Genomic DNA, 60,948 nt, shown 5'->3' on the forward strand with positions numbered 1-60,948 from the left:
GGAAAGGGAGGTCTATGGACCTGTCAGACATGTGAATGTGCTCACAAGTGGTATTTTTAATTTGATATTTTAAATTAGGAAATTGTTGGAAATTGGGTCGCAAGGGGGGGGGGGAAACACTAAAGCACATTTACAAAAATTGAAGAATCAAATCGCTGCGTTAGAAAAACAGCAAATTTGACAAATATATTGAAATCGTCAACATCAGAAGACGAAAAAATTTGTACTCGATACATTCAAAGAAATATTTGTAAAACAAATTGACAACATGTACATGTCGAGTACTGGGATACCGAGTAGGGGACAACGCTCCATGCTCTCTGCTGAATTTACTTATTTAGAGATGAAATATTTATTGTAGTTTGGATATAAATTAATTTTTCTTTGTTTAGGGCTCCGGCACTTTCGTGTCCACTAAAAACCATCAGAAATATAGATTTTTGAACTTCAGAGCAATTTTAGTAACAAATCTGTCCTTTTATACTACAAACATTTTCACAGGTACCAGGTCTTATTAACTAACAACTACTTATTTATTTATTTACATTCTGTTTTTTTATTTTTTAAAGAAGCAAAGCAAGCGGCACTTAAAAAAACAAAACTTTTTTTTGTTTTAATATATGCAGCCTTTGATTACCTGTATTGAAAACGAATTACTTAAGCTGCCAATTAATTCACTCTCCAGTGATCGATCAGCAAAGATCATGCTTCCCAGGGTTCACTTAATGGCTACGTTTCAGTTTCAAATCAATCCTTCAGTCAGTGTAACTCAGCAGCTACAATGTATTCTTATATTACTAAGGTAACATTATCTATTGTTACAGTTTGCAGCCAAACTGCTGGGAACATTGGCAACAAATTATCACAAAACAGGAAAGTGTTACAAAGATCTTGCACTGCTGGGAAATCAAAGGATGCAGAGCATATTAAAAGTCATTCAAAATGACATTAAGAGTTGAATAATTTATTTAATTTAAGTGCAGTAAGTATTATCTAATACTACAGAACTGATTTATTAGAAAAACCACACATGTAGGATATTGCTTGGATTGCTTCTTTAAATGATGCCAGTTTTCCAGAGCTGTGGACACACAATTCTGCATGACACGAAATTGTATAGATCAGAAATGGGATCGCACCCATTAACAATTTGGCTCGCCTATTATAAATGCAAAGTTGTCAATAAAATGTTAGGCCCTTATTCAACATTCTGCGAAGCCACTTCCTAAGTCTGGACATGAGCAACCCCATTCAAAATAATGTGACTAACTTCTTCCAGACATCCTGTGGCAGCTAAATATTCAGAGAATTAGTTCACAAACGAGATTAATTTACCTACAAACTTTAGCCGTTGCGGCTAAATAAATCACTTTTGCGACAAACTCCGTTGCGTCCAACTCGTTCACCTAATACTATGATGTGCTATATTTAGGACTTTGGCAGGGGTGCTGATGAGCGGAGAGCTGAATTAAGCTGGATTGTATTTACATTTCAGCTTATAAAGAGAAGTTCTCATGCACCGCATGACAATCAGGAAGCGTCTTCGCTGAATAAGTCCCTTATTAGGGGGAATTCTAGCACGGTCAGGGTACACATTTTACACTTGTCATATGCCAACTCTTCTCTCCACTCTCTCTTGCCCTACAAGTGACTCAAAATGAAAGTAAGACTTTCAACGTGACCAAATACAGCCAGAATTTTTTTAAAGGGAGAAATCGACCATAATTCTACACATCAGGCTTTAGGGGGCACAAAATCATTATGTACAATGGCATTGACAATACTAAGCTTGGAATGTTGGAAGACAAAACACTTTTGACGGTATAAATGATAAACACTAAAAGAAAAACATACAGAATTATTCAAATCTACTACTCTGAGACCCAAAAGCTGGACATTTATTCATAGGCCTGCTGAAGAATCAGTGGGGGAAACCATGTCACGGGTGGAACCTTTTGTGGGGTTAAGCCGTCACAGTCTCCTCCCTGGGTGGCTTGAAGGTTGAGTGTTCAAATCCCAGCAAGAGATAAAATGATTATCAGCTAAATCCTGTAATAACTGTATTGGATGCTAATGTGCTGCCTGGAAGCAACTTGCATACCCTTTAGCTATAAAGAGCCAGATCTAAAATGGTGTTTCTTTAATTGGGCTGAGGCAGGTGAGAACTGAAATCTCAGAGCCAGGAGGTTGGGAGGAGGAAATAGCTGGTTAGGGTCTTAGTACCTTTGTCACCGTTTCCAGTCGTAAACTGCTTAGTCATAATTTAGATAACATTATACCTTTACGGTTGCCAATTACAGAATTGTCTCAGGGTGACAACTCTGGAAGTTTTTGAAAACTCCAGGTTTTATAAAAACGAATAGTAACTAAATCTTGCAACAACGTTACAAAAATCAGCCCAATTACACCCGTTTAAAAAACAAATCCATCAAACGCTATGGGAGAAATTCACTAACTTCCGGTGCAAGTTAAACACACTGTGATCCCCAGGTTAACGACAGTTCATGCAGGACCCCAGTGCGCTAAACCAGGGGTGCTAAACTCCAGCCCCCTCCAACAGGTCAGGTTTTCAGGATATCGCTGCTTCAGCACAGGTGGCTCAGTCAAAGACTGCGTGCTGAAGCTGGGATATCCTGAAAACCTGACGTGTTTGGGGAGGTTGAAGACTGGAGTTGCACACCCCTTCGTTAACCAATAACAGTGAATCTTCCCCTAAAGGAGCTTCTTAGTTTTACCAGTAGAACAGGAGTCACCCAACTCCAGTTCTCAAGGGCCACCAACAGGTCAGGTTTTAAGGATATCCCTGCTTCCAAACCACCTGTGCTGAAGCAGGCATAGCCTTAAAACCTGACCTGTTGGTGGCTCTTGAGAACTGGAGTTAGCCACTCATACTCTAGAACCATGCAAATGTCTTCAAATTTCCTTTGTCATTAATTTTTCGCGATTTTTCAACTCGATTGTGCATTTTTGCTCAATTTCAGTGCAAGTTCACTTTGCTCGGGCATGCGCAAAAATGCAACATTTTCTCCATATTACTGCAAAAAAAAAACAAGTGGGACTTTTGCCAGAAGTTTTCCCAAATAGGCCACATGACCTCAGGTCCCACAGCCCTAGTTGTGCGAATGTTTTTGATCGTGCTTGGCACAAATGTCTGCAAACAAATATTGGAAAAACACAACAAAACGTAACCAAATATACAGTACACCATGTTATCTTAGCCATAACACCGTCACTCACAGACATGCCCCATTACTCTTACTGCATGTAAACTAGTAGAGAGGAGTAAAGACAGAATCCCTATAATGTCGCAGTAGGAGAACAACCCTAAATCGGGCTTAAAAATTAAACTTTATTATAAACACATTAATTAAAATATATGTGTAGTGGAGAAAACACAAACCGTGAACCAAATAGTAAAATAATTTAAAACAAGGAGAGATAGCGGTGCGCTAATCAGAACGCTAGTATTCTTTGGTGGAAAACACAGCTGTAAATTAGTGTAGCTTAATAAAATATAAACCTTTTTGCGCTGGAAGTATAGATAGTGGTATCTGGTGTCAGAGCCAAAACAGAAATTCATTTAGAAATTCAGAGCATTTGCCTGTTCCTGCAAGCAACACAATGCAGAGCAAAGTAATGCAGACAGCGGCCATGAAGGGGTTAACCTCTTTAGTGATGTCTAGGCATGAAGCTGCAAAATAGTTTAAAAAAAAAAAAAAAAACACTACAGTATTGTGATTATAACAGAGGTCAAAAATAACTCAATATATAGTTGCATTTGTTTATGGAAAGTGCATACTATTGGTTGGAGGGGGAAATCTGCATTTCCTGAAGCTAAAGGAAGCATTAAAGATAGGAAATAAGAAGTAGATTCTGCAATGTGGGTGTTAATTATTTTTGGTCAGAAGCAGACTTCTTTGTCAGCTAAAGCAGACTTGTTTTAACCACCTGCAAATTGGAGATGGTAATCCAGCCAACGGTAAAGAAAGAAAAAAAGGAAACAGTAGAATCTCATTGAAAAGTACTTATGAAAGTAGATTTTCCCAGGACGGGTAATGAGGACAAGCTAATAATAATAAAAAAAAAAAAAAAAAAAAACTTCTATATGTGTCTGCCCACAAATAGCATAACTAATTATGAGGAATGTGATTGTTTTGGATCATAGCTATGTGGTTACATATTAAAACCAGCTCGCAGCCTTCAAGGAACATGTTCTGCAATGGCAGGTAGGGATCCATTGCTATTCCGCAGGAAGCATTTGCCCACAAAAAAAAAATCCCCCAAATCGAATTAGAGGATCCTGGTGCAATCATTTGCTATTCTACATCTTCACTAATAGCTGGGCAAAATCTGCATATTCAGTAGCTCACATTGCTCTTGATTGCTTCTCATTTAGGATTAGGCCTCACGTTGCACGTATGTGCAAGATAATGAGGGAGACAAGGGATGCTTTCCCTCATGCCAGCTAGCAGTTGTAGGATTTCCTATGCACTGTGCAGGTTCTTCAGCACAATTCAGAGAAGCTAAAATGCACATGCAGTGCACTGTGTGACATCTGTCCATTGTCACCATAAGTGCACCTCAGCTGAGCTGCTAATGTCTGCCACTGCATCCTCTTTCCACTGCTGCCTTCCATCTTTTTCTTCTCCCTCCTGCAATTCAGCCCCCAGCTCGGGTCAGAGAGAAAGGGGGCGGGGGGGGGGTACTCTTTTTAAGATACCAATGCCACAGCTTGATAGGAAATCAAATACCACACATGCTTTACAATGCATTTATTATTTAGCGTTGGGGGGGAGGGGGAGCCTGGCCAGTTAGACCCCACCCCCACCCCGTAACACCTGGACTTTCAATTGAATATGCAAAAATAAACAAACCCGGCTCCTGCAAAAGATTACTGCGCTCCACCAATGTGAGAATCAGACCACTGACTGCCCCTTAGCACCCACACGTCCCTGCCCAGCACCCCCTGAGCTGCCCCCTGCATACCTAATCAGCTAAAAACACCCTTTTAAAAAAAAAACCCCACAAAGCACGGTTAAAAAAAAAGAAACAGTAGGGGGCTAATTAGGAATACCACCCCCTAGAAGCAAAATGACAATTGCACCAACACCCAGCACAGCATTATTGTATTTTCCATGACACCCTCCTTTTTTTTTTTTGTTCACAATCCCCCCCCCCTCTCTTGTTCTCTCTTCCAGCAGCTGAAAGAATGAAGCAAAATGGAAGGAAATCCCTTTGCTTGCAGCGTGCTCCCTGCTGCAGACTGCAGGCCTTTAGCAGACAGGGCTGGATTCATTATTTTTTTTTTTTTCCTCCCGCCTCTCCTGTTTTTTTTTTTAATGCGGGAGGGCGCTTGTTGGTTGTGCTTGGAATGTCTGGGTGCACCCCATGAGCATTAGAATGAGGGGGGGATAGAACGCTGCAGCAACGGCGTAGCCCCCGCTGCAGCTCTCCATCCCCCCCTTTTCCTCTTCGGCAGACCCAGGGCCAAATCTGTGCACAGGCTGCAACCCATGCATGAAACACAAAGCTGGGTCACCCCCCCCCCACACACACACATGCACCCATTTCGTGTGCTCTTATTAATAATAACAATAAAATATTTTCTTGCATCACAAATATATAATTTATTTTTTTCCTTACCTGGCTTTTGCCGTCCTTTCGTAACTCCATCCCGAACCAGCACCTAATGGATCACCAAAGCCAGCGGTTGGATAGTTTCTATCCATTAATGTCTTTGTTGTACTCTTGATTCAATGTATCTCTCTTATTTCCCCTTCTGGTGTTCTCGGGGTAGATAATTGCCTCGGCTTCCTTTCTCTTTGCTGTCTGTGTCTCTCTCCTCTTGTGCTCCACCAGCCAAGTAAATCAGATAAACAGATTTGTTTTTTTTGGGGGGTGGGGAAGGGGCAGGGGGTCTCTGTTTTGCAGACCCCACAGAGGACGTGATCAGCCCCTAGCAGGCTCAGCTAGCAGCCCTTCTTGATGTGGATTGCAATTGTATTTTGGTTTTTTTTTTCATGGTGCAGCCATATTTGCAGCCTCTCTATGTGTCTATTTCAGCTTCCCAGAATACATTTCAGTGAACTGTACAGAGGGGGAGGGGAGGAGAGGAAGGCAGGAGAGAGAGAGGCAGACAGAGAGGCTGAGAGACTCCCCTCCTGCTAACACCACACAGAGCCAGGAGGAGGAGGGGGCTGAGACAGGCTAAAATTACATCTCCAGCACCACATACATTCTCACTGGGAACAGACAGAGATGTTCATGCACAAACACATCTGCACAACAACACCATACAGTTACATGTATGTGACCTATTGTATGTTGCTACATGTATGTGACCTATTAAAATGAATTGCAAAATAAAAAATAAAAAACATGACTATTGCAATATTGCAAAGTTGACACCTGTATCAGCTAAATGATTTTGATAAATGTAAGATTATTTATTTTGATGAGTCATTTTGTAAAGGTGTGTTTTTTTTTTTTTTTTTAATTTAAACGTGTTTGCTAGTATGGTTAGCCAGCATTTATTTATTTTAAAATCAGTTTATTTTTCTGTGGGGTGACGGAGTCCACGTGTGTGTGTGTGTGTGTGTGTGTGTGTGTGTGTGTGTGTGTGTGTGTGTGTGTGTGTGTGTGTGTGTGTGTGTGTGTGTGTGTGTGTGTGTGTGTGTGTGTGTGTGTGTGTGTGTGTGTGTGTGTGTGTGTGTGTGTGTGTGTGTGTGTGTGTGTGTGTGTGTGTGTGTGTGTGTGTGTTTTTTTTTCTTGTTAGTGAGGAAAAAATGAGGTACATTCTGACGTAAACATTACACCTGAACTTCCTGGACTTGTTGTATTTGGAAAACAACACATTCCCAAGTGCAGCGTAGTGACAGGAAAAATTTCCAGTGGCAAGAACACACACACGCACAATAAATTATTGTTATATAGAAATTATATATTGCAGTGCTGTGCACAATCGAAGAATAGAGGCAGAATCAATATTTGCCCCAATGCAGGGGTTCTCAAGTCCAGTTCTTAAGATACCACCCACCCCCCAAAAAACCAGGTGAGGCTTTAAGGCTATCCCAGCTTCAGCACAGGTGGCTCTGTCGAGTTGAGAACCCCTGCCATAATGAGCTTCCATTCTATCTAACCAAGGCCGAGGATGGAAAGTCCTATCATGCTGCAGCTGTATAACATCTGCAACACATGTTCACGCTGGTCAGTGTAACTTAAGGGTAGGTATATATATATCACTAGGTACTTGATACGTGAATAGCTGCAACATTCATTTGTGAACCAGAGATGGAAGCATGGGAAAATATCTTGTGTGTATATATATATATATCAGTACTGTGTTAGCCGAGCTTTATTAATCAAAAATGAATAGACGATACCGTTCCATTTTTTTTAAATATATACCGGTATGTATAAAAACGGAAATAGCCGTGTTAGTCCAGTTGCAATAGTGCAGAATAAATGAATATATATATATATATCAGGGTTGCAGATGATATATACATGTAACCGAGTCCCCTACCCTGCTCCGGGCCGGGGACCTGACCAGTTGCGCTACGGGACCCCGTGCGAACAGAGGAAACAGCGCAGCGGTCATTCCAGAACTTGGCACATGTGCAGGGGCAATCGGCGCGGTGGCCATCTTAAATTGCCTGGAAGGGCTTTGCAGGACTACAATCCCCAGCATGCTTTGCGGGAATAGCGCTGCAGCCATTTTGGAATGGCTCCGCACAGAGTACTGCGGGACTACATGTCCCAGAATCCTCGGGGGGAAGAGAAATCAGGTAGGGTGTCCCAGTCAATGGAATTGAAGCAGCCTGAAAGGACAGAATATCCTCTAGTACAAGGATTTCTGATGGAGGAGCCAAGGGAGCAGGTAGGGTCCAGGGAGCAGTGTCTCCTGGACTAGGCCTTTCCCCTTAGGCCCCAGCTAGGCTCTGAGCCACCCCAGTGGTGTGTTGCAGGGTAGGCCCCAGATAGGGACTAAAGGGCAAGCCCATTAGTATAATAGTAGTGCTGAGGCATCGGTGACAAGACGTCCATCCGGTGTCCTGGGGCCTAGGACCAGGCCACAGGACCCTGAGACATTCAGGTGAGACCCTCCTACTGGAGCTCACCTTGTGAGGAGAATCAGGACCCTAAGGAGTGAGGGGATTGATGTCGGTGGCCCCGCGGCGTGGGACCTGACCGTTCCTTGCTCCACCAGCTGCACCTGGGTACAGGAGTGCCCAGGAAGGTATACACGTGCCCCAGCGGTGCACACAGGGGTAGCGCTACCTCACATTTGGGTGGGACTTGTTCGAACAGGACACCAGAGGTATTGGTGCCACAGCACCCTCCTTACTTCGGGGGACCACCATTGATGTTAATGCATTGTATTGTATTGATGTGATTGTTATCGTTTGTTATACTGTACTACAGTAAAGCAGTTATATAATACCAGGTTGTATAGTTATTATTGTCTCCTATGAGGAGTGATCCTGCTTACACTGGGATCCTCATAGGTAGAGGCGCTGCACCGCGAGATAAAGTACCCCAGACTCCCCAGAAGCAGAGGCTTTGGCCTCCTGTGAGCCTCACAGGTAACAGCAGCACGCGTAATCGCCCGCAGTTTCCCACAGGCATAGGGAAAGGGGGTTACATTTGGAGGCGCTGCTGAGATTGTGGCCTGGGGTGTCCGATCTAAATTAAAGAAGTCAGATTAAAGAAAGGAACATGTACCTACCATCCCGCCAGAGGGTCCACGAGTGGGATCTGCAATGCCGAGCACGTCCCCGCCACGTGGTCGACCATCAGCCATGTTCCAATGTCACTATGTGCGCAACATTGAGCCAGATCCCGGGGTTTGCTAAAGCCCACCTCTTAGATCTAAAGTGGGATACAACTCTCCTGTGGAGTACGATTTTAGTTAACTGCCGCCGTGACATACCGGAGGAAAATGCTCCACAGTTTCTGCAGCTCTCTGGAGCCCCACCCGGCGGATGTCCCCTCATATACCCCGAACTAACCATCAAAATGGAAACACCTATTGTCTCCCCTAGCGTGGAGGAGTGTCGTCAGGTAGTTACGACTTTACCTTCCCCAGGGAGTCCTAGCCAAAGTGAGGCCGGCAGCTAACAGTCTGGTCGAAGCCACCTTAGTTCCTGCAGTTCGGATGGAGCTCATGTAGTCGCTAGAGCCCTACAGCAGCCGACAGAGAAGCTAAGCCAGCTGTCCCCGACGCAGCAGTACCGTAAGTTGAATGTCTTTTCTGGGGTATTGCCAATGCCCACAGGGGAAGAATCGATTGAGGGATGGAAGGACCATACTGTAAGGGATCGGGAGTCACGCCGCCCTCGGTTCACTCCCGCCTTACCTCCTCCGTCGTCCACGCTCCCCACTCCCGACAGCACATCCTCGGGTCCTGCGCCACCTCTCTACAGCGCCAGATGTGGGCGCGCGCCTGGCTCCCTACCGGGAACACTGGCGGAAGATCCCGCCTCTGGTTTGTGCTTATGCACCAGCGGCGTGCGCACGTGACGCGTGTGCAACACACACAAGCTCCGCGTCAACAGGTATGATCATCTTCCCATTGCCTACACCTGTCTCCTGCATCTCTACCTATCCCTGCTCCCACTGAGGATGCACCGTGTTCCACCCCTTCTCCCATTGGTCCCTCACTTCCTTATATGCTCAGCTGTGCCACTGACACATCGGCTGAGCATAGTTCTTGTTACGTTGCTGCTTTTTCACTACTCTGTCTCCACAGTCTTGCCTTGTCTTGCTGAACCTTGTTTGTGTACCGACCTGGCTTGTTCCTTGACCATCCGCTTCTCTCCTATCCTGACCTCAGCACTCGGCCAAACGACAACTCTCCTCTCTCCAAACCTTGACCACGGCTAATAGTACCTCCAACGATCCGGACCTCTCCTACCCTGACCCCAGCAAGTATAACGACGACCCGTACCTCTCCAACCCCCACCCGGCTACCTCGACCAACCTACACTCCAGACGTGCCCTCGTGGCTGTGGGTGGCGTTTATACCCATTCCCACCTCAGCTTCGGGGTCCCGCATTATTTGTGGTGAGCACAGCGTGACACATACCTTACAAGTACTGGAAGAGTGGTCTTGTCCCGAGGCTGTCCAGAGATAGCGGATAATGGAATGCTTAAAGCCCCCGTTTTCGACGATGGTAAGAATGCACCGGGAACAGAATGTGGATGTAACGACCCGGATGTTAGTTGACTTCCTAACTCAGGCCTATGGTCTGGAGGATGATGAAAGTGAACTTTGGTCTAAGTTCTATGCCCTCCGACAGAAAGAAAGGGAGGAGCTATCTGCATTCCATCACCGTATACAATTAGTATTGTAGCCACTACTCACCCGCAAACTCACCCCATCTATGAAGTGGATGAATTTTGGCGTAAACAGTTCCTGAGAGGATCGAGCCCCACCCATCATATAGCCAACCTACTACAGTGCGCTCTCATGCAAGGAAGTCCTCCTAAGTTTACGGGGCTATTGAATCAGGTGAAAGTGCACGAGGCACATGCATGGCTACACACGCCCGAGAAACCTAAGGACTCTCGCAAGGGAGAGGCCAAAGGGGCGTCGGCTCAGAAGCCTAATGAGACGGAAAGTGCTGAGGATAACCCTCCTTCAGTGGCACCTGTCTCCGTCTCCAGGGTGCCCTGGAAACCAGTCACTATGCCTAGTGGCGTTGCGACCCGAGGCACTCGCTGCTATAACTGCGACGAGAAGGTCACCTTGCCAAAGACTGTCCAAAATCAAAGATCCCACTCCTGGGGCCATGGCCTTCGCCGTTCAACCGGCGGAACAGCCACCCACATCCTTGGATAGCGCCCCTGCGCCTAGCCCCGAAAAGGAGCCCCAACTGGATGCCTACACATGAGTAGGACCTGCGGCCATAGTACGAGTACTAGTGGAGGGTATCTACTCCTCTGCATTGCTGGACACTGGATTGCAAGTGACCATCATCTATCTGCCATTTTACGACCTGAATCTGAAGCATCTGCCTATGCAGTCGGCAGAAAAGATGATATTGTGGGGCCTCAGTAGTGAAGACTACCTCATCGATGGCGTGATTCAAGTGCGGTTGGATATACTGCAGCTCAATACCAACAAAACCCACCTCGTGGAAGTGGAAGCCTGGATATGTCCCGAGCCCCGGGAACACCCAAGTTCTCCCATCATATTGGGGACCAACGCGGATATGTTGAGAGCCCTGATCTGGGCCATCTGCAAGAAGCCGGCGAATTACCCCTACCCTCTTTGCGGATTCATCCTGTATTCAAAGAAGAATGCTATAGGATCTCTGCCCAGGAAGGATTTGGACAATTTTTCAACCTTGAGACGGGGTTGACAGAAATTCCCCCAGAAGGAGTGAGGCACAAGGCCGCTGTACCTAACTACCCAGGCCGCGACCGACGGGTACTTTTCATTAGAGACCACGCTCGCAGAAGATGCCAAGAGAGGGTTCAAGGTGATGCCAGAGATGAAGTGGAAGTCTTCACTTCCTTGTCGATTCAAGTTGACCATACAGAATATCTCGTCCCACCCTATACTGTTTGACGTCGGTCAAGCACTGGGTCGGATATAACCGGTTACTCAAATAGAATCCCTGACTCATGTGAACGCGGCTACCATGCGAGAAGCCCTTCCTGGATTGCAGTTCGACTTTGGGGAATCGTCCTTGCCAGCGGAGTGGAAGAAACAGCTATGCGAGAAGCTGGCAGAATGCAAGGAGGTGTTCTTCAGTGAGATGGATGTGGGCTGCAGCAACGCTGCTCAACACACGATTTTATTGGACGACGCCACTCCATTTCGGGAGCATTCCAGATGCATAGCTCCCAGAGATGTGGAGGATGTGAAGGACGTCCTGAAGGAGCTGGCGGGTATCGTAACGGAGTCCCGTAGCCCATATGCCTCTCCTATTGTGGTAGTGCAGAAGAAGAACAGATCTGTGCGCCTATGCATGGACTACCGCACCTTGAACCGCCGCACAGTCCCAGACCAATATACCTTGCCGCAGATTGAAGAGATTCTCAGCACCTTATCGGCTGTCAGTGGTTCAGCGTGGTGGACCTGAGGTCTGGATACTACCAGGTACCCATGAGTCCAGAAAGACCAGAGAAGACAGCGTTTGTCTGCCCCTCAGGTTTTATCAGTTCACCTGGATGCCCCAAGGCATTTGTGCTGCACCTGCAATGTTCCAGAGGTTTATGAAAAAGACCATTGGTGATATAAATCCCTGGGAATGTCTGGTCTATCTGGACAATATTATCGTGTTTGAAAGAACACGAACGCCTTCTGAAGGTTCTGGATCGACTGGAAGAGAAGGCTTGAAGTTGTCCCTGGACAAATGTCGCTTCTGTCGCACTTCGGTCACCTATGTGGGCCACATAGTGTCTGCAGAAGGAGTGGCTACTGACCCCGCTAAGGTCGAAGCCGTGGTAAACTGGCCCAGACCAGATAATGTGATGGAGATATGATATTTCCTGGGGTTTTGTGGGTACTACCGAAGATTTGTAGAGGGGTACTCAAGTAAGGCCAAGGTCCCAGAAGAGCCTCGACAAAAAGCCGCAACCCCGCGAACACCGTTTGGGGACCAATGGACTTCCGCCTACGAGAAGGCCTTCACAGAGCTGAAGTAGTCTCACTGAAGCCTCTGTCTTGGCCTATGCAGACCCGGAGCAACCATATATCCTGCACGTATATGCTACTGGCCGTAGGCCTGTAGGGTATGTGAGTTGAAGCATAACGGTGAGTGAACAAAACTACCCTGTCCATAAACTGGAATTCCTGGCACTCAAGTGGGCTATTGTAGAGAAGCTTCACGATTATCTATACGGGGTCTCCTTCGAAGGCGAACTGACAACAACCCGTTGACATACATCTTGACCTCCGCCAAATTAGACGCCACAGGTGATTGGCTGCCCTGTCTAACTATCAGTTTACTCTGAAGTACAAGCCTGGGCCCTTGAAGGCTGGTGCCAATGCCCTGTCCAGAAGGCCGGGACGGAGTTCGACATCGGACGATGGCGAGTGGGAAGAAATTCGTGGGCCTGGAATCCGGGCAGTGTGCTCCATAGCGGCGATAGTGGAAGACAAGTCGCCATCTCCGAACCCTGCCACCCAGAGGGCATGTCCATAACACAAGACACTATAATGAGATGGAAGGAGCTAGTGATGTACCCGATGCTGGCCTGGTGGCCAAAGCCATACGCCGGGCCTTACAAAAGAATAACCCATCCTTAATGAAGTATGCTCCCGCCGACACGGTCGCTATCATCATGAGGGAAATAGACCGTGGCCTCCTCTACCGAGTCGTCCCCTATCGCAACCACCCCGATAGGAGACAACTAGTCCTGTCCAGAAGGTTGCAGTACCTGGTCCTACAGGCTCTACATGATGATCACTGACACCTGGGGGTAGACAAAACTTTGGACTTATAAGAGATCGATTCTTCTGGCCCAAGATGAGGGAATCGGTAGAGCACCATTGCCGAAGGGGTAGGTGGTGCATTCAGCAAAAAACACTGCCTAAACGTGCAGCCTCAATGGGTCCCTTGAAGAGCTTGGGTCCCATGGACCTTGTCTGCATGGATTTCCTCTGGATCAAGGCAGACTCTAAGGGTATCAGGAACGTTCTCGGAGTAACAGACCATTACACCCGACATGCTCAAGCGGCCCCTAGTGGTCCCTACCAAAGACCAGAAAGCTCTCACAGTAGCCAAAGTACTATGGGAGAAGTACTTTATCCATTACGGGTTACCTAATTGGATGCACTCCGATCAAGGGAGAGACTTAGAGAGCAAGAACTTCTAAAACTGCTCAATATCGAGACGTCTCGTATGACTCCCTATCACCCTGAAGGAGATGCCCTTCCTGGATGGAGTAACCATGTCGAGCCTTTAGTACATGCCTATAATTGCACCAGGCATGAATCCACTGGGTACTCACCTTATTTTATGATGTTCAGCAGAGAGGCACGACTACCTGTAGACATTCGTCTCCGAGTATCCTCCGACCATGATGCACCACAAATATGTGCAAAGGCTCCAGGATAACCTTCGTAGAGCATATCAGTTGGCGGAAAAAGCCACCACCAAGTTGAACGAGAATAACAAGCGGAGGTATGACCATAAAGTACAGCATCGAGAACTTCAGCCCGGAGACGCAGTACTCCAGCGTAACTTAGGAATACCAGGAAAGCATAAGTTAGTGGATCTCTGGCAAGAGGCTCCCTTCGAGGCGGAGTCGCAGATGCCAGGCCTCCCCGTCTATTGCATCAAGGATTCGGAGGGGCTGATAAAAGTCTGGCATCGGAATCATTTGTTACCAATCCCTCAAGTGGGAGGAAGTGAACCTGATCCGTTGCCCATACTGGCCTCTACTGAACAGGAAGATTCCAGAGGGATTCCAGATGTTTCAGTGGAAGAAAACCAGGATCCACTGGAAGGTACTTCTGCAAATACCCATGGAAACTGGTGGGCCGGTGCAGAAGAAGAAGAAGCGGACAAGGACCCTGTCAGTCAGTCGCCCACTCCAATGGCCACAACAAGTAGGTCTCTGGACCCCATAAGTCCTATCTTCACCCCAAAGGGTGTTAATGACATTCACTCTATGAGAGGGCCAGGGCTTCAAGCTGATAGTAGCATCTCCGACCATGAAGAAGTTGAAGAAGTTCGTCGGAGCCAAAGACCGAGATGCCCTTCAATGAGGGTGGCTTACGATTCGTTAGGGGCACCCCACTATGAATCTCAGCAGTAGTCCCGGTGCAAGCTAGCCTCCATTATGGTGATTCTAACTGAAGTGTTGAATGCCATTAAAGTATGTACCGGTTATGCTGTGTTTTATTATATAAGTTGTGATATGCATTTTTCATTATATAAAGTATCTGTGTGTGTGTATATGTGTGTTCCCAAACGGTGACGTTGGATTCTCCACCAGGGGGAGGATGTAGCTGAGTCCCCTATCCTGCTCCGGTGCGAGAAACTGGCCAGTTGTGCTACGGGATACCGTGCGAACAGAGGGAACAGCGCAACGGTCATTCCGGAGCTCGGCACATGGGCAGTGGCAATCGGCGCGGTGGCCATCTTAAATTGACTGGAAGGGCTTTGCAGGACTACAATCCCCAGCATGCTTTGCGTGAATAGCGCATCTTGGAATGGCTTTGCATAGATTACTGTGGAACTACATGTCCCAGAATCCTCAGGGGGAAGGGAGTGAGGGGATTGGTGTCAGAGGCCCCACTGCGTGGGACCTGACTGTTTTTTACTCCACCTGGGTACAGGAGTGCCCAGGAAGGTATACACGTGCACCAACGGTTCACACAGGGGTAGCACTACCTCACATTAGGGTGGGACATGCTGGGACAGGGCACCAGAGGTATTGGTGCCACAGTACCCTCAGTACTTCAGGGGACCACCAATGATGTTAATGCATTGTATTGATGTGATTATTGTTATCGTTTGTTATACTGTACTATAGTAAAGCAGTTATATAATACCAGGTTGTATAGTAATTATTGTGTCCTATGAGGAGTCATTTCGTTTACTCTGGGATTCTCATAGGTGGAGGCGCTGCACCGCGAGATATAGTACCCCAGGCTCCCCAGAAGCAGAGGCCGGGACCCCACCCACCCCACCACCATGTGTTGTGTGTGTGTTTTTACCCCTTTTTGTGATCATAACTGGCTATTGTTGAATTTTACTACTGTCTACTACATCTGCCTGTGTAGGCATTCTACCCAGTGACACAGACACAGACACAGACACAGACACACACACACACACACACACACACACACACACACACACACACACACACACACACACACACACACACACACACACACACACACATCAATTGAAATGAAATGAACACCTAACATGATAACCCTGGGGACAAACAAGAGAATTGGGCTTTGGGACCAGAGAGAATTCCAGATCCCTGTTGTGTCTGGGTGGTAGGAAAACTTGTATTTATGTGAAATTATAGTCATGTTTGTAAAGGAGCTAAAATAAACCATTAATTACTGCTTATAGATTGCACCTGCCACCATATAAATGTAATAAATACACATATTTACAATTATGAATTCGTGAAATATAATAATAATGTTGATTAACAACACAATATAATAAAATATACACATTTTAGACCCAAGTTTATCATGCATTTTACGAAGTGGCGAGCTTACCACCAGTACTCCACCGTCCAGTGTAAAAGGGAATAATATAATAGATATAAAACCGTTTCTGGTAATATTAGCAACGTTACAAAATCACCATAAGCAGAATCCAATGGCGCGTGCAAATCTTCACTTGTTTTATAGTACAAGCTCTATTATATTAACCTCTTCACTGCCATGGTTAATAATTGAAGAAGCTTAATAGGGGATTCTGTAGTGTGTAATTGCAGATTTAAAGAAAATTCGGAACAACCCGCATAAACAGAACACAATGGAACATGTGCGGCCCATGCTATATCGCTGCTCCCTGTATAACTGTGTGCTGTTACCGGGCCCAGGAGAACTGTTAATCCCTGAATTGGGTGTTGCCCGGCAGCATTATTTGTCTGTATGCTTAGGCAGCGCTTATACAGCCGGCGAAGCGACCGATGACGTCGCCATCGCCATTGCGATGGTTGTAATGTAAGTTTAGGCGACGTCGCTGGCTACAAAGCCAGTGACGTCAGAAAGGGGGAAGGCAGAGGGACGGAGAAGCTCTCTGATTGGCCACAAGTGGAGACCGTCGCTGAAAAAAATCAAATAACAGGGACTACCAGATTTTTGGTAGCGCTGTCGCTTGGTTGCGCCATCACGTGCACTATAAGCGCCGACGACGGTGACAATGCATTTGTTTTGACACGACATTGCGTTGCCGTCACTATAAGCGCAGCGTAAGGGTATTGTGCTGTGTGTTTGGAGGTGGCTCTAGATACAGTATGTACCAGTCCTTTCCATCAGGAGTGCACTGCTCCTTGGTCCTCATATAGTGGAAGGCTGAGACCCATAAGACTATGTGACCATGTTTAGAGAGATGCGGTGAGGTTCACCAATAACATAACCATTTTACTGGTAAGAATACAATGTAGGTGGTGGAATAAATAAGAAGAAAATAAGGGCTATGCCAGAGAACGGGGAAATAAATGGTGAGCGACATGTAACGCATTCACTTTATGTGCTTCAGCTTCAAATTATGAGACCCATTATATATAGACAGTCTTGCATGTAATAGTGATTTCCCATTTTAAAACTAAAGTCACTAAATCAAATAAAGTGTGTTTACTGTGGTCTAAATAAGGGAAGTAACAGGTTAATGTATAGGAAAGGCCCCAACTAGCATAGCATAGCTTATTCTATGTAACTTATTTCAGATGGTTAGTTTATGTTGCCAAAGTAGCTCCTGTCGGGTCACTGGACCCTCCCTAGGCTGAGCTCAGACAGCCTACGTTGCGTCCGCGCGCCTCTGTCTGCCGGGCGATGTGGGCTCATCCCCAGCAGACTGAATGACGCGACTTGGAGGCGGGACTTACGTCATCCATTTAATAAAAAAACAAAAAAAACAAAGTGTGTGTGTGTTTGTGATTGGCTGGTGAAATACACGTGACGCGGCTGCCGTTTGAAATGACAACCTCAGTTGTCCCCTTCAAGTGCAGCAGCGACAACGCTGTACTTCGCCGCCAGGAGTCGTTTCTTGTTTGACAACTCCCATTGTCAAACCTACAAGAGTGCCGAACGTGAGCGTGCACGTCGCAGTCTCTCTGAGCTCCAGAACCTACTGGAACAGTCACCTGACGTGTGGATCCTGATAGGTTAAGGATGTCTGTACCTTGCCCAGTTACCAGGGCAGGATGGTGACATCACACAAATGTATAAGATGATCTGCAGTAGCTTCCAGACCCCAGGCTCCTGGAGGACACCAGAGGAGAAGAGTCTCACTGTCTTAAGTGTATGGTGTTAATAGTAATGTCTTTAATGTGGAAATTTGAGTGAAGAAGTATGGTCACCTTTTATTGTTTTACAGTTAGGGAAGAGTGTCCGTTATGTAGGAAGGGTCACTGCAATAGTCACGATGCCAGAGAATGCTATCTTTCCTTCAAAGAGGACGTGCGTGACATTTCAAGGTAAAGGATCCCTAAATCAGGGACCCTATGCATATGCACACCAGGTCGCCATAGTGTAAAGTTCTAGGGCAGGGGTGCGCAAACTGTGGGGTGCGAGATTTTTCCCCCCCCGGGTGCGGCAGTTGCAGAGGGACCTTGCGAGGCCTCTGCAACTTCCCTTACCGGGATTCAGTAAGCTGTGGTGATGGGCCGCTGTGGCAACGCAGCATCAAATGACGCCGCGGGGTCACGTGGTGTGACACGTCGCGTTGTCATGGCAACGTGGCATCAAATGAGCAGGTAATGGGGGCGCGAGAAGGGAGGGGAGAGCCGGCAGAGGGGGGGGGGAAGCTGGCAGGGGGGCGCAAGGCAAGTTTTCACACCCCTGTTCTAGGGCATTGTAAGGATGACCGTAGATTGGAACGCTAGAAGTACACCCCTACACAGAGTCTTGGACGGCACCTGGGAGTGACCCCAGTTCACTGGAGCCACAGATTTCAAGTTCTCTTTAACCATGGGCAAGGGAAGGTGACAAAGCCATGTGTACCTCCCTGGGAACTATCTGAGTTCCCAGGGACGAAGAATGTATGACGTCTGTCCTGTCAAATAAAGTAACCTGTCTGTGAAGGTCCCTGGCACCCCTTCTTACATCAGCTTACAATCCCAGCCAGCTCGGACGCCAGCACCATGAGAAAAAGGTATGAAAGTCTTACTTCATATGAAACCTTCCTGCGCCCGAAGTCACCTTATGGCCCGTTTGCTTGAATGGGCCAAATGTGTCTTCCTGCGTAGCACTGTTTAGTAAATATGGCCCAGAATGTTATGAGTGTATATTTTCTGTTTCCACCCCCCCCTAAAGAAACCAATGAAGCGTGGTTTTAATAACGCCCCCACTATTACAATATCATGAGCTCTGATAGTTTCATAGACATCTAGGTCCCTGTAGAATTGACTTCAATTATTAATAATGCATTCCGTATATTAAAATTATAAAGGTGTCCTAGGTCTGCCAAAAAGTTTATAATCTGTCCATTTTCAGTGCGCTCGGACTTAAATGACTTGGCTGGGGTTACAGAGGTAGGATCTCGTCTCCCGTCCACTCTGTCAATTGTTAAAAAAAAAAAATTCAAAATCAAAGTCCATCTATTTTTAAGAATAGTGATATTTATAAAAACAATGTTTCCATCTTCATAGTCTTATTCGCTGCAGGTTCATGTTTTTGTGTAGGTCACAGAAAGTCCCAGTGATGATTGATCAATGATGGACTCCTTGACAAGGTTCTAAACCATGGGTGCTCAACTTCAGTCTTCAAGACCGTCCAACAGGTCAGGTTTGCAGGATATCCCCGCTTCAGCACAGGTAGCTCAGCCTCTGATTGGGACACCTGTGCTGAAGCTGGAATATCCTGAAAACCTGACCCGTTGGCAGGTGCAATTGTAGGCATGCACCAAAGACTCCACATGCTTGCTCCATTCTCTCTTCTGAGATCCTTTTAACGTGCCGAGCATGTCCAGGAGGGTCCTGTTGAATCTCTCCGGTAAGGCGTCTCCCTCTGGGTGGTATGAGGTGGTTCGAGACTTAGTAATGTTTAGTAGCTTGAGCATTTCCTTAATAATCTTGCTTTCGAAGTCCCGACCTTGGTCCGAATGCTGACAGTTTGGCAGCCCATAATGGATAAAGTATCGTTCCCATAGCACTTTAGCTACAGTGATGGCCTTTTGGTCTTTGGTGGGGAAGGCCTGCACGTAGCGAGTATAATGATCTGTGATGACCAACACGTTACTGATGCCTCGGGTATCAGGTTCGATACACAGAAAGTCCATACAGACCACGTCCATGGGGACTGAGCTCTTCAAATGTGCCATGGTGGCGGCTCTGGTAGGGAGGGTCTTGCGCTGGATGCATCGGGAGCACTGACGGCAGTGTTGCTCCACTGATTCACGCATCCGTGGCCAGAAGAACCAATCACGCACCAACCCAAAAGTCTTTTCTATGCCCAGATGGCCATGTTCATCGTGTAAGGCTTTCAGGACCAGATATTGTAAGTTTCGGGGTAGGACCAATTGTTTCCTCTCGGGATGGTCATGGTACTGTACAACCCGATAGAGTAGACCGTTGTCCAGCTGGAATTTGGCAGCTTCTTGCATGAGAATCGCTACCAGGTCACTGGGAGCACGCTTCAGCATATCAAGTTTGTTTTTCTGCACTGCCTGGCGGATAAGGACACTACTGGGTCCCTTACCTGGTATTGTATCATATCTTTCCACGAGATAATTTTATCAGGGGTAACGTTCAGCCCTTCGGGGTCACAGTAGGCAGCAGGTAGAGCCTTGGATTGACATCCCAAGGCATCCACGACACGTAATTCAGAGAAGGCCACTTTATTCCCCACTATAGCTGCCGTGTTGCACATGGCTCACATTCCTGGCCCAGGAATTTCTTCCCAAATGTCCTCATCCGAGGTGGCCTCTAGTCCGGGCCTTCTAGATAGGGCATCAGCTCCAATGTTTAGTGGCCCAGGCTTGTACTTCAGGGTAAACCTGTAGTTTGAGAGGGATGCTAACCAGTGATGGCCTGCAGCGTCCAGTTTGGCGGTTGTCATTATGTATGTCAACGGATTATTGTCTGTGCACACTTCAAAGTTGACCCCATACAGGTAATCGTGGAGTTTATCCACAATTGCCCACTTAAGGGCAAGGAATTCCAGCTTATGGACGGGATAGTTCTGTTCACTGGGGGTTAAACTGCGGCTGACATAGGCTACGGGTCTGAGACCCGTCGGGTATTTCTGATGGAGTACTGCTCCTAGCCCGTTGAGGCTTGCATCCACATGAAGGACGTAGGGTAGTTCGGGATCGGCATATGCGAGAACGGGTGTCTCTGTTAAACATTTCTTCAGATCAAGGAAGGCTTGTTCACATGTGTCTGTCCACTTGTCATCGAACGGCAGTCGCGCCCATGTAGCAGGTCGCCCCATATCTTCTGGGTATATTTTGAGAAGATTGTTATGGACATTGGTCCTACTGGAATACAAAACGGCGGTTGTATCCGCAGAATCCTAGAAATGAGCGTAGTTCCATGACGTTTCCGGGTCTTGGCTATTCCATCACTGATTCAATTTTGGCGGGATCCGTGGCTATCCCTTCAGCGGATACTTTATGTCTCACGTAGGTCACCGAGGTACGGCAGAATCAACATTTGTCCAAGGATAACTTCAGACCCTCTTGCCCCAGTCGATCCAACACCTTCATTAGCCGTGTCTCATGTTCTTCCAACGTCTTGCCAAAAACGATGATATCATCCAGATAAATGAGACATTCCTGGGGATTCATGTCTCCAATTGTCTTTTCCATCAACCGTTGGAACGTTGCTGGAGCTCCACAAATACCTTGGGGCATGCGAGTGAATTGATAGAAGCCAAGGGGGCATACGAAAGCCGTCTTCTCCTGATCGTCTGCACTCATAGGCACCTGGTAGTACCCAGACCTCAAGTCCAAGACACTGAACCACTGGCTTCCCAACAGTGCATTGAGGATTTCTTCAATTCGTGGCAGTGTATACTGGTCAGGTATGGTACGGTTGTTCAGGGTCCGGTAATCGACACACAATCGCACCGACCCATTCTTCTTTCGCACCACCACAATCGCCGATGCGTAGGGGCTACAGGATTCAGTCACAATGCCCGCCGCTTCCATCTCTCGTAACACGTCTCTCATATCCTCCACATCTCGAGGGGCAATACGACGAGATCGTTCCCGAAACGGAGTGGTGTCACTTAGCCGGATAGTGTGTTGGGCATTTCGGCTACAGCCCACATCCATGTCACTCGTGGAAAACACGTCCTTCCGTTCTTCCAACTTGGCAGTCAGCCGTGCCCTCCATGCCGCGGACAAGGCGGATTTCCCAAAGTCAAAGGCCATCTCCATGGTCTGCTCCAGTGGTGCTGCCTCATCTACTTGGGTGGACATCATATCGACAGAGGTAACCGCGTATATCCGTCCCAATCGTTGCCCATGGTCTAGGGGCATGGGATAGGGAGAGGTGTTGTGAACATATACCTTGACGTTCAGAGGTATTTTGCCCTTCCACTCTCGGATCTCAGGCACAAGTCGGTAACCCCGATAGGCATCCTCTTCGGGTGCACTCTCTAAGGAGAAAAGCTGATCGGCCTCGTCTCGTTCGGGATAGCAGCATTCCGCCCACATAACTTCTACTCCCCCTGGGGGAATCACGGTCACTCCTTCGTGAGTATTGAATAAGTCTCCGTATTCTACTTCATCAGGGCTCGGCGGGTCGTCTTCCGTCATACTGGGTTGTATGGGTAGAGCGAGAGGGGTAATTCACAAGCCTCTTTCAAGTATGCTCGGAACACGGCCCGTACCACATCGGTATTTGTTCCCAGGATAATCGGGGCACTGGGATGCTCTTGAGGTTCGGGGCATATTAGTACCTCCACTTCCATGGGATGGGACTTGCCAGTGTTCAATTGTAGTATGGCCAGCCGAAGTTTCACCACGCCATCAATGGGATAGGCCTCATGACTAAGTCCCCAGAGTTTCATAGTGTCTGCAGTTTGCAATGGCAGGTGACTCAGATGTTGATCATAGAACGAGCGATACACAATGGTCACATGAGATCCAGTGTCCAACAACGCGGTTGCGTAAATGCCTTCTACGAGGATGCGTATAAGGGCCGCCGGTCCCACCTGAATGTAGATGTCCGTTGTTACGGCTTCTCCACTGCTTGGCAGGGTGCGAGCAAGGAGGGGGTCTCTGGAAGTCCAAGGGGACCGGGGCTATACTAGTAAATAATGAGGAGCTATGAATGGATATCAATCTTTATCTGGTAAAGTGAACACAGGCGCAAACAAATAAAAAGGAAACACTAATAATAAGTGACTTAATGGATACTTAAATAAGTGAATATATAATAATAATAATGATGTAAATACAGTTTCACCCCCTGCTCGGAACCCACTGGAAGGGGCAGTCTTCACTCTTCCCCCACAGTAACAGCAGTAAACACAAAATCCAACGGGAGCATGGGGAGGAAACAAAAATAAATTTAAGTGCAGCAGAATAGCAATGTGGAAAAAAAGCCTCCAAACGACTTGGCTCTAATAGAATGACTACTTACAAGATGTAAGAGTCAAAACAACAGGGTTGACTCATACAGTCAATGGTTGATAGATGGTAAAGTTGTCATCTGGGTGGATCAGGTTCTCAGGAGGATGTGGCCCAATGGTAAGAGAAAGAAACTGGCATAGCGCAGATCAACCAAGGTAAAAAAGTTTATAGCAATAAAAGTAATATACTCACAATCTAACAATAAAAAACGGGATCCAGCCCTTACCTAGCGACGGACCCGGATCTAACGTCAGACGCCAGACAGAGCGGTGTCACAGCTGACCGGAGGCAGAGACAGAGAAGTGGGGAGCGTTGCGGGATGGTGAGCCAGCTGGCTGCAGTCATCCTCTCTTACACTATTGCAGTGTGATATGCCCGTTTTTTATTGTTAGATTGTGAGTATATTACTTTTGTTGCTATAAACTTTTTTACCTTGGTTGATCTGCGCTATGCCAGTTTCTTTCTCTTAACATTGGGCCACATCCTCCTGAGAACCTGATCCACCCAGATGACAACTTTACCATCTACCAACCATTGACTGTGAGTCAACCCTGTTGTTTTGACTCTTACATCTTGTAAGTAGTCATTCTATTAGAGCCAAGTCGTTTGGAGGCTTTTTATCCACATTGCTATTCTGCTGAACTTAAATTTATTTTTGTTTCCTCCCCATGCTCCCCTTGGATTTTGTGTTTACTATCAATCTTTATCTCGCACAGTCATGCACGGGAACGTCTCGTTTCTGCCGGACTGACAGCACAGGGGACCTCACAAATGACATTGCACCATGTCACGACAGAAGGGCTTGCATTGCAGGACCCTGTTTTACTGAAGCGTGAATATCTATTGTCCACTGGGGTTCAAGCACAATTCTTTTGAGCAAGCGTTCAAAGTTAAAACGGATTCCTTATTCTTTAAAAAGGAGGAGAAAGGAGAGTTGGATTGTTTCTCCTTGTACAGTCACACTTAAAAAAAGTTAAGATCTTTGCATATTTATTTCTCCCTAAAATCAAACTTACTTTTTATGATAAAACATTTTTTTTAATAACTCAAAACCTTTTTATCCAACCAATAATTTAGAGCATAGAATACATAATATTAATGAGGACGCAGGGTAACTGAGCTCCATACTCACACATCTCAAGATGATGGTTACAAGGGGTTAGACACTAGGGTAGCCACACGCCCTCTTTTTTCCGGGATTTCCCCAGTTTTTGGCATTGTGTCATGGTGTCCCTACAATTTTGAAACTGCCAAAACGTCCCGTTTTTTTTGGTGTTTGCCGTTGGTGCATGCGCGGATGTCCAGCGCCGACCACGAATGCGTTGCCGGCAGGAGCCGTTCGCACATGCGCGACAGTTGTCCCGGTTTTTCACTGGGAGAAAATGGTCACCCTAGATTAGACGTATGGAAGTTTGATCTATGACACGCTTGCAATATAAACTTAGCTTTGGATAGGAGACAAATTTCACCCCCAAATAAATTACATTTACTCATCAATGCATTAGGGCTTTCTGGCACTTCGCAGTTTAAAAAAACCCATTTTCGTGCTTAAGTATGGACCATCAACTATAACTGTTGCTTTTGTGTCCTTTGGCCCCCGTCACTTCTACCCTTATTTATGTTTTGACATACCCCCCTGCTAGTGACTACTAGGAGTCAAGGACCCTAAAGCTGGGAATTTGGCGGGGCTCAGTGCCGGGGCCTCATACCGTCTCTGGCATCTCGTCTTCTCCAGCAGCGTTACGTTGTCATAGACATTTGCCGTTCAGTTGTCATTTCGACACGTCATCACTAGGAGAAGATGCTGGAGGTGAGGAGTGGGAGGCGATGCCGGAGCTTACAGAGGCCCCGCACTCTTCTGTGTCTTTTACCTACCTTAGTACGCAAAGAAAGAAGACTCTGCCCACCTATACGAACCGACTAATATTTTCACCAACAATATATAATCAAAATAATGCTTCATATAGAGCAAAAGAACCTGAAAATAAAAATAAATAAAATATCAGGCATAAAAGTATATGGACAACATTTCGAGAGCATTCCAACCACTTCCGCAGGTAAGTCGTTCCTACATTATACAAAATAATTAAAAGATGCAGACCAAGCAATATGCTACGTGTTTTTTAATCATTCAGTTCTGTGCTATGAGAAAATACTCTGAATGACATTTTTTAATGTATTATAATGTAACAAGCATTTTTTGTTTCTATAGCAACCATTTACAAACTCACATCCCCTTCCTTTTCTGAAACAGGCTCTGGCACACCCCTTGTTGAGCCCTGCCCTCTCTCTAGCAGTGCACCAATTGTATCTAGTGACTGCCTGGTCACATGATCTTCCTCACAGAACTTTGCATCTTTGGTCCTCTTCTGCTGCGCGGACAGCCATTTAATGAACTCCCAAGCAGAATCTTCGCCAATCGATCAGCACTTCGCTAATTACTTATCATTGTGTGGATTGTATCAATGCACATATTAAGGGAAAAAAAAATAACATGTCAGCTTGGACTGCTGCTTTAAGGGGAACATACAATTTGCATGCGGTTTCCTGAGGTCTGGGTATCATTGGGATCCATGTTGGAATCTGCAGCAGGCTGCGAGTAGCTTAATTAAGATAATGGTACCAAAGGCAAGAATATGATACACAAAGCCGTTATCAAATCTTCTTTATTTAAAAATACAATTTTAATTAAGGCCTCCTTTTTTATGAAATGTGTTTCTAACAGATGAAGAAATCTAACATCCATTTGATCAGACGCCGTTAAAAATAACCCCCACACGGAATCAGAACGAGGCCATACGACGAGACAATACAACAGACCCCTTAGAACATGAGTGCGTTGCAGTGTAAGAGCTGAGGAATATTTACACTGCATTCCATCACTGAGGGTTCCACTGCCCCAGCCTGAAAAAGAATCATTGCACAATTGTGGAAAAAAAATAATATATTAAATTCCCCCTCCCCTTGAACGTGGTGCATTGTTTAGTCTATGTACCGCCAGTCTGCAGCCCATTCTTCTGAGATAATTAGAATTTTAAGTAGCCAAAGTTGCAGTGTGTTGCCATGCCTGAAACGTTGATTTTATTCATTTCCCCACCCCACACCGCCCAGTGTATCCCAGAGCAACAACCACGAAGAGAACCCACAGCAGGGGGTTTCTCGTGGTGCTTTGCAAGGCATTTAGAAAGTTCGAAGTGGTTTTGCTTTTGTATTGCTGCGGGCTCGGTTTAACCCCTTCAGCGCCGACAAGGCCAGCAAGGCATTGTTCCCCAAATGGAGTTGCAGGTCCCTCTGGTTCTCGAGGGCATGTGAAGGGTGGTCCTGAACATCAGCAGCGTGGCCGCAGAATTCGATTTGGTGACGTCTTCTAATATGGAATTTTCTAGCACTCGAGGACGTTCAGTGGCATCAAAAAAGGTGTATATTGTGAAAAGTGAGACTGTTTTTAACATACAAACTAATTAAAAAAAAAAAAAATATCCACCCGCCTATATTTTTGCGTGACTACCTTTGGGATAACCAGAGAGGCTGCAGGTCCCACTAAACCCTCCTGCTGGGTGAAAGCCATAACCATAGCAGCCAACTCTCCCCATTTACCAGGGAGCCTCTTATCTTTTACTAGAAATGTATCTTCCCCCCCCCCCCTTTAAACTTCCTCCCTCAAAATACTGTCGTCATTAACATATATTTGAAAGAAAGGAGTTTTGCACATGTTCTGTAATGCAGAACGATCACCACCACGGAGGGATTCACTCCTATCCATCTCCTTGTACGGTTGAGGGACTGGAAGGTGGTTTTGCCGTGCGATATTGGCAAATAGAAGATGGATATTGTGATGTAGGTTTCGGTTACAACTTCAACTATTAAGAATGGTATGTGATTATTTTTTTAGCTCTGCCTATAGAGCTATGAGCTGCAACCGGTTCAGCAAAACTCCCTTAAAAAAAGTGTCACGTAAACTTTGATAAGACCTGCAATGCTGACTTTATGGTTTTCTCCTTGGTAGCTGAATGATATTTCTGTAACATTATTAAAATGTACACAAAACAAGTGTTTTGGGATTCTTTTGCTCCGACGCACATTCGTACACCATCTCACTCGTTCCCATCTCATGCATACGGTACACGCACTGATCACACACTGGTGACCGGTTCCATCTTCAGCTGGGTGGAGTTGATCTGGAAGAACCTCTGCAGGTGTTGGGAGGAAAGAAAGAGAGAATGGTTCAAAAATAAATTCAATACAAAATAAAATTATACTACACGCATTTTTTCCCCCTTCGAGAGATAGATATAGCTATCCATCTACAAAAATGTTTCCACATATAAAAAAGATTGTATACATACATGGAAAAAAAATTTAAAAAAATTGTGTGTCGATCACACGCGTTTTAAGTGAAACTTTTGTCTGTTGTCACGGTTTTGTCACAGAAATTGTATTTGTAATGGTGATGTTTTTAATTAAAAAAAATCAAAACACAATTTCAGTGCCAAAACGCAAAGAAGTTTGACTTAGAACACGTGTTTTAGCTATTTGCATTTCTTTATTTATATTAACTGTGAATTCCTTGTGTGTGTGTCTGTGTGTGTCAGTGTCTTTCCTCTCCCTCCCCCGACATCACTGATGGCCTCTCCTGCCAGCAGTGACGTCACTTCCATCACAACACCAGCGATTTTTTCCTATCAAAAAACTCTGTAGCAAATAAGTTTCACTTCACGGTGATGATAAAATAATAATGGTCATCAGAAAAATGTCACTGTTTAACAACCCACCCGGGAGTGTGTCTAATGTACTGGAAATAAATTGCTTATGGTGCTAGATACCCAGAACGCGTTAGCGGTTACCCTGTCCTTACCCCCTTTATTACATAACTAGAGAATATTCCCCGACAGGTCTGAGGATCTAGGACTGTGGATTGGTTACTCCAGTACATAATTACGTGCGGATTTCTGGATCTGCGCATCCAGCGAAAGTGATGTGTACGGATATTGTGGCAAGATAAACCCCCACCCCTCTGTCTACCCTTTTTACACTTTGAGACCATACAAATTTTAAGTTAAAAATAAATAAGTCACTAGTAGTATTGTTGGCCTTGGAATGATTAATCCAGAGATGGCCAACTCCAGTCCTCAAGCGCCACCAACAGATCAGGTATTAAAGCTTATCCCTGCTTCAGCACAGGTGGCTCAGTGTTTGACTTTTTCACCTGTGCTGAAGCAGGGATATTCTTAAAACCCAACCTGTTGGTGGCCCTTGAGGACTGGCATTGGCCACCCCCAGATTAAGGTCTCTCGCTCTCTAGAAAAAATGTACCAATCAATATTTTTCTGCCAGGATAGAAAGATAAAGCTGCAAATGCTGTTGCAAATCGCACCTTAAACATTTTAGGTATGTCGATGGAACAAGCTAGAAATAGTTATGTATGTCCCAAAGCTTTACTGGCGAGCCATCTTCAGCTCAGATCTTTACTAGTGAACTGCGCATGCTTAGGCTATATTACTGAACGCTTGCATGGATAGGAGAAAGATATAGGACAGAACCAAAGAAATAAATGCAGGCATCCTGTTATTGTGCGCGCAATGAGGTACACATGGCTTCTGCCATTATATATATATATATATACAGGTTGGGTTTTAAGAATATCCCTGCTTCAGCACAGGTGAAAAAGTCAAACACTGAGCTATATATATATATATATATATATATATATATATATATATATATATATATATATATATATATTGTATACCCTGTTCATTTATGTAACTGTACTTGTAACCATGTATTATTTGTTTTACTCTGTGCCCAGGACATACTTGAAAACGAGAGGTAACTCTCAATGTATTACTTCCTGGTAAAATATTTTTATAAATAAATAAAGAATGAAAAAATCACCAATGTACTGAAGCAAGTCCAGCTGAAAGTGCATTAACATTAGAATATTTTGACCACTGGTAATCAGGTGTTGGAAACATATAATAATATAGTTACATACATATCTTAGCCTGTCATGCAGTCATCCACCCGCTCATCAGCCCAACTACCAATAGGAAGTGGTCAGCAAGCTGATGAAAGGCTTGGCACGTGCGGCTTGAAGGTGCTACAACTGCAACTTTTCATGGTGTGGCAACAGACAGCAGAATGTTCTAATGACACTTGTAGTAAGGCCGAGTTTAGGGTGGCTGCTACGCTTGCGCACACGCACGTCCGTCGCAATTTCAGGTTGTTCGGTGGGAGTGTTCAAACTGAAAACTCCACCGGCGGCAAAGTGCAGCGGTGACGCTGCTACATTTTGCCGCTACAACCCAAAATGATATTTGGGGTTGCAGTTGCGTCACAGCGAACCAGCTCCGTGGCATGTTCGCCACACACCCAAATGCCGCAACCCAACACCTCCAGCCAAGGCACAGATCGCTAAGCTGCAGGAGCACCTGGGGGAGGCGCGCACAGACGCAAGCGTCCGTACCATCTACCCTGAACACGGCCTTACTGAGCCCCCCTAATTTTGTCTCGTCTGCTTTGTAGAGAGTTATCAGGCACACGGCAGAAGGTTAATAGACGCTGGTTGAGGTGACATTCTTATTTCCACATCGAGGACAAGACCCTAATTCTGGTACCAGCAGTAAAGCCCAAACAGGAATATTACTCTTCCATTTTGCCATACAGTGACAGGGCGGAGTCCAGTGCACATTGCATGTTTTTCCACCAATGAAGAAGCCAGCGTCTTTTTGCTCAAATATGTTACGCTTGTAATAAAAATAAAATGTTTGTCCAATGAAAACAAGTCATAAGATTTTTGTATTATTATTAAGGTTAGAAGAAATTAATAACAGTCCCAGTCAATCCAGGGGCCCAATACCCTGTGATGTTCTTAGAATTAAACATCGGTCTACAATGCTTATTCTTGGAATCAACACTATACCACAACTTAAACGTCATAACCATAACAGTTAGAAAAAACAGAAGGGGAAATCTGATTTGGGGGGGTGGGGGGATTTACACACAAATCAACAAGAAGTGTTTATTTCAGTCATAGAAGATTGCTGGGGAGGGATATTCCCAGGGATATTGAAGCAGCAATCCCTTCTAACTCACCCCCTTTTACAGGATTAGAACTTGGGGTCCGCCAGAGATCAACGGAGCTTTTCTTTTTCCTTCTGGGGTTCCAGAGATACTTACGAGTGAAGTTACTGGTATTACTTCCTGGTTTTTAAATGGCCTGAGATTTGGCAGCCATTTTGTCTATTCTGGAGGGAGATTTAAACCTTGTAGTTTCACCTGTACATATATCTCCAGAACTAGGGGGTCCCCAAAGCTAGAACAGTTATTTTCTACAAAAAGAAGAAGAACAAGACACGCACAGGGGCGAGATACTAACATTAATAATAATAACTAGCGCTTCAGAGTTACTAAGGAAAAAAAAGAAGGAAACATTTAAGGTTACAAACATGACCAAACACAAGGAAAGATACAATACAGGAGGGGACGGTCCTGTAGCTATTAAATGCCGGACAGGCTGTGGTTCATTACTGAAATGCCTGGGTAAAGAGGTAGGTCTTCAGCCTGTTTTTTTTTAGAGATTTCCAAAGAAGGGGCCTCTCGAGTTAAACTCTTATAGGTTTCTGCAGGGGATTGCTGCTTTAGGCCGTCCGTATATTGCACGCGACCGGCGACGTGACGGGTGATGGCACCAGTCGCCGTCGGTGCTAGCGAAAGTTATATCTTGCTTTGCGGCGGTGGCGCGGGCTTGCTGGCATTTGATTTGTTCAGGGGCTGTCACATGAGACGACAGCCCTTGGAAAATCAAATATTTCCAACTTCCAAAGTTCGCGACGCGACGTCGCTCCGTCACAATGTCGCCGTCGTGCTTGCTATGAGCGCACGTGGTGGCGGCAATGTATTTGTTTTTGGGCAACATCGCCGTCGCGGGCACTATACGCACGGCCTTACAGTGAAAAGGTGCCACGCGGCGGACAATATAACGCCACGTCCTGATTTCGGCCTAAAATAGCATTGCGTTAACTAGAACGGGCGTCCGTGGGTATGAGAAGCAAAAGAGCCGTCTACCCCAACAACGCGTACGCACAAAAGTCAGCTGATGTTACCGTGACAAACTTAGTGTTGAAAGAGAGCTTCTACAGGGTCTGGATAGGGGCAACACCACATATAGGTATAATGTAACATAGGCCTACCATTATTTTCAGGGTTATTTCCTGCTCTATTTTTCTTTTAATATATGCAGCCTTTGATTACCTTTATTGAAAAAGAATTTCCTAAGCTGCCGATAGATTTGCTCTCCTGTAATCGATGAGCAATGATCCGGCTTCCCAGGGTTCACTAAATGGCTGCCTTTCACTTTCAAATCAATCCTTCCGTCAGTGTAACTCAGCAACTACCATGTATTCTTATATTACTAAAGTAACATTATCTATTGTTACAGTTTGCAGCTCACACTGCTGGGAACATTGGCAACAAATTATCCCAAACAGGAAAGTGTTACAAATATCTTGCACTGCTGGGGAAATGTGCTAAACCTGCTATACAAATCAAAAGATGCTTAGTATATTAAAACGCATTAAAAATGGCATTAAGAGTTAAATTTTAAAAGCAAGTCAGTATTATCCAATACTGCAGAACTGATTTTATTTTTATACACCTTGCACGGATGTGTTCTTAATCCACAGCTAGATACAGTAAGATCCCTATTAAGGCGCACCGCAGACCTTTATATTATATAATATAAAGGTCTGCATGCGCCTTAATAGGGATCTTACTGTATCTAGCTGTGGATACAGAACACTACATTTCTAGCATCTACCTCCCTGGCAGCACGCATATTACAATAGGGGTTAAGAGCAAGGTCCTCTGCACACTATTATCCTTGCACGGATGTGTCACACATTGCTCCTTTAAACACCTATTTCAGGGTCTGGATGATCCCGTCATTGGACGCGAACGCAATATTGCGCAGCAATAACGTGGCGTAACGCCTGCGTTAACAAGAGGTAAACCAGCCGTTGTCATGTCCTATAATTAGCTGTGTGCCGATGCGTTAACGTGCGTTTCGGTTTTATTTAAAACGCGACTCGGCGAGCTCGGAGTTAACAGAAGCATGCCGGAGCTGGTCCTTTTGTTTTGAAAATTATTGTGATGCCGTCATTAACCAGACCACAATAACAGGCAGTCGTAGCACAAAAAAGAGATTACATAAAGATTATGAAAACCCGCCAGAGCATTTGGTTAAGATGGACGCATTCAAAGTTATACAGATTATTTGGCACCGCTGCATTGCAGAATCTCTGGCAGGGAGGGACCGGGGGGGGGGGGGGTGTCATTTTATTTTGTTTTCTACGTGGTATCACCCTTAAACCAGGGGTTCTCAACTCCATTGCTCAAGACCCCCCCCCCCCCCGCAGGGTAGGGTTTAAAGGATATCCCTGCTTCAGCACATTTGGCTCAATCAGTCCCTGCTTCAGCATAGGTGGAAACCGGACCTGTTGGGGATGGGGGGACTTGAGATCCCCTGCCTTAATTTTATTTAGTGCTCTGGCATCTTTGTCATATGTACTTTTTTTAATACGTGTGTCGATAGTTCTATATAAGGAAAGAGCGGCACCATTGGAGACTTGGCAGTTGAAATGATGCTAAGAAAGAGAACAGATGAGTAGAAAGGAGGGACAAGAGGATATTTACTTTCACCACAAGTCAAGAACACTGTTCAGTTTTTAACTACTGCCTCATACAAACCCTTCCCACACAACGTACTGCGGCTAAAACCAATACACTGCATGCAAACCAGCTGAATACACTGGCACGCCGCAGTGGGCACGGTGACCCATCTAGTCTCATTTTGTAATGAGCAAACTTATTGGCGGCGATTAGTACATGGTTCCTGCTATTTTATCGTAATAATAATAATTATAATAAGTATAATAATTGTTCTTATATAGCGCCGACAGGGTACCCATGCATATCATTTTTTTGCAGCCACAAGTCCCTGCCCCATTGAGCTTAAAACCTATTTTTGTAAGATAAAATGACTTGCCCACCGGGATTTGAACCAGGTTCCTCCGCTTCACACCCAGTGTCTCCGAGTCAGTGTCTTTACTCATTGAGCCGCTGTTTTATACTAGGGAAGCAGTTACCTGTGGTATGGTGGTGGGGGTGCATCATATGTGCCCGATGCCTCCAATGCATCTTCATAGGATGGCAGTCCTGGTGCAGCGAGCTCTGATCCTGGCAGGTGCGTCAGTGGTACATCTTCTGGCGGTGGTAGGTTACCCGTTATGCTCACAGGGGCTCTGACAATCAAAACACAGTAGAGCGGAGATAAGGTAACCTGTGAAAATGAGACCATCCATTTTCCCCCAGCACATTTTACCAGGGTTGGGAACCCTCTTTCAGCAAAATGCCATTGCTGCATCGCTCTTCTATAAACACACATACTACATGCCCTGTGTTTGTTACATTTTTGGGGTATTAATGTGACTTAATAGTTAAGCACACCTGGCGCTGAATTTTCGGTTGAACTCACGTCACTCTCCTCCCTAATGTAACATCAGAGGTTGAAGGTTAACATTTCTCCTATATAGTACAGGAAATGTATTTAACTGCACTTTTTGAAGTAAAATCAACCTACCCAATTTGAATAAATAAATAAAAAGCTTAACAATTTTATCTGCAATCTACTAAAATAACAATGCATATATATATTAAAAAAATAAATAAAACACTGCTAATGGCAAAAAGGTAGAAAATGGGGGGGGAAAGTCTACCTGTGTCAGGGGTGTCCGTGCGCACTCAACCAAAAATCATGCATAAAATATTGAATACACTTATCAATGTATGTCAACATTGTAGTAGGTTTAAAAAGAAATTAATCTGCAGACAAGTCACCATTATCGTGACAAGCACAGGATGGAAGTGAACTCAGGACAGGGGCATGTTCCTTAGGTGAAAAGTAACCGATTAACGAGACTATATATATATATATATATATATATATATATATATATACACACACGAGACTATATGAAGCCTGCTACATATACATATACATATATCAGGCTTCCCCCTGGCCCCCCTTACCACCGCAGGAGAACGGGGACCCCCGTGGTATGTCGGGAAGCTGCGGGGGTATTCGCGTCGCCGGGGGTTGCCGGCGACATCAGCTACGGGGCGCCACCATCTTGCAGGAGTTCGCGGTTGCGCAGTGTAGTCGCGCACGCGCTGTACAGTGCCAGGAGTGCCGGCGGCAATGTTAAGGTTGGCGTGAGGTCGCACATGCGTAGAACCATCGCGGTAGCCATTACAGTAGCGCAGGGCCTACCAGAGTTAGAGCATGCGCAGTTGAGTGCAGCGGCGGCCATTACAGGATTGCGTGTGCGCAGTAAAGATAGCACACATGGTCCCAATGCTAAAGAGGTCCTGAGTGGACTACAATTCCCAGCAGCATCTGGGGACTGCCCTTTCACCCAGAGCACATGCTGTCAAACAGCTACTAAGGATTACAGATTCTCCTGCAGCAAAGGAGATACAATGTTGCGTGCTGGAGTCAGGAAGCCGACAGTGGAGCACGAGTGTGAGAGTGTCAGTTGGTGCTGGGATAAGGTAGGGGAAGGTGTGTGTAGGGAGCAGTGCTTCTACACTAGGCCAGGTTACCCCCTAGGTCCCAGCTAGGCCCAACTCCCCTTCAGTTTGTGGCAGGCCCCTTAGGTAGAGACCGTGCCCTGTTAGCAGTCAGCTTAGTTAGGGACACATCTGCAGTGCTGTGTACTCTGACAAGAAGGGTCAGTGTTGCAGTGGATCATTCTCTGCAGAGCAGAGACAGAGACTGTCTGAGCGGTGAGCTTGCTCAGAAGGAGACCCCCCCCATCGCTGAGGATTTGGCGCTAGACACAGACGGGTCCTCTTCCACAGTTCTGCGGTACCCGGTTGCACGAGAGCCGGGCAGGTATTATTCAAGTCACCAAGTGCACCACCTATACATTTCATCTTAGTGGGCAGCACTGTCCCGTACGTGGGTGGGGTTGCGGGACTCTTGGGACTTTGGGTACAAGGACTTTGGGTATACAGATTGGGGTTAAGACACAGTGAGAGAAGAGAGGTAGTTGTGCTCATGAGTGTCATAGAAGGACACTGCCACTGTTATTATTGCTGATATGTATTGTGTTATGTTTGATGCTGCATATAGTAAACTGTTATACTTATACTACTGTGTATGTGGTTACTATATGTGGGTCCTGTGTGGGGTACATTCTACACTTCTAGAATCCTACATAGGTGGAGGTGCTGTAAGGAAGATCGTTCCAGAGGATTCACCCCAGGCTCTCACTAGCGGAGGCTCAGGCCTCCTGTGAGCCTGACAGGTATAAAGCACCACACACCTGGTAACATATAGGTTCCCCCTCACATGCACTCTATCTGCGATTGGGGCAGGGGGAATACCCGGTACATATATATTTTTAATTAACATTTCACTTTTTCTATTTTAACGCTGTGTCCAATCTTTCTCTGTCTTTTGGTGACGAGACGGTTTGTCAGTCTTCAAAACTAGGTTGTTTTGTTTATGGTTTACATACTAATTACGAAGCCATAAAACAGAAACGTAAGTAGCTAAAGTGCTTGAATTCCACGGACAATTGTACGTTTTACAAGGTGCAAATACGTAAAATAGTTTCTTTTGGCTGCGTCCATAGAAGGCGGAGCCGCGCTCCTCCGCGCTGATGCTGAGGCTCATCTGCGCAATCAGGAGCGATTGCATGAACTAGCAGATGAGCCAGTGTGCGCGATCGGGGGGAGGCGGGGCACTGACGACACTGGGCCGCAATGCGCCGTCACGGCGCCGTGACGTTGACGCTGCTTCGCTCTGATTGGAGGTTTTCAGCCGACAGCGCGCTCAGAAACAGGTTCTACTGTTGGCTGAAAATCCCTGCGCCTCTGCACGCCTGCGGACGCTCGCGGGAGCCCCCTCAAGACATCCTCATTGAGGATAACGGGGCTCATCGCGGAGCGTCCGCACGGCTCAGCGCTGACTGTCCTTCTATGGACTCAGCCTAAGAGTAACTGATTTTTTCTGAAGGTGATGGCACAGAATTGTTTAAAGAAAAACCTTTTTTATTATATATTTTTTACCTACTACGTGGGACGATGGTCCCTTCAATCAAAATGATTGCACAATGTATTATATTCATGGGACCTTATGTCCTGATCACCTACCTTCCCCTCCTCTCCTTGGCCCTGTATTTCACACAATACATGATCACCGCTGTTGCCATTATAAGCAACACAATTCCTGCTACCAGTCCAGCCACCAAGCCTGCCACATCCACTGAAGGGGAAGATGCTGCAGACGTAGAAAGAAACAAGAAAGGGAAGTGGGGACACGGCTATAAAAAAAACAGTATGGACCGTACACTTGCATTATATATTGCAAATAAACTCCAACTATAGGTCACCAACAAACGTATGCAAGTCAATATAGAACATACTGGACTACAGACGAAAGAGGTTGGGATAGGAGAAACATGCACTACATTGGCAGCATAAGAGTGAACATACGGTTAACAGCCGTTATACCAGTCAGACATTGTAATGCAGTCATTGACCTGACTTGGTGAAGATTGACAGCTTTCACAAAGCTACTCACCGGGTTATAAAAAATGTTGCAAAGGTTCCTGGATTCCTTAAAATCAAATTAAATAAATTTTGTAAACTTTTTGCCACCCTGTAAATTTTGGAAACCAATTCTCACAAAACATTTTGAATGCAAACAGGTAGGACCTCGCATATCCCTAGACGGGTAGGTTGTTGTGGGGTCAAGAGAAGGATCTTGTGTATTTATTGAGGCAGAGATTAAACAATTGGGTGGGGGCATCAGGTAGTGGGACTGTCTAGATGTTAGGGCAGAAGGTCAACCAAGTGTTACAGGGGTAAGGAAGTTGTGGACAGGTCCAGCAGGGGACCAAGTGGTCAAGAGTGTTGAGGTTAGCAGGAGCACCACTCGTGGGTTTACGGGCAGCCAGTGAGAAGGAAAAGGGCCCGGATGAAAGCAAGCAGGACAAGGTGGGTGCCAGTAAGGAGAAGAACAGGGAAGCAGGAGGGTGAGACCTCAAGGCAACCAGTAATGATATTGATGTCTGGCAAGTCCTTTGAGTTTGCACGTGCCAAAGGAGGTAAAAGAAAAGAATATGGAAAGGTGACTACATGGAACTTTTTGGTCTATTTCCCATGGCACAAAGAGTGACAGAGAGGGGGAGAAGGGTAAAGGAGGAGAGAATAAAAGACGTGTGTGTATGTATATAAAAATATGTCCAGCGCTCTTCAAGTATCAGGATGTTATATATGTGGGGTCCATAGGACTTATGGGGGCTGGGCGTAGTGGGACTACAATGAGGAGTTCAGAAGAAAGATGGTGGTATGCAAAGGGACGCAGTGGGACCATAAAGACATTGGTGTGTGGCTGGCTACCATGACCCCAAATCGTCCAGCGGCTCACACGCAGGGCAACAGGGTCAGCTGACAGTAATTAAAAAGGGTTCTGCTGACAATTTAATGAGGCGCAGTGCAAGTGCGAAGGAACCTGCAAGAAGGGCAGCCGTCGACAGCTTTACCAGGGTTCAGGACTGGAGCCTCCACCTGGGCCCCCCCTGTCTACATCCCTGCGAGTCCCCCACTATCTTTTCCATACACTCCCCTCCCTCTCTCACTACCCCATGTATATCTCCCCCCAGTCACTCTCCTGCCTCTCCCCCCCTCCCTGTGTTTATCACTGCCCCCCTTTGTCTCTCACTCTCCACCCCTCTCCTCACTCGCCCTCTGTATTTTTTTCCTCCACTTCATCCCTGTATTTCTCCCCCTCCACTTTCCCAGGTTTTTATCCCTCTCTCCTTACCTGGGGGAAGGCCTCCAGTCAGGAAGAGTCCTGTGATGAAGGGGAGCTGGTGGTCTGTGGCCGGATGCAGAATTTGGGCCTGACTTTATGGTGGCCGAACTTCCAGCATTGGCCGGACGGCTGGGTAAACTAGAGAGGGTACGCAGCTCAGGAGAGCTGGGCGCCACAGGACATGGAGGTCCTATGTGGAAGTTGGGCTTCACTTTTGGGAGGGCCAAACTTCCAGCATCATTTGTCCCGGCTCTCCCCCTGTAAGCGGCCCTGCTTGCAAGTTCCGCCATGAGTTTTCTTCCTGTGGGAGAAGCCATTCTTCTTCCCGCTGTTTAAAGAAAGGCAAGCAACTCGGAAGTAAGGCAGCAGGAAGGGACGGAGGTGGGAAGGGCAGAGACAGCAGTTAGAGTAGAGAGGACTGGCTGGAGCATTACCCGGATGGCGAGTGGCAAGAGTTTTCAGTTGCACTTAGAATTCCTTATAGGGGTGAAGGGTACAGATTTGGGCAGAGAATATGGTGTCAGAGAGAGAACACAGAGCCACCAATGTAAGGGCAGAGGATTTTACCTCTAGGTGTGGTACCCAAGAAGGAGCCAGGCTCTTTCAGGCTTATACATGTAGCCAAGTCCCCTTGGGCTACTAATTCTCTGGCCCCTCTTGCACTGCAAGTCCCAGTAAAGAGTGGGCAGTGTTGGGAGCAAACCCTGCAGGGCCTGGTTGTATTGTTATATGTGTGTTACCTGTTGCAGTTCAGGAGTAGCCTGGTATTAAAAGGGGGCCTATGACTGATAGGAGTCCAGCTTACAAGCCACTCCCCTGGGAAGGAGGGTGTTTCTCTCTAGAGGTTATTGTAAGGGTTCTGGGAGTGAGTTCTGTGCTGCCCTCCCTGCTATGAGGACGCAGCAGTAAGTCTCTCCTGGATAGGAGTGGGCCGAGGCCTTGCCCTGTTAGGGGGTAAGCTATGCTGAGGAGGGGTGACTCAAGCCCGGGGTACTGCCTTCATGGAATGGAAACTGCAATGATGTACTGAACCTAATAAACTCCAGTTATACCCTCTCTGGTGTGATGTCTGGAGTGTGAACACTAAGAAGAGTTGCCCCTGAGGCTCATCCTGCTGCACCAGAATCCTCCTGGGCTGGAGGCGCTGCGCTGACCGATGAACCATCATTGATAGCCTGTCCTGATGCCTCCCTATACCACCACAGATCTCAGGCCTTCTGTCCTACCCAACAGGTATGCACCAGCACCAGAATACACCGGTAGCTACATGATCTCACTTAGGGTGGGGGAAAGGGTGCTACATACACTATTCGTCATTTGAAGAGGGTTGTTTGGTAAATTATTTAAATTGACAAGGAAATTTGTCAAGGAAACTAATGTTTCATATCTCGAGTTTAGATCCTTTTTAATATTAAAAAAATCTTCAACAAATCCCAGCACCTTCTCAATCACCACCTGAACTCCCTTCAGTCACCACCTGGTGGTGAAATCACCCCTGGTTAAGAGCCCCTGCTCTAGATGATTTTTTGTTTGTGGGTCGGAAGGATTCTGGGGAATGTGAGCGATTAGCAGCATTTTGTGATATGGCTGTTGATTTCAGCACTGAAAAACTCTGTGACAAAAGTCAAATAAATATTTAATTAGCCTATTTACAAAACATTTTACCAGGAAGTAATTCATGGAGAGTTACCTCTCGTTTTCAAGTATGTCCTTGGCACAGAGTTATGATAACAAATAATATATGGTTACAAATACATAGTTACATTAAGTGAACAGCATTATATACAAGACATTGCATGCACAGTTAAAGATAAAGTAAGTTATAGGTGTATGTAACAGTTACAGACCAGATTAAAATGCGAGACAGCTTTAGTTTTGAAAGAACTTAGACTGGTGACGACTTTGAGAGTCTTTGGTAGATTGTTCCAGTTTTGGGGTGCACGGTAAGAGAAGCAGGAACGGCCGGATACTTTGCTGAACCTTGGGACCATCTTTTTAGTCTTAACGATGCAGGCATAATGCAGAACGTTTCGGGGACTGCATGTCATTTCGGGGAAATCCCTTCTTCAGGTGAAACATGCAAGGGAGTTCCCCAAAACATTGTGCATTTTGCCTCATCATTAAAAAGACTTAAATGTCTACTTGACTTTTGTCACAGAGGTTTTGATTGACACAGGATCCTGTTCTGTATTGTTAATATCTACGCCAAACGTAAAACAAGAATGACACAGATAAAAAGGTTTGCTCTGTTGCAGCAAATCGCACCATTTTGATACATCTTCATGGACTAAAGTTTAAATATGCTTATGAATAGAATATCAATGAAGTTACGACAACTATAATCCTAGAGGAGGTTTTCATGGTAAATGCCCCCATTTTTTCAGCATTGGGTGGGAAGCACGGGGTCTATGGGGCTGAAGACTTCATTACAGCTCCAGGGACCCCCATGGTCCTGAGATACTCACCGGAGAAGGTGCAAACTATTGCATGGAGGTTTCAATTAAATCTCCCAGCGTCACATGGGACAACAGATTACATTCTGGCTTCCTTTTGGTCCCCATCATGCGGAGAGATTTAAACTTGCATCTCGTTTCCCCTGGAGGGGAGGACCCAGTGCACTTTCCCCAGCAAATATTGCAGGAACGAGGGGGTCCCCAGAGCGGAGATTTAACACGGTGCAGCTACGGAGACCCCCTGCTTTCCATACAGGTAAAAAAAAAGGGGGGAGGAACCGTGCATTTGCAACATATATTGTAGTTGAAGTGAAAGTCTTTAAATTGTCTTTTTAACAGCGTCACCTATTTATGATTATTACATTTTAACATTATCTCCAATTTACAGCACTTCTATGCACATTTAAACCAGGATTCACTAATCGAGAGTGCAGAACTAAGCCCTTCAGAACACCTTGAAAGCTACCTTTAATACACCACTTTTCCCTTAATGAGTCGACTGCTCATCCCTTCAGTACTAGAGAAGCCTTCCGTACATGGCTCTGCCACGCATTGCCTGCCTCTCCGACACAGAACTAGAGAAGCCTTCCGTACATGGCTCTGTCACGCATTGCCTGCCCCTCTGACTCAGAACTAGAGAAGCCTTCCGTACATGGCTCTGCCACGCATTGCCTGCCCCTCTGACACTGCACAAGTTAAAACCCCTTAAGTTCGATAGCATAGCAAAGAGCAATGGATACATTGCTCATTCGGATTACGGACACACAAAGCCAACAGCCTTAGGGCCTCATGCAGAGAGCAGCGCTATTTACAATCTCGCCTTTTTCCGGCGAAAATCGCGCAAAAAACAGCTGAAAATGGCGAGGTAGGAAAAAAGCGCCATTTTTTTTTTCTATTTGAAAATCTCGCCGCGCGGCTGGCGAGAAACTACATTTCGCCAGTCTGAAAAATATCCAAATTCAGAAAGGCGCGCTCGCCATCTAGCGGCTGTTTTTGGCGCGATTTTCTTCAATTTTCTCCGCCAACTAAAGTTGGCAAGAAGCAGGAGCTCGCCGGCTATAGGGGGAAAAAAAAAATGCGCGATTTTTTTTTCTCCCTTTCAGCTGCGCGCATCTCCTCATTTACAATTCTCCACATGCAGTAATGCTAAAAATAGCGGATTTCGCCCATTTCTGCATATGGAGAATAAAACTCTCCATTAAAGCTACTTTTTCTTAAACTCTCCAATTTATTCTAGCGCTGCTCTCTGCATAGGCCCCTTAATCTCACGTCACTTACCTGTATTACCTCCTTTTCCATTGTGTGGATAGTTGTTCCAAAACGTTTTCTGCATGCGAGATTGGAGGAGATGATGGAAAACAACCATTAGGACATTCAAATAATAATAATAAATTTAAAAAAAAAGTGACACTTAGAAGTCTGCATTTTCATAACTGTGACTCAAATCTTCACTCGCCATACCAATATGACACTTTAATACACCTTTAAGAGGGAATGAGGCAACTGAATGCATGCATGGCACCACCTGCCTGGGAATCAGGGCAGCGTGATCAAGACCAGACCCAACGAAGTATAACCCCTAAATCAGGGGTGGTCAACTCCAGCCCTCAAGGGCCACCAACCGGTCAGGGTTTCAGGATATCCCTGCTTCAGCACAGGTGCCTCAGTCTTGGACTGGGACACTGATTGAGCCACCTGTGCTGAAGCAGGGATATCCTGAAACCCTGACCTGTTGGTGGCCCTTGAGAACTGGAGTGGACCGCCCCTGCCCTAAATCATTGTTTCAACCGCTATATATCTCCTGTACCAGAGACAGATAGCAGCAAATCAGCTCTTTATGTGGCCAAGGAAAGGCGCCCTAATAAAAACCTTACACGGTGTGGGTCCTGCAGTGGAACGCCCCCCGGTTTTAAGAATGAAACCCCTAAAAAAATAATAATAATTGATTAAGCCGGTCATGAAATATATATCTATTATTTTGGATAATTGCCGTTTTAAAGCATCAGTTCTACATGCCACAAATTGGGGGGTTATTTACTGAAGTCCTCCAGCTGCAAAACTGGGGGAAAGGGAGTCTCAAAAGAATAGCACTAGATTTCTGAAAGGTAAACCTCGCATTGCTTTTAGTGGGGTTCCCGTTCTTTGTACTTTAGTATGTAGGTCCCTGTATCTTGCAGCTGAAATAAAAACAAAACTACTCGCGAATAGAATACCCTTTTCATACTACGGTCACTGCAAAGACACGGGAATTTGAAGCAGCAATCCCATCTAAGCTCAATATATTTTTGTGAACAGCAGTGGAACAAGGGGGTCCACAGGAGTTAGACCACATTATTTTCAGCTCCGGGGACCCTTTAGTTTCAAAGATACTGTACCAGGGCATTTAAATGGCCGTACAATGCGGCTTTTCTATTGGCCCATGGGGCCCGCAAGATTTGGTGGCCAAATTAAATTCTAAAAAAGGAGGCAGGGGGACACTTACACTGGTCAGTGTCTTGGTAACCACAGGCCCCCCCAATGTAACTTGTTCAGCCCCAGAGAGCCCAGTGGCTACAATGTCAAAAGGGAACAGCATTGACAAGGAAATAAGATGCGCGTACACAAATCGGCAGGCTAGCCGAGACAAGTGGGCCTTCTTTGCAGTCAACGTGTATGTCTGGATGTGAAGCACGGGGGGAGATCCCCTTATGATGTTCCCTCAATGTTACAAGGGCTCGGTGTGCCAGGGAATGTCATGCGATTTCTGCTCGTTATCTACGACAGGGGGGTGCTCAACTCCAGTCCTCAAACCGGTCAGGTTTTCAGGATATCCCAGCTTCAGCACAGGTGGGCCAATCAGACTGAGCCTCTGATTGAGCCTCCTGTGCTGAAGCAGGGATATCCTGCATGCCAGACCTTTTGGGGGGGGGGGGGGCTTAAGGACTGCAGTCGAGTCCCCTGGTCTATGGGGAATCGCCGTTTTACTTGCATTCACATGATCGGGGGTGGGGGGCTAAATTACTACAATGAGCAGGAGCGAGGCCATTTTATTGGGGCCTGTGTGCGCACTCACCGTCAGCTGGTCATTTTCAAAGCACTCTCGTGCCTCCTCGTAGTTGCACACTTCCTCGTTACACTCCCTCTCCAGATTGTCCTTCGTAAACAGCTCAAAGTCCCAGCTGTTGTACAGCAGTTTGCGGCCAAGGAATTTGTGCGCCGTCTCGTCATCCAGGAACACTGGAGAGGTTCACATACCAGATTACAGTGCTGCAATGAGGAGGCCCCCAGCCGTGTAACAGCTTCTCTATCAATATACGCTGCTCGTGTAGGCCGTCTAACAGGTTTGGGAACGTCTAATTGTTGGAAGTGGTGTCATCACCAAAACACACACCTTCTATAGGGGAGCTAGTTGTGGTCATATTTAACAAAATAATGTATGCTGCAGCGATTCTAAAGTCACAGTGACTAGGGCAGAGGTTTTTTTGGACAAGTTTTTTCTCCACGTGTGTGTGTGGTTAATATTTCTACATGCGATTAAAAAAAACCCTGTACTATTTAGGAATAGAGCGGTATTAACATTGCTGTGGGGGTCTTGTCATGTGACGCTTCAAGGACTTGATTCTTTTTTGTGAACGAAAATGCTACAACTATCATATAAATCAGTGGGGGCGCTCAACTCCAGTCCTCAAGCCCCGCCCAACAGGTCAGGTCTTTAGGATATCCCATGTGCCTCAATCAGTCCCTGCTTCAGCACAGGTGGCTCAATCAGAGGCTCAGTCTTTGACAGCCTCTGATTGAGCCACCCGTGCTGAAGCTGGGATATCCTAAAACCTGACCTATTGGGCGGGCTTGATGACTGGAGTTGAGCACCCCCTGATTTAGATTATTTCCCACTGACTTGATATCTGCTTCTGCGCTCGTTCCAATGAACAGCTTTAGGGGTCTTATGAACCCTGAGAGTTAGGGGAGGGTTAGTACACACACACACACACACACACACACACACACACACACAGTAACAGTATGTATTAATATCATTGACTAGCTGAGAGACCCGGCGTTGCCCGGAATGTAAATAGATAAAATAAATTGATGTTTAAAAAAAAAAAAGTATAATTTTTAGTAGTTCTAGTTGGAGCAAAGATATAAAAACAAAACCACAACTACACTGCGTGAGTAATAAATGTAGGCCAACTACACACTGACTGAGAAAGTTCTGATCTCTCTGATCTGATGTCAATAAGGGGCGGAGCCAAAATGATAGTAGGCATGAAATGACAGTGAGGAGATTCGCACAGCAGCCATTTTGTGTAAAGACAGATTAATTTCTACATACATAATAAGACTACTGCATATTAGCATGCGAAAGCAAATAAATAACAATATTTGTAGGCATTAAATGACAGTGAGGAGATTCTCACAGCAGCCATTTTGTGTAAGGACAGATTAATTTCTACAAAACATATGTTTTTTTTATTCCCTTTTCAGTGAAGCAAGTAAATAACAATATGTTTAGGCATTAAATGACAGTTACTGAGGAGATTCTCACAGCAGCCACTTAATATTGTAAAATGTAGATTCCAACTTATCCCTTTAAGAGATGTAACATTCATCTAATATGGATCTCATGTGATATTAGGTGAAGAAGCATGGTCTCAGGTGTGAGTGTGTGTGTGTGTACACAGGGGTGACAGTGTGAGATGGATGAAACTTACCTTGGACTCCGCAGGGGTTCTCTGGGGGTATGGTGTGTCAGTGAGAGTGTGTGACAGTGAAGTAGGCGTGTGTCAGTGATGTCACTGTACCTTTTGGCCAATGAGAGTCGTGTGGGGCGCTGACTATGGGCGGGCAGACACAGGGACCAATGTCTGTGTGTGTATGTGTGTGTCACAGTGGAGCGTACCTCTTGGCCAATGAGAGTCACGGGGGGGGGGGGGCGGCCGGACACAGGGACCAATCAGATTCGCCGCATCTAGCACTAACCTTTCGATTTTATATATTAAGATGAAATAAATCATAGACACCACAATAATTTTCCCCAGTAGTTGCTGCATGTTCCCCGGGTTAAGTCCAAATATCTGAACCGAGAGCCATTTAAAACATAGCTTCAAAGATTCGGCGCCAAGGAGGTTATAGTTGCACAATAGGCCTGCTATTTGTAGCCAGTGTGTGCCGCTGACCGGCTTCTCAGTGCTGCAGCTGCGCAAGTATCTATAAAGTGACCGCATTTATTTCCATAGTCACATGTCATGATATAAAGGGAGATCCAAAATGGAGGAAAAAAGCGGAGCGTTCCAAGAAACTGGGGCTAAGCAGGTCCAATATAAAAAAATAACGGTTATTACAAGGTTGACAACATGGAGGTATGCAGGCGAGCACTCTAGGTGTGAGAGTACTCTAGGTGAGTGAGAGTACTCATCTGCATAGCTTCATGTTGTCAACCTTGTAATAAGAGTTATTTTTTTTATATTGGACCTGCTTAGCCCCAGTTTCTTGGAACGCTGTGCTTTTTTCTCCATTTTGGATCTCTCTTTATAACAAAAAACAGATAAAGTGCGCAAATTATTAAATCTATTGATTAACCCCTTCACCTCCGTGTATTATTTATATAACAAAATACAACCTCTAAATCGATGGGTGACCTGCAGCTATATGAACAGGGGTAAACCCCTAGGCAACTGAAACACAAAAAAGACAAAAGCGCAAACGCACATAGTGAAGTTTGTAAAAATGGGTGAATATAATTTTAGGGTATAATATCTGCGTACATCAGGTTAGTGGGTATAAAGCATTTCATGTGCAATACATGAGTTTACCAACGCCGCACTGCCGCCTCCAGACTTTGGGAACTCTCTCTCACAGCATCCAGGACACACTGTCTCGATTGTAGTTGGAAACCTCCACTGCGGTGCTGTGTCTTGGTCAGTCTCCTTCCCCGATCGCTGCCGTTATAGCTGCTCCTTCTCGGGTCTGTTTTCCAGCTGCCACTGTGTCTCAGCTCACTTTGGCAGTAGGTCACGTGTCCCGCGGGGTTTGCGACCGGCCGCAAAGGGAGGTGGTGCCGTAAAGCACGATCTTAGCTTTACTGCAATTTGCCGAATGCAGTTTTTTTGTGAGAAGTCAGTCCAATGCAGGAAAAATCACACAGAGTGTGGGGATAGAGTCCTAGGACTTATTAAGATCCCTGAAGAAGAAGCCTATGCTTCGAAACGCGTTGGATAAAGATTTTAATAAGTCCTAGGACTCTATCCCCACACTCTGTGTGATTTTTCCTGCATTGGACTGACTTCTCACAAAAAAACTGCATTCGGCAAATTGCAGTAAAGCTAAGATCGTGCTTTACGGCACCACCTCCCTTTGCGGCCGGTCGCAAACCCCGCGGGACACGTGACCTACTGCCAAAGTGAGCTGAGACACAGTGGCAGCTGGAAAACAGACCCGAGAAGGAGCAGCTATAACGGCAGCGATCGGGGAAGGAGACTGACCAAGACACAGCACCGCAGTGGAGGTTTCCAACTACAATCGAGACAGTGTGTCCTGGATGCTGTGAGAGAGAGTTCCCAAAGTCTGGAGGCGGCAGTGCGGCGTTGGTAAACTCATGTATTGCACATGAAATGCTTTATACCCACTAACCTGATGTACGCAGATATTATACCCTAAAATTATATTCACCCATTTTTACAAACTTCACTATGTGCGTTTGCGCTTTTGTCTTTTTTGTGGATCTCTCTTTACCTTCACTTCCCGGCTGGATGCACGCATCAGAGGACTGATTTCCCCTAAACTGTGAGTACAACTACTATTATACTTCATTTATATGGATGAAGATTGATCTTCACAAGCGCTAGGGTGATCTGCCTGTAATCAATAGGAGTTGTTGAATCATAGCTGTTCTCAAAAGACAGCTGTTGGTTCTGTACGTTCCAGACGCAGGCATTTCTTATATACCCCATTAACGAGCTCTTCAAGCAAGTTTTCCCCCTTACTTACTGGTGTTACAAAAATCTGTCCTCCAACTCAAAGACACTAAGAAAACATGTTGCCATAATATTAATCCGTAACTCTGATGCACTGATTTCGGGGACTAATGTCATGATATGGCTGCCAATCTTAAGCACAACTTTAAGCCTCCTACAATTCCCATGACGACTTGGGAAGGTTAAAATGGCGGAGAGAGGGAGACAGATGGACAGGAGTTTAAACTGAATGTCCTCACCTTCTTCCTCTGGTTTTTGCAATGCTGCTAATCTGTGAGGCTCTAGGATATGCCCAGTGGTGACAGTGATGGCCTGAAGTAGTAACAAGGGGCATCCTGTCCACATCATGCCAAGACCTGCCAAAGGAGGGGGAAGCAGAGGGGTATTTAATAGAACACAATACAGATACATATGATGCTGACCGACAAGTGAAAGCTCTTTTCAGACAGATTTGAAGGAGCTCTTCATCTTTCTTGGGTTTCAAATAATTTTTCATCATAAAAAGAGCAGAAAATCTACTTCCCTGTGAAAAATGAATATGGTTTTAATTGTAGGCAGGTCCTCTGTGTTTCTTATTGTATCTGGTAATGTGTTTCTTATTGTATCTGGTAATGATACTAAGGCAATTAAACACATTTTCACCAAAGAGATTAGATAGATTGTAAAATCATTTTGTCGTGGAAACACATTGGCACTCCATAAATACGTTCAGGTACAGAGAGACACATTACTGCCCAATTAAAGCAGCAATCCTGGATGCTCATTTTTTGTTTGTTTTATTTTGGACTCCGGGGCCCCCGCTATTCCCAAGATACTTGGAATTGTAGGTGCTGGTGTCACCTCACCCTCTAAGGTGACCCGACATATCTGCCAAACCACAGGTCAATAGAAACCGCAACAGAGAACTGCGGCGCCATCTTTGAAAATACAGGACGTGTACTGGCACCAAAAACGGTATCTCGGGGGCCCCCCAAAGCTTAAAATAACATGGTTCACTTATGGGGAGCTGCGTGTGTATATGTGTATATAACACACACACACACACACACACACACACACACACACACACACACACACACACACACACACACACACACACACACACACACACACACACACACACACACACACACGTTAAAATCCTTCCTACCTCTTTGAGGCAGTGAGATAGCCTGTTTTTAAGAAGATATATAGTGGTACTTGTGCTGGTAGGTTTAACCATACTATGAAATCTTGAACAATATACCAGCTAAAGTGGGAAAGATACATGAGGCCGGCATGGAATGTAAGGCCTCAGCCCCTAAACATGGAACACATCTTTTTGCTCCAACACATTTGATTCTATCTACAGCTCAGGGGTTCTAAATGCATTGCAAAAAAAAAAAAGTGTTGAAGCGTACATTGATATTGTAAAGAACATTTACAAGAATGCCACATCAACCATAAGGCTACGGCCCCGCAGTCTGCGATGCACGTGCGCCTGCGAGGCTGGAGGTGCGTGCGCAACCGCTGGTTGTGCGCGCAGAACGCCGGTCGCACATGCGCAGAACGGCAAAAATGCCGGTTTGCGCAGCACTGAAAATCGCCGGATCTGCTTTCCGGAGATTTTCACCATACGGCGGGCCTCTGGAACGGAACCCGCCGTATACCTTTTGCCCATCATGTCTACATTGTTTCTGTGTGCATGAGGATACACTGTGCTGACTCTGCCTCACAGTCATACACACTTCTGGAAGCATCTGTTGTGTTATTCCCCATTTAACCCCTTTGGGCCCACGGTATCAAGTTGTATTATCCAATGCAGTTCTCTTTGGAGAATGTTTTCCTTATTTCCACCGCTTTCTGGGAGGAAAATGTGTTCAAGAACCATCCATTGTAATTGTGCCAAATGATGTCTTGCAGAATAAAAGTGTTTCCTCTCTTGTTTTCATTCTCGGGGGTTATAGTTCCGAATACTACCATTGTGTTCAAAAATACGTTGGTTTACAGGTCTTTTGGTTCAGCCCACATAAAGCCCATATGGACATTTAAGTAGGTAAATCAATCACACATTTTGGATCATGTAGAAAAATACGCCAATGGGATTTTAAAGCCCTTTGTGGGGTGTGCAACTACACCCCCTTTCTTAATACTATTGCAATTTCTACAATGCAGACATGGAAATGTACCTTTCTATTTAGGCGATATTATAGATTTTTTTGTTTTAATAGCTCCCTTAATGAATTTTCTATATTTTTACCCCTTCTATATGAAAATAATGGAGGTTCCTGGAAACATCTTCCATAGAGTGTATCTCTATGCATAAGGGGCCAATATTTAAAAATAATAATCTTTACATCTACCAGATTGTTATGAAATGCTGAAATAAAGGGAAGTCTCCTTCCTCCATATGACCTGATTTTGGTTTTAGAAATGTCGCTGATTCTTCCTCACCTGTTCCTCCTGTTTAATAAGTTCATATTTATTACACCCCCTACTACTGTAGCAAATGTCTCAAATCATTTAATCCGCTCTTATCTCATAATGCATCAGCAGAGGTTATACTCCTTACTCTTAGAAGATGGCTTCTAGCGAGACCAGTCTTTAAACCTAGTGGATGAAAACTCTTAACCATTAGCATATTATTCCTACCTGTTGGTTTCTTGTATAGGTCCATAGTTATTCCCCCCATCTTTTTTTGATTAGCATGACATCCAAACAATGAATATTAGTGGAACTAAATTCATACGTAGATTTTATCGTCTCATGTATCTCATTAGCTACCTGCATGGTTTAATTACCTTCTTCACTGGTCCTCTTCCATAGTATGAACAGGTCGTCCGCATATCTATACCAACACAGAATATGGGGACTAATCTCGAGGCTGCTCAAAAACATCTGTTTTTCAATCGCTGCCATGAAAATATTGGCATATTTGTCCCCATCCCCTGAATTTGCAGGTTATCATCCTGAAACCTACAATCGTTCTTCGCCAGAACAAATCTAAGCAACTCAACCAGAAAAAGTACAAATGTCTTGCTATATTGTTCATTGCGGAGTTCTCCCTGTATGCTGCAAATCCCTTCATGGCTCTGTACATCAGTCGTACTGTACGTAAAGTCATCTCCTGTCAGATCTTTAAGTCCCTCACTTTTAGTGAAAAAGTCTGTCATATCTTGCCAATTTTTGGACTCTTGGCCATAAATAATAATCCAGATATTTAGCTAATGATTAGCGTTTCCACATTAAAGTTTTTATAATACTGGGTCGTCAAAATCCAGTATGAAAGTGTCACGTCATAATGAGTGATGAATGATTTGCAAACGCTTTGAGCTCAATGTTATCTTCTGCTTGGCCGCTATATTCTTTGGTTGTTCTCATCTCTGCCCTTGGCCGCGCGGGGAAAGACGCGCACTGAACTCACCAGTAGCGGTTGGGGGAAAAAGTAACGCCTGTAGGGGTGGGTGTTATAGAGTTATGAAATGACCAGGCAGTGTCCTAACTTTATTATTTTCATAATTTAGTAAGGCAACATCTATCAGAAAAGTTGTCTTCAAAGGGCTGGGAAGGAACAAAAATAAACAGAATACTTGAATCACCTACAAGTAGTACAGAGAGCTGCAGGCAGGTTAGCTAACCAGACCCGTTCTAGAAACGCTGCACCTGTTCTCCATTCTCTGCACTGTCTGCTTGCAAAATTGTGGATTTATTTCAAGATTGGCTTGTTGACATTCAAAGCACTACATGACCCGGGTCCCAGCTATCTGAGAGAGCTTCTAGTTTCCCACACTCTAGTTTCACTCACTTCGATCTGCAGGTGAAGGACTCCCAACAGTTCCCAGAATCTCCTTGACTTGCTTTGAGGCCCGAGCTTTTAGCCACACTGCTCCCACTCTCTGGAACAGTCTGCCTTGGACAGTTCGAGAGGCCCCCTCTCTGGGAATCTGGGTTTACCCAGGCATTTAATTAAAGATCAACAACCGGTCTGGCATTTAATAGCTACAGTACTGTCCCCTCCTGTTTTGTATCTTTCCTTCTTTTTAACCTTAAATGTTTTCTTATGTTCCCCTTTTTGTAACTGAAGTGCTTTGAGTCCCATTAGGCGAAAAGCGCTATATAAAAGTAATTATTAATTTGCAGGTGACATTGTTATTTTTGCCACAAGTCCAGAAGACCTTCAGCAACAAATCGGAAAACTCACTGCCAAGTAAGAATGTGGGGGCCCATATGAATCTCAGCAAGACCAAAGTCAAAGTGATCTGCAACAAATGTGTCAAAGATCGAGATATAGGAGAAGTCGAAGACTATGTCTACCTTGGCCGACAAGTAACAATGGATGGAAACCTTTTCAATTAAATCAATGGAAGAATGAAGATGGGATAGAGCGCATCTGGAGGAAACAAGACAATCATCCAACGGAACCTTCCACTGTGCCGAAGAGGAAAGTCTTCCACCTGTATATTCTGCCTGTGCTCACGTATGGATGGAAAACTTGGACCCTTAATGCGAACATAATTAATACATTTCAGACTACTCAAAGAAGTCTAAAGAGATGTATGCTGGGTATTCCCTGAAGACACAGGAAAAATAATTAATGGGTTCGAAACCAAAAACAAAAGTCTGTGACATAAATCCCAAAGGTAATGAAATGAAAATGGCAGTGGGCCGGACATACCGCAAGAAGAAATAACCATCGTTGGACAAAGATAGTACTCAACGGGATTCCAAGGAAAATGAAAAGACCACGCCCAAAAGGAAGATGGGAGGATGAAATCAGAAAAATTGCTAGAGCAACATGGAGAAGAAAGGCTGCAACCGCAATACCTGGAAGATCCTTGGGGAGGCTTCATCCAGCACTGGATCAACAAGGGCTGAAGGGGATGATAGATATACATCTATATACCCGCTGTGGGTAATATGCAGCCCTTTTGAGGGTGCAAGGGCCGCACATTCAGATATATTGTGGTGCCTACCACTGCTCTAAATGTTTCCCATTTTGTTTTAAGTCATCAACTACATTTGTGAGTCCGTAAAAATCTTACGTACAATGCTGCTTACTGCGCACAATACTGCAATTGTGAAGCGCCTTGAGTCCCATTGGGAGAAAAGCGCTATATGAAATAAACGTATTATTACATTTAACCAAAGAAAACTGCGTATGTCATTAATTTGCTTTGGTTTTAGGGCGTACTGCCACTAAGTATATTTGGGCCGTCAACTAGATTGTAAGCTGTGCTGCGCAGTGGTTAATATGCTTGTAACTTTTTTCCCATTCAGCACTCTAAGAAAATGAACTGCTACAAACTTAATTGAATGAATACACACCGGTTACAGTAAGTAATCAGAGATGAAGTGTTGCCCTTGCGCGCTGTAGAAAAGGCGCTTTGTGCTGGGTTGGCAGTGACCGCTGCAAAGCGTATCTTTACACGTTCACTCTTTATTCTGGGAGACAGACAATTTGAAAAAAATCTTAACCGGCACAAAAGGGCAGGTTTCATTCACCCCCTTCGTGTATTTACCCTTAACCCTTTCACTTCCGTTGGCATGAAATGCATTTTGATACTGCTTTAGGTCTTTCAAAAACACAAGAAACAAAATGGTGGCACTGTGCTCAATTATAAAAAACAAACAAAAAACAAGGATCTACATGTATTAAACATTAGGACAAAGTTCTTTGCATTTTAGAAATATTTCAGCAATGCTGTTCGAATAGCAAGAAGGAAGCTTTCTAAAAGAAATCCCATTTTCTTTAAAAAGTGGAATTTAAGCCACTATTACATATTTCAAAGACATATACGACTCCAGATTTCGAGAGAAAGGGTTGATCTCCCTGATCCATCAATTATTACTGAATATGACCCCAGGTAGCAAATGCCCATATAAGTTAAAATGTGAAGCCAAAACCATAGAACTGGAAGAATGGCAAGGGATATGTCAAGCAGCTGCATCCAGCTCCACCTGTACTCATTAAAGAAAATGCACATAAGATGTTGTTCAGGTTGTATTTGACCCCTGTACATATGCATGCTATCAATGGTGCGAACTCTCTGTTATGTTTCCGAGTGTGTTGACGGCATGGATCCTTCTATCATACCTGGTGGCCTTGCCCAGTAATTGTCCCACCATAGTTAATGGTCTTCGCCCTTGCCAACACAGTTCTAACTCCCACTCTAGTTCTAGACCCATAGCTGGCGTCCCCCGCACCTGGAGTACCCAGTATGTCATACGTTAATACTACACATTTTTCTTGCAGTAAGATGCTGTATTGCAGTATGCTGGAACGAGCAAACGGTGCCAGATGTAAACTCCATTAAAAGTGTTTGCCACATAAACGATGGAGAAAATAATGGCTTAACTGAGGGATAATACCCCCAGATATTCTCAAATTTGGGAGCCATGGTTCACTAGTGAGGGCAGGGTAGGCTACGACGTGAATCAGGCCTTGTTGAAGGGGCCCTCGGAGGAGGAGAGGACTATCTAGGAGTGGACCAGAGTGTGAGGATCGGTCTTAGGTCCCGCGACACACCTCACCCTAACAGGATTCTGCGTAGGGGTCGTTCTTCTGCTATCAGGCAAAAGGACTCTACAAGGAGTTAAACTCTGGCCGCAGGATATCATTTCATCCTCCTCACCTGCGGTGCTCACTCTGCCTCCTGACGATCGAGTGGGCGGATGACATCACCACTTGCAGCCTTTCCTCTGATTGGCTTACAGCCCTTTAAATGCTCACCGATCCCTGCTCCAAATCGACTGAGCATAATAGTTCGTCTCACGTATGAAGTGCTACCCACTATCACCCAGCCTGCCTTGTCCTGCTTTGTCTTGTGCAATCCTGCTTAACCTGTCTTGTTTCTTAGTACCCTCGACCTCGGCTTGTTCCTGGACCCCCACCGTCTCTACTCCTAGACCTTGGCTACGCACAACGACCATTCTACCTCTCCAACCCTAGACCACGGCGAGTATCATACTATTCTACTTCTCCTACCCTGACCCGGCCACACGACTACGAATCTGCATACCAGACGCAGTCTCATGGCTGCAGGTTGATGTATTCTGAATCCCCACCTCAGCCTCGCGGTTCTGTCCTGTTTGTGGCGAGCACCCATTACACCGAGTGAGAGAACAGGAGATAATACTTTGTATAATTTTTACTTTTACATATGTGTGGTAGTCAATGTTAAGGATGTTCATATGATAACCACGCAAAGGCTATGACTGAGGTATATCATTTACTGTACTGTTTAATGCCTAACCCTTTTTTCATTTTGTACCCCATAAATAAACAGTTAAAAAAAAGTGTAATTTAAGGATTTTTAAAAGAAAATTACTCTGCCCATCTGCGGAACAGAACATCCGATTCCTGCCTGGGGTGGGTTTTGTGGCGCTGTGGGCGGGACCTCAGCTGTGTGTCAGTATCTCCCAGCACCGTGAGATTAAGCTCATGCTGTATGAGACTTTGACATGGCCCTAATGAGAATGACTCACGCATATTGCGTGACATTTGACAGGGCAGCATAGACCTCGCACTGCTGCTAAACATCAAATTTAAAAAAATCAAAATGTACTTAAGAACCGCTGAAGAAGTTGGGCTACCCTGAAAGAGGTTTATTCTGTGATCCATGTGGGCCATTCAAACTTCAACATAAACCTCCTCCTTTTTGTATTAACCCTTTCATGTTGCATGGCCATTCTACTGCACAAGAATTAAAGTACATCACGTTAAAAATATTTCCCCCCTTTTTTCCTTAGAATTCCACTAACCCAGTGTTTCCCAAAGCGGGAGGCCCCGGAAAATGATTAGTGGGCTCCGTATGAGAGACAAGACATAGACACCACGCGAGTGGCAAAAATACTTAATCTTCCCCCTTTTTTTTTCCATTTATATGCTATCCATTGGATATCTACAACAATAAACCAACTCCTGCACTTCACTAATACCCAATGCCCTCATATCCTACCCAGGACTGATTTCTTGCATGAGTTCACGCAAAACAGGACAGTTTTTGTAAAACTTTTGCTCTGCAATGCATTGCTCGCCCCTCTTGACAGCGAAAGAGTCAATATCCATGATATCTCAGAAACTGTGAGGAAAGTGCATTATCTCTGTACTGTAGGACAATCCATAACAGAGCAGAAAAAGGATGTAATGTGAATGGCTGAAAGACGCAAAGCTGGGACTGAGGGTCAAGCAATCAAGTCTCCTATTTAAGCAAACTCCCCAGTTTCAGAGCAGGACAACTGAACCCAATGGTGTCCTAATGACTTCCACTGACACCAGAGCTGGCACACGTGTGGTCTTACTGTATGTCGACTGGCGGAAGTTATCTCTTTGTAGGAAGCTGTGAACATGATGGGAACAGAAAAGAAAGTCTTTACAGTTCCGGGGGGCCGGTCACGCTCATGTGAAAGTTTAAAGGTGTCACAAAGACCAAATGTAATTTATGGCGCTGATATGTTTAACGTCGTAAATTGTCGTGATGTGTGTGTGAACATTTTATTTGCTTCACCCAACTACAGCCATCAGATGAATGCATGTCCCATCCATGCGATTGAACCAGTGAAGCCAAGGAGCAGGATAAAGGAAGAGATCAACTTAACATACAGTAGGAGTAGTCAAACTCACCCTTAACTTCAGACTGCACTGTTCATGAGTCTTTTCAGGATCTGCACTCACAATAAAATGTTACATTCTTATTTTCTTCTTCTTTTTTTTTTAAACATATTACTGCAACTTGGCCTCCATGTGGAACTGCCTCTTCCAAAGCTCTCATAGCGAGCCGATTAACCCTTTCCTTGCCCCACTTCTCTCAACATGCTGGTTGATAACATTGTAAAAAAAAAAAAAAAGGGTACAGAACGCAGCCAGATAAAATAATCACAGGCCGATCATTTATTGCCACACACGAAAAGGGGGAGCAATAGGCGGAGAAATCTGAGAGCAAAAGGTGATCGGGTCACACCCTGACCAGTGGGGAGAAGCGATCTTTACCTGTGAGATTACATATTATATACCACGGGTGGCCAACTCCAGTCCTCAAGAGCTACCAACAAGTCAGGTTTAGAGGCTATCCCAGCTTCAGCACAGGTGGCTCAATCTTTGACTGAGCCTCTGATTGAGCAATCTGTGCTGAAGCAGGGATATCCTGACCTGTTGCTAGCTCTTGAGGACTGGAGTTGGCTACCCCTGGTATATACTTTGTAGCAAATAATTATAATGACCCAAATTATTGAGGAACCAACCAGGAGAGGGGCAGTTCTGGATTTGGTCATATCAAACAATGTAGAAGTAATAACAAATATTCAAATCCTGGAACATTTGGGTAACAGTGATCATAACATGGTCTCATTTGAAATAAATGATCAAAAAACAGATTACTTGGGTTCAACAAAGACTTTAAACTTTAGAAAGGCAGATTTTAATAAACTGAGGTCTAATCTAGTAGTAATACAATGGGATGATGTTTTTGCATGGAAAAATGTAGAAGATAAATGGGCAGTCTTTAAAACATTGTTAGAAAAACACACTTATCAGTGTATACCCTTGGGTAATAAGTATAAAAGAATTAAGTCAAAACCAATGTGGCTAAATAAACAGGTAGGGGAGGAAATGGACAAGAAGAGGAAGGCGTTTAGATTCTTTAAGTCAGAAGGGACAGAGACATCGTATCAGAATTATAAGGAATGTAACAAAAATTGCAAAAGGGCAATCAAATTAGCAAAAATGGATAATGAAAAAAGGATTGCAATAGAAAGTAAGGTCAACACTAAAAAGTTCTTTAAGTACCTTAATAACAAAAAAATGAGAAAAGAAAATATAGGACCCTTTCAGTGTGAGATGGGTAGGCAGATTATTGGAGATAAGGAAAAAGCAGAGGTATTAAACAAATTCTTTGCCTCTGTGTTTACTAGGGAAGAATCAGGTTCAATAGTAGTGCCACAGGAGGAAGCCACAACCTCCATATTAATGACCAATTGGTTAACTGAGGAAGAAGTTCATAAGCGACTTGAAAAAATTAAAGTAAATAAGGCACCTGGCCCCGATGGCATACATCCAAGAGTTCTCAAGGAGTTAAGCTCAGTAGTAGCAAAACCATTATATTTAATATTCAAGGACTCCATTTCCACAGGCTCGGTACCACAAGATTGGCGTAAAGCAGATGTGGTGCCTATATTTAAAAAGGGAGCTAGATCATACCCAGGGAATTACAGACCTGTAAGCGTGACTTCAATAGTAGGGAAACTACTTGAAGGTTTAATACGGGATAATATTCAGGAATACCTAATGGAAAACAAAATTATTAGTAATAGTCAGCATGGATTTATGAAGGATAGATCTTGCCAAACTAACCTTATTTGTTTCTTTGAGGAGGTAAGTAGGAATTTAGACCAGGGTAATGCAGTTGATGTGGTCTACTTAGATTTTGCAAAGGCTTTTGATACGGTTTCACACAAGAGGTTGGTGTACAAAATAAAGAAAATTGGACTCAGTAATAATATATGCACCTGGATTGAAAACTGGTTAAAGGACAGACAACAGAGGGTTGTCATAAATGGAACTTTTTCAGGTTGGGCTAAAGTCGTGAGTGGAGTACCTCAAGGATCGGTACTGGGACCCCTGCTTTTTAACTTGTTTATTAATGACCTTGAGGTTGGGATCGAGAGCAAAGTCTCCATCTTTGCTGATGATACTAAATTGTGTAAGGTAATAGAATCAGAGCAGGATGAAATTTCTCTTCAGAAGGACTTGGAGAGACTGGAAACGTGGGCAGGTAAATGGCAAATGAGGTTTAATACAGATAAATGTAAGGTTATGCATTTGGGATGCAAGAATAAAAAGGCGACTTACAAATGAAATGGAGATATATTGGGGGAATCCTTGATGGAGAAGGATTTAGGAGTGCTTGTAGACAGCAGGCTTAGCAATAGTGCCCAATGTCATGCAGTAGCTGCAAAGGCAAACAAGATCTTATCTTGCATCAAACGGGCAATGGATGGAAGGGAAGTAGACATAATTATGCCCAGTGGTCGACAAATCACCAAAAAATCTACTCGCCACCTAGTACCAAACGTGTGCTGCTTGGGCCAATAGGAGCTCGCCACGATGTTAAATCCACTCGCCGGGGGCGAGCAAATGTATAGGTTTGTCGAACACTGATTATGCCCCTTTACAAAGCATTAGTAAGACCACACCTTGAATATGGAGTACAATTTTGGGCACCAATCCTAAGAAAAGACATTATCGAACTAGAGAGAGTGCAGAGAAGAGCCACCAAATTGATAAAGGGGATGGACATTCTAACTTATGAGGAGAGGCTAGCTATATTGGATTTATTTACATTAGAAAAGAGGCGTCTAAGAGGGGATATGATAACTATATACAAATATATTCAGGGACAATACAAGGAGCTTTCAAAAGAACTATTAATCCCACGGGCAGTACTAAGGACTCGGGCCATCCCTTAAGGTTGGAGGAAAGGAAATTTCACCAGCAACAAAGGAAAGGGTTCTTTACAGTAAGGGCAGTTAAAATGTGGAATTCATTACCCATGGAGACTGTGATGGCAGATACAATAGATTTGTTCAAAAAAAGGTTGGACATCATTTTAGATGGGAAAGGTATACAGGGATATACCAAATAAGTATACATGGGAAGGATGTTGATCCAGGGATTAATCCGATTGCCAATTCTTGGGAGTCAGGAAGGAATTAATTTTTCCCCTTAATGGGGTTTTTTGTTTGCCTTCCTCTGGATCAATAAGTAAGTATAGATATAGAATAAAGTATCTGTTGTCTGAATTTAGCATAGGTTGAACTTTTTTCAACCTCATCTACTATGTAACTATGTAAATACACACATGGCCATTTCACACCGAAGCGTCAACACAAAGTCTACAGAGCCAATGTGTACTTTGAAGGTCGGTGGGATCCGGGGCTCGATCAGTCAGTGCGGAAAACAAATGTAAGAAAATGCAACAGGTGCATCCAACGCCAAGAGAAGCAGAAAGCGAAAGCACCTGCAGGGGTTTTATCCGCCTTGTTTCTCTTAGGAGCAAGAAAAGAAATCAACACAGACAGTCCAACTACAGCCATCTAAGATTTCAAATGATTACACAATGCTTCATGACATCTCCACAAGCTGAACATATGTCCCAGTTAAGCCACAAATGATATATATATATATTCAATTTTTTTTACGATCAGCTGGTAAATTTAACTCTTCCCTACCAGACAGCAACAAAAGGAGGCGAAATAAATTGGATTTGGAAAAAGGTGGCTATTAATAATAATAATAAAAATCCCTTTCACTGACAGTCTCCTGCAACTGCCTAGTAAAACCTTTACTATTGGAGGTCTGCAGTGCATTCTGCAGCTGCTCCGGCAGTGACGGGGTTAATAAAATGACAAGTTTTTTATTTTTTTACAAGGCGACTTCAAACATTCATGTGCTGTGTTACAATCCCCGGGGATTAAAAACCCCTGGATGTCTTTGTTTGGCTGTATTGTTATTGAAGTGGTTGACTAGTTGTAATGCTCCAGGGGGGGGAATGTGTCACCCGGACTTCTGATCTGAAAGGTTACAGCGCGCTACAGAGGGACATCAACCGCACACGTACAACACACGGGGCTACCAGTTATACACCAGGCAGCCACTTACCGGTGTGAGGTTAGATCACGCCAAGAGTCGCCCTAAAGACAGATCTCCCGCCTGCCTCGTGTCCTCCGTCTGCTTCAGCAAAATAAAGGAGCAGCGCGCTGTGTGATCAGATTACCAACTCTGTCAAGGTAAAGAAGAAAATGAAAAATAATCAATAATTTCCATGCACATGTCGAAATGAGTAGAGGCAGAGGCTGGGCTATTCTAGGACGCACCCTTGATCTTCTAGCCCAGGAGAGAGGGCATTGCGCTGGTTTATGGACACAGCTTTTATCACTTTGATTGCACTTGTTTTACAAGAGAGAAACCCCCCCACCCACCGCCTTTGCAGTGCTGTTTTTTTCCCCAGGCTCGAGAGCTACTGTCCAGCACTGATTCACACTGTTCTTCCCTTTCCTGTGTCCTCTCCACTCCCCCCTCTCGCTCTCCAGCACAGCCCCACTGATAAGGACCCTGGCTGACAGGCTCAGGTAGCTGCAAGGAGAGGGCGGTGTCAGCGTGGTCACGTGGCGAGCTGAGAAACAGGTATAATGCTGAACACAAAGGCCGCGGGGCAGGTGCATGCTAGTATTCTGCATACCGAAGGGACTCTCCCTGTGCCAAAACCATAGAGGGAAATATATTTCCCGTCAGATCAAACAAGTGTAAATGCTTCCTGCATAGCCAGAGCGTTATCACGTATGTGTTAGCAGTGGAGGGTGTCTAAAGTAGGTAGAGGATAGGTATGTGTACTAATTAAAGGCTGCGTCCACGCTAGCTGAGCTTGCTGAGTTTAGTTTCT

General features: G+C 45.1%; 2 protein-coding genes across 4 annotated transcripts in view; both read right to left on the bottom strand.

Moving 5' to 3' along the window:
- The window catches only part of PRR12 (proline rich 12), a 70,017-nt gene extending 63,898 nt beyond the window's left edge, over nucleotides 1-6,119 (bottom strand). For both annotated transcript variants that reach the window (XM_075605749.1, XM_075605748.1), the window contains exon 1: nucleotides 5,644-6,119. In XM_075605749.1, the coding sequence (XP_075461864.1) occupies nucleotides 5,644-5,729 (86 nt within the window). In that variant the 5' untranslated portion in view covers nucleotides 5,730-6,119. The remainder of the gene's footprint in view (nucleotides 1-5,643) is intronic.
- Nucleotides 6,120-25,888: 19,769 nt separating this feature from the next.
- PRRG2 (proline rich and Gla domain 2) lies at nucleotides 25,889-60,641 on the bottom strand. Of its 2 annotated transcripts, none has more exons than XM_075605751.1 (8): nucleotides 60,488-60,641; nucleotides 60,168-60,287; nucleotides 47,773-47,889; nucleotides 43,630-43,793; nucleotides 41,856-41,904; nucleotides 36,459-36,585; nucleotides 33,386-33,541; nucleotides 25,889-27,430 (listed from the first exon to the last, which is right to left on the bottom strand). In XM_075605751.1, the coding sequence occupies exons 3-8, from the start codon at nucleotides 47,879-47,881 to the stop codon at nucleotides 27,400-27,402; spliced, it is 636 nt and encodes a 211-aa protein (XP_075461866.1). In that variant the 5' UTR covers nucleotides 47,882-47,889; nucleotides 60,168-60,287; nucleotides 60,488-60,641; the 3' UTR covers nucleotides 25,889-27,399. The 2 variants fall into 2 exon arrangements, with proteins under 2 accessions (XP_075461866.1, XP_075461865.1); XM_075605750.1 differs by having other exon boundaries at nucleotides 60,383-60,641.
- Between the last annotated feature and the right edge of the window lie 307 nt (nucleotides 60,642-60,948).

The sequence above is a fragment of the Ascaphus truei genome, chromosome 6 (genome assembly GCF_040206685.1).
Source record: "Ascaphus truei isolate aAscTru1 chromosome 6, aAscTru1.hap1, whole genome shotgun sequence".
In the NCBI taxonomy this organism is placed as follows: domain Eukaryota; kingdom Metazoa; phylum Chordata; class Amphibia; order Anura; family Ascaphidae; genus Ascaphus; species Ascaphus truei.

Excerpts from the sequence above, each read along its gene's own strand:
- PRRG2 (XM_075605751.1), bottom strand. The coding sequence starts at position 47,881 with ATGATGTGGACAGGATGCCCCTTGTTACTACTTCAGGCCATCACTGTC. Across the intron at positions 41,905-43,629 it reads TTGAAAATGACCAGCTGACG|AAAACGTTTTGGAACAACTA; the intron begins GTGAGTGCGCAC and ends TCTCGCATGCAG. Across the intron at positions 33,542-36,458 it reads GCCAAGGAGAGGAGGGGAAG|AGCCCCTGTGAGCATAACGG; the intron begins GTAGGTGATCAG and ends TTTGATTGTCAG.